The sequence below is a fragment of the Bombina bombina genome, chromosome 3 (assembly GCF_027579735.1).
Source record: "Bombina bombina isolate aBomBom1 chromosome 3, aBomBom1.pri, whole genome shotgun sequence".
Classification (NCBI taxonomy): Eukaryota; Metazoa; Chordata; class Amphibia; order Anura; family Bombinatoridae; genus Bombina; species Bombina bombina.
In genome coordinates, this window is record NC_069501.1 from 1,261,610,318 (window position 1) to 1,261,682,406 (window position 72,089).

The 72,089-nt window shown below is 37.0% G+C and overlaps 1 protein-coding gene across 1 annotated transcript; it reads right to left on the bottom strand.

The window, feature by feature from the left end:
• Nucleotides 1–7,466: 7,466 nt before the first annotated feature.
• On the bottom strand, nt 7,467–56,770 carry LOC128652715 (vomeronasal type-2 receptor 26-like). Its single transcript, XM_053705646.1, has 2 exons — nt 56,647–56,770; nt 7,467–8,365 (listed from the first exon to the last, which is right to left on the bottom strand). Exons 1-2 carry the CDS (start codon nt 56,768–56,770, stop codon nt 7,467–7,469), a joined length of 1,023 nt encoding a protein of 340 aa, XP_053561621.1.
• Nucleotides 56,771–72,089: the final 15,319 nt, after the last annotated feature.

Consider the following 72,089-nt stretch of genomic DNA (forward strand, 5'->3'; position numbering starts at 1 on the left):
GTGCTGCCTCAATGGGGCATAGAATATGACATAGCCTCTGTTAATATTCATGTTGATATAGTTAAGAAATTATCGGCTAGATTTAGAGTTGGGCGGTAGCCGTCAAAACCAGCGTTAGGGGCTCATAACGCTGGTTTTGGCCGCCCGCTGGTATTTGGAGTCAGTCAGGAAAGGGTCTAATGCTCACTTTCCAGCCGCGACTTTCCGATCAGCCAATAGAATGCGAGCTCAATCTGATTGGCTGATCAGATCAGCCAATCGGATTGAACTTGATTCTGATTGGCTGATTCCATCAGCCAATCAGAATTTTCCTACCTTAATTCCGATTGGCTGATAGAATCCTATCAGCCAATCGGAATTCGAGGGATGCCATCTTGGATGACGTCCCTTAAAGGAACCGTCATTCGTCGGGAAGTCGTCGGTGAAGATGGATGTTCCGCGTCGGTGGGATGACCATGGATCCAGAAGAAAGAAGATTGAAGATGCCGCTTGATAGAAGACTTCAGCCCGATCATGGACCTCTTCAGCTCCCGCTTGGATGAAGACTTCAGCCCGATCATGGACCTCTTCAGCTCCGGCTTGGATGAAGACTTCAGTCGGATCATGGACATCTTCAGCCCCCCGCTTGGGCTTGGATGAAGACGTCGGAGCCAGGACGAATTGGTGAACCCGGTGTGGTGAAGACAAGGTAGGGAGATCTTCAGGGGCTTAGTGTTAGGTTTTTTAAGGGGGGTTTGGTTTAGATTAGGGGTATGTGGGTGGTGGGTTGTTATGTTGGGGGGGGGTATTGTATGTTTTTTTTTTTACAGGCAAAAGAGCTGAATTCTTTGGGGCATGCTCCGCAAAGGGCTCTTTTCAGGGCTGGTAAGGTAAAAGAGCTTTTCTATTTTAATTTTAGAATAGGGTAGGGCAGTTTTTATTTTGGGGGTCTTTGCTATTTTATTAGGGGGCTTAGAGTAGGTGTAATTAGTTTAAAATTGTTGTAATATTTTTCTAATGTTTGTAAATATTTTTTTATTTTTTGTAACTTAGTTCTTTTTTATTTTTTGTACTTTAGTTAGTTTATTTAATTGTATTTATTTGTAGGTATTGTATTTAATGTATTGCTAGTGTAGTGTTAGGTTTAATTGTAGGTAATTGTAGGTAGTTTATTTAATTTATTTATTGATAGTGTAGTGTTAGGTTTAATTGTAACTTAGCTTAGGATTTATTTTACAGGTAATTTTGTAATTATTTTAACTAGGTAACTATTAATTAGTTATTAACTATTTAATAGCTATTGTACCTGGTTAAAATAATTACAAAGTTGCCTGTAAAAAAAATATTAATCCTAAAATAGCTACAATATAATTATAATTTATAGATGGAGGCGACATTGGGGGCGGCAGATTAGGGGTTAATAAATATAATATAGGGGTCGGCGGTGTTAGGGGCAGCAGATTAGGGGTACATAGGGTAACGTAGGTTGCGGCAGTGTACGGAGCGGCAGATTAGGGGTTAATAATAATATGCAGGTGTCAGTGATAGCGTGGGCGGCAGATTAGGGGTTAATAAGTGTAAGGTTAGGGGTGTTTAGACTCGGGATACATGTTAGGGTGTTAGGTGCAGACTTAGGAAGTGTTTCCCCATAGGAAACAATGGGGCTGCGTTAGGAGCTGAACGCTGCTTTTTTGCAGGTGTTAGGTTTTTTTTCAGCTCAAACAGCCCCATTGTTTCCTATGGGGGAATCGTGCACGAGCACGTTTTTGAAGCTGGCCACGTCCGTAAGCACTGCTGGAATTTAGAGTTGCAGTGGCGGTAAATATGCTATACGCTCCCTTTTTGGAGCCTAACGCAGCCCTTCTGTGAACTCTAAATACCAGCGGTATTTAAAAGGTGCGGACGAAAAAAAGCATGCGTAGCTAACACACCCCTTTGGCCGCAGAACTCTAAATCTAGCCGTATATATGTTATGCCATTTTTCTCAAAACTTCTCTATGTTTATTCTGTACTGCCATCTAGTGACCCTTTTTGGTAACGCTCCTGTTTTCTATAGTACTTTCCCTCAGACTTATTATGCATTTCCCTTTTGTTTATTTCTCCGCCCTTGTAGTTTGATGATGCTTTTCCTGTGTCATGGCTGCAGCTAACAGGCCTCATGTAACAAGCACACATGTTAATCTACATTGCACACTAAGAACAGTATCAACTTTTGACCGCTTAAAGGGACAGCCTACACCAGAATTGTTACTGTTTTAAAAGATAGATAATCCCTTGTTTACCCATTCCCTAGTTTTGCATAACCAACACAGTTATATTTATATATTTTTTTACCTCTGTGATTATCTTGTATCTAAGCCTCTGCAGACTGCCCCTTTATTTCAGTTCTTTTGACAGACTTGCAGTTTAGCCAATCAGTGATGGCTCCCAGGTAACTTCACGTGCACAAGCACAGTGTTATCTATATGAAAAACATGAACTAACACCCTCTAGTGGTGAAAAACCTGTTAAAATGCATTCTTAAGAGGCGGCCTTCAAGGTCTAAGAAATTAGCATATGAACCTCCTAGGTTAAGCTTTCAACTAAGAATACCAAGAGAAGAAAGAAAAATTGGTGATAAAAGTAAACTGGAAAATTGTTTAAAATTACATGCCCTATCTGAATCATGAAAGTTTTTTTTGGACTAGACTGTCCCTTTAAATACTGTAACCATTCATCTGCTGTATTTTATTATCTGCTGTAACCTGATATTCAGAATAAAGTAACTTTATGGATGAACAAGGTATTGGTGAGTTCAGCTATCTGACAAGGATTGTCTGCAGTGATTGTATCTTCTTATACAGGCCAGGCATAGAGGTCTCAGCAACGGATAGATCATTATTACAACTATCTGAGTCAGAATAGATCCACATGCTTATGCTGTTTTTGTTGTATTTTAAATGTATTCCTATTTGCTCTTTGCAATTTTCTAAGAGCCGCCCAATTATAAACCTTATCAGTGTTGTAGTCTTCTTTATCCCTAAGAAATTTTTCGCCTTTTCTTTTGGCTTGTTCCTTGTCTTGCTTAGCTATATTATCACTAAGATGTTTTTGAAAAGTCCTGTATTTTGGAGAGGTTGTATATTGCTTTAAATCCTCTTTAAGGTCTGAGATGGTAGAACTCAGTATTGTGCATTTATTATTTTTTGCACGTATTAGTATTCTTATCAGTTTAAAGGAACATTCAGAGAGTGCTGCATTCCAATCTTCTGTATCATCAATATTATCAAATTGAAATGAGGGATATTTTTTAATTTGTAGCCCTCTGTGGATTCTTTGTGAATCTAGATATTTATTAAAAGCTACTACGTCCCACATTAATCTCAGATCATTGATCATAGCATTTTCCAAAGATCTGAATTTAGTTTTCATATCAGGATTATCTATATTGACATCCTCCATAGAGAATATTTGGTCAAAGAAGTTCTGTCTATTGCCCACATTAAAAAAGACATCAGGATTAATGTGTTCAGTATTAATGACCGGGTTAGTCATGTCAATGCTGGCTGACATAGTATCTGCAGAGTGAGAGTCCACACCTGCCATGACTGTTTGAGTAAAGGGTACTTAGAAAGTTAAAGAGCACTAAGACCCCACACAAAATGAATGTTACAGGAGAGGTTACGGCTAATAAGCTAAGGTGATGTTTAAATTACGTGACTTGCTGTAATGCAGTGAAATGACCAACAGCCCATGCTATTGTAAGTGCATGAATATTTAAGGATGCAGGTAAACAATTAAAGTGTGTCACAGAACGTTATCAAAATGAAAGTGTACTCACATATACCGGTGATCGAGCTCAGAGTCCCATAAGTTTTGGTGTGAGTCAGGATTCTAAGCAGTTCAGCGATGTGTGGGGAAAGTAGATCCAGCGACTCTAGCACTGAACCTTCCTCTATCCGGAGAACCCGGAAGTGAAACGATAGCCATAGATCCAAGTACCCCTGAAGTGTCGTAGCAAGAGGCAGTGAAACCAAACTGCCACAAGGTATAGAAAGTAAAAAAAGTGAATTTTGATGGGGTATAGCGCCAAAGACGAGCACCTATAGCTCTGAACAGTGGGCTAACTAGCTAGCTTGGAAAATGTACTAAGAAAATAAATGTGTTCAGAGCGCCTCAAATGGGCTAGGTGTTGTACAATGTGTAGAGTGTGTATTTAGAAATATTTTAATTGTAAATCTAGTACTTTACACAAGAATAAAACATGCCACTGTGGGTACAGTGATAATAAATGACAATAAAAACAATAAGATGTGGATCCACTCTTGTACAAATTAAATATTGAATATATCTATATAAAAACACTGAATATAAAATGATGCAGAGGCAATAATAATAGTAGCCCCAATAAAAATATGAGAAAGTTAAAATTCCAAACAATGTCTGAAAGAAATCAATCCAATGAGTGGATTAAAAAATACAGTAAATCAAATGAATGGATTGCTGATATCGACTAGGAGGAGGATACCATAAGAGATATGAAGCGCATGTGCGCATGCATGAAACGCGTCAGGTTGGCACCTTGCCAATAAATCTGTTTTGAACCGACCTTGGGTGAAGCATCGGCCTCCTTTTGTCCTCCCTTGAGGATCTTCTGTCATTATATATATATATTTACATGTGTATATATGTATTTACCGACATATATACACATATAAACACATAAATACATATGTATACATATATAGAATATAGAAATGTATATAGGTGCACTCGAGCCCTTTGCACTCAAGTAGATGAAAACATGTAAAAGCGTATTTATGCAATATTCATTTTTAATAAAGTTTTATGCTGTGTAATTTCTGTAAATACTTCACATTCCAATGTTCTGCACATAGCAGAATATGGTCTATGTATTTATAAATAGATATTCCTATATATATATTTGAATATACAGTGCCTTCCACTAATATTGTCACCCTTGGTAAATATGACTAAAAAAGGCTGTATGTCTTTATTGTTTAACATTTTTATCTTCTGCTCAAAAAAATACTCTTCTCTCATGGATATCAAACAATTACAAATGCAACACAGGTTTATAAAAAAAAAAATCTTTGTTAAATATATGTGTAGCACAATTATTGGCACCCTTTTTGTCAATACTTTGTGCTAACTCCTTTGCCAAACAGCTGAGTCTTCTCCTATAAAGAGGTTGGAGAATACAAGGCAAGGGATCTGAGACCATTTCTTCATACAGAATCTCTCCAGATCCATACAAGTAAAAAAGGTTGATGCTGGTGGACTTTCCTCTTCAGTTTACCCCACAGGTTGTATATAGGGTTCAAGTCAGGGGACTGGGATGGCCATGGCAGGACCTTTATTTTGTGGTCAGTAAACATTTTTTGTGTTAATTTTGATGTATGTTTTGCATAATTATCCTGTTGGATGATTTAAAAACAAACTATTTTAAGTTTTATGGCAAAGGCAGTAAGGTATTCGTTTAATATCTGTTGATATTTGATAGAGTCCATGATGCCATGTATGTATCCTAACAAAATGTCCAGGTTCTCTGGAAGTAAAAACAACCACTTTATAACCCCAAGATGCAACTAACTTCTGCAATTCTCCAATTGTGATCCTTTGAGATATTTTGGCCACTTGAAGCATCCTCTTCACTGCTCATTGAGACAATATAGACAGGTTGATTCATACCATTTCCAGTTGACTGGAACTTCTTAATTATTCCCCTGATGATGGAAATCATCATTTTCAATGCTTTTTTTATTTTCCCACTTTGTGAATTTCAACAACCTTTTGCCGCATATCACAGCTAAATTCCTTGGTCTTACCCCTTGTGATGAATGACTAAGGGAATTTGGACAATTTGTTACCTCATATTAATACCCCTGTGAAACAGGAAGTCATGGTTGAACCATTTCCTGTTCCTGGTCACCAAGGTGTACTAAAAAATGTAAAATATCAGTGGTAATATACTTCAAATATATTTTTTTCATATGAATTCATAGAAGTGCCAATAACCTGTGTTGTGTTTGCAATTGTTTGATATAATTAGAGAAGAATATTTTTGTGTATTTTTGAACAAAAGATCAAAAAGTTAAACAATAAAAACAATTTTTCACAGACCTCCTTGCATATTTTGTTTTAATATATGCTGACTTTTGTTAGACTGAGAGAGCACCCTGGTAGTTGTGTTACATTTGGTGAGAGTGCATCTGCAACATTAGAGTTTATGGGGCATATTTATCAAGCTCCAATTGGAGCTTGATGCCCCGTGAGTCTGGCGAGCCTGCAGCAGTTATGAAGCATCGGTCACAAAGACCGCTGCTCCATAACCCTGTCCGCCTGCTCTGAGCAGGCAGACAGACATCGCCGGAAATCAACCCGATCGAGTATGATCGGGTTGATTGACACCCCCTGCTGGTGGCCTATTGGCCGCGAGTCTGCGGGGAGCGGCATTGCACCAGCAGCTCTTGTGAGCTGCTGGTGCAATGCTGAATGCTGAATACGTATTGCTCACCGTATTCAGCGAGGTCTGGCGGACCTGATCCTCAGTGTCGGATCAGGTCCGCCAGACCATGATAAATAGATGTTTGTATAGATAGATATATGATAGATAGATAGATGGATAAAGATATATACATATAGACGGATAGAATATATCACTATGGTTTACTAGTCAGGGGTTAAAAACTACTAGGCTTTTAGGCTAGAAGGAAAAAGTTACTAGTCCACTCAATGTTAAAGATGACAAAAAGTAAGTTGTCTGCTGCAATTTCTAAGTCGCCCAGTACTAGTAGACCACTGGAACTATGAAGCCCTGTATATAGATATATACATTACAAAAAATATCATATCTATAATAAGTAAATCTAACTTTTTCTTCTACATGAAAAACATTTTAATTTAAAATATTCATAACTACCTTTGGGTTAGTGCTGTAGGTTTAACTCCTCTTGGGTTAGCATGCGAGTGATACGTTTAAGTTATTTTTACCAGTTTTGCAATGAAGTCTATGTGGAGAAGAAGTTATCGCAGTTGCAATTAGTTGCAATTAGCATGCATCAGCTTTCGTTCACACAAACCTTTAACATTTAACTCAGGGTTAGTGAGCTGCACCTCCAAGCTTCAGAGGCCATACAAAATATTTGTGTCTGTTTTCTGAGAGGATTTCTAAGTTAAGTCACAAGAAAGTTAACCTCTTCTATGCTGGAAAGTGCTGATTACATGACAGTATATATAATGACAAAGGTAACTACAAAATGATTAGGCATAAAATGTTTTGATAAATATGTTTACTCAATACAAATTGCTTCTCAATGTTGATATGATAGTTAACAGAAAATTATTCTATTTATTTGTTTTATTTTACTACTCAATAAACATTTCAATGTCAAAACATTGCAAACATATGTCTTCCTATTAGCATACAAAAATTAGATGACAACAAGTATATGTTCAATATTCCAGCTACAAAAAAGATCTACAAATCAATGTTTACTTAGCATATATACCCTGTTGTTCAGTTCAGGTCTAAATAATATAATGTAGCACTTGGGAATGAATATACAGCCCAGCAGTCCTGCACTAGAGGCCAGGATAGCAAATATCTCTACGGCTACCACGTATTTGCCCTTGGTGCTCAGGTACGCTGGGATGAAAGAGATCCAAACACTGCAGAACACCAGCATGCTGAATGTGATCATCTGGGCCTCATTGAAATTGGCAGGTAACTTCCTAACCATGAAAGCCACAATGAAACTGACTGTAGAAAGGAATCCTATGTAGCCTATCACGAGGTAGAATGCAGTGAGAGAGCCCTCGTTACACTGTAATATTATTTTCCCAATGTAAGACTGTGTGTCAAAGTCTGGATATGGTGGGTAAAGAGCCAACCACAGCATGCAGATCACAACCTGCCCTTGAGAGCAGACAATAGCCAGACAGATGGACACTCGGGATCCCATCCACTTCTTTATCTTGCTTCCAGGTTTAGTGGCATTGAAGGCGATGGCAACAGTGACTGATTTTGCCAGCACAGAAGAGATAGAAATAGCAAAAATGATTCCAAAGGCAGCTTGTCTGAGTAGGCAGGTCACCTCCACTGGACGTCCAATGAACAGTAAGGAGCAGAGGAAGGACAACATGAGGGAGAGGAGGAGGGTGTAGCTGAGGTTCTGGTTGTTGGCTTTTACTACAGGAGTTGTGTGATGCTTTATGAAAATAGTAAGAATAGCAACAGTGACAATACAGGAGAAGATGGAGACTGAACTGAGGACTTCCCCTAATGTGTCCTCAAATGAAAGGAATTCCACTGTCTTTAGGATGCACAGAGTTCTCTTATCATTTGTCCATCGATCTTCTGGACATTTTATACAGGTTTCTGCATCTGTAATAATAAAGAGCACCATGTTTATTACATTTAAAAGGTAGTCTCTAAGTTTAAAAGGGAGTCTCTAAGTTTTACTTGTGTTGCTAATTTCATTTTGGCTTTAATGTAATATATTTCAGAAGGATTATTTGTATTTCTTATTTTTTTTGGATCATCTCTCAAAATTTTCTATGGCAGCAGGAACTGTATTTATTGGATGAAAATGTTACTATTAAACTGACTTTTACCATCTATTTTCTTAACTCCTTTTTAATTTTTTATAATACATTTTTCCTGTTTTTTGCTATTATTTCCTCATCATTCAGTTCTCTTATACGTTCTTTCCTACTATCTCTCAGTAGTTATCATGGCAGCAAATATTCGGCTAGACTAGGAGTTTAACGTTATGAGTGAAAAAGCTTCATGACACTGCTTTTTCACTACCGCAACATAACTACCTCAGCTTTTAAAAAGTCCTTTTTCAATGGGACTTCCACAGCAGTACAGCCCATAACTACAAGATCTGTACCGTAAACTGAAAGACAGTAGTTATGGGTTTTATGTTACAAATCCCATAACTAAAGTGCTAAAAAGTACACTAACACCCATAAACTACCTATTGACCCCTAAACTGAGGCCCTCCCGCATTGCAAACACTAAAATGTTAATAAATTATTAACCCCCTAATCTGGCACTCCCGACATTGCCGCCACTAGAATAAACATATTAACCCCTAAACCGCTGTAATCCTGCATTGCAAACACTAGTTAAATATTATTAACCCCTAATCTGCTGTTCCTAACATATCTGCAATCTACATTACTGTTATTAATGCCTAATCTGCTGCCCCCAAAATCGCTGCCACTATACTAAAGTTATAAACCCCTAAACCTAACCCTAAGTGTATCCCTAACATATCCGCAACCTACATTACTGTTATTAACTTTAATATAATTAAAATAAATCTAAATGCAAATTACTATCCTTAACTAAATAATTCCTATTTAAAACTAAATACTTTTCTATAAAATAAACCCTAAGCTAGCTACAATATATCTAATAGTTGCATTGTGATATAAATGTGAAAAAGAAAAATGTGAACTTAAAGTTTATTGATTGGTTAGAAGGATATATTCACTCCTGAGGAGGTGTTCTGCAATCGATGTCTTCAAATTCGTCCTCAAATAAAGTAATAGAAGAAAAAACACAACATAGTGTAATTCTGTAGCCCACTTGGAATGGATGGTAAAGTACGGACAAATGATTACTCACATTTGGTGGAGCCAGTCCAGGCTCAGGATAATGCGCACACCTACTTTATACTGGTAGGCAAACAGTATCTCATACGAAAGTAGTAAAAAAGTAATATTTATTAAATCAGTGAGGGTTTCTGAATGACAATACAGTGGTTATCACTAAAAGGAGAAAACCTGTGAGCCGGATGGATGCGGATGGAGACTGGAGAGCAGAAACTTAACCGCTGACCAAACACAGGCTGATACCAGCAAGACATTGCTCCCCCCCTGGCAACAAAAGCAATTGATAGATGCAGTAGTGAGATAAAAAGTTCTAACAGTTCCGACATACGGTTCACTTTGCAGCTTTGTCAAGGAATGGAGTGCGCATGTCCGTAATGTCTTTTATACCCCAGCTTGCCATCAAACCGGAAGTATTAAGTGTGTAGTCCGCCATTTTGGAAGAGAGCAAAATGCCAATATATGTAGATGTTACATTCATAATATCGCCAATATATGGATGAAGAAGTTGAGGAAATAATAACAATGTAACATTTCATCACAAGTAAAAACAAAGTATAACTGAGACTTATATTGTAGCATAAAATCTCTGATGCAATCATGTATCCGTGTTTCACAGCAGTACAATTTTAATGTCTTAACATAAAATGAACAATTAGAGATAAAAGTGAGTATACATATAGATTACATGGGGATTGTTTTCGACTAGAAGTGCTCTTTATAAATTCAGTAATTGACATATTGTTATTATTTATATTATAAAAAGATTATGCAAATCATTATTCAGTCCGTTGGGTATGAAACTCTCCATAATATGGATCCATTTCATCTCCGTTCCAACTAGACTCTATCTTTCTAATACCTAGGAATTCTAAATCTTTTACTTTCCTGTTGTGTTTCCTTTCAAAATGTGCCGAAACAGTGTGGTTTGCAAATCCTTTTTCAATGTTGTATATGTGTTCACTGAGTCTAGTTTTTAATAATCCTGAGGTAAGTTCTATATATATAAATCAGGTCACAAGAACAACGTAATAAATAAATCACATTTTTACTGTTACATGTGATAAATTGGTCAATATCATAGCTTTTTTTACCATCTTTTGAATAAAATGTATTACATAATCTAGATGCTGGTTTCATTTGTCTACATTGCAGAATTGAAACCTTCGGAAGCCCATCTCTGATGGAAGCTGCCACTTTTTCATTGATTGTTTTTCATTTAAACTCCTAGGTATATTAGAAAGTTGTACCTTAAGATTACATATTTGCTAGTTTATCATTATTATAATGTGTTATAATGTGTTGATACCTTATTTTTATTTTTATATTGTAGTAATTCCATTCTATCTGCGTCCGTCACTTCTTGTATCTTATCATCCAAGAATTTTTTTTTTTAATAATTTTTTTCTAGTAATCGATTCTTTAAAATTTGAGACTGTTCTTGAAATAACATAATTGTTAACAATTATATTAATCTGAACAGCTGCCATCAGAGAAACTGGTTGACTAATATACCTAAAGGTCAATTTGTCCTGTTGAGACGTAACTGTAAAGATAAAGCCATATTTCAAGAACAGTCTCAAATTTTAAAGAACCGGTTCCTAGAAAAAAATTATTCAAAAAAATTATTGGATGATAAGATACAAGAAGTGATGGACGCAGATAGAATGGAATTACTACAATATAAAAATAAAAATAAGGTATCAACACATTATAATAATGATAAACTAGCAAATATGCTAGTATTTCAGCACAGCACACAAAGTAAGGAACTAAGAGAAATTATTCAAAAACATTGGGGCATCCTCTCTCGAGATTCAGGGCTTTCAAATCTCTTAGGGGATGGCCCAAACATAATGTTAAAAAAAGTTCCTAATCTTAAGGTACAACTTTCTAATATGCCTAGGAGTTTTAATGAAAAACAATCAACGAAAAATTGGCTCCTTCCATCAGAGATGGGCTTCAGAAGGTGTCAATTCTGCAATGCATGTAGACAAATGAAACCAGCATCTAGATTATGTAATTAATTTTATTCAAAAGATGGTAAAAAAAGCTATGATTTTGAACAATTTATCACATGTAACAGTAAAAATGTGATTTATTTATTACGTTGTTCTTGTGACCTGATATATATAGGACGTACCTCAAGATTATTAAAAACTAGACTCAGTGAACACATATACAGCATTGAAAAAGGATTTGCAAATCACACTGTTTCGGCACATTTTGAAAGGAAACACAACAGGAAAGTAAAAGATTTAGAATTCCTAGGTATTAGAAAGATAGAGTCTAGTTGGAGAGGAGGTGATACACAAAACACATTGGGATGGATGGAGATGAAATGGATCCATATTATGGATAGTTTCATACCTAACGGACTGAATAAGGATTTTGAAGTGCATCATTTTTTATAATATTAATAATAACAATATGTAAATCACTGAATGTATAAAGAGCACTTCTAGTTGAAAACAATCCCCAAGTAATCTATATGTATACTCACTTTTATCTCTAATTGTTCATTTTATGTTAAGACATTAAAATTGTACTGCTGTGAAACACGGATACATGATTGCATCAGAGATATTATGCTACTGTATAAGTCTCAGTTATACTTTGTTTTTACTTGTGATGAAATGTTACATTGTTATTATGTCCTCAACTTCTTCATCCATATATTGGCGATATTATGAATTTAACATCTACATATATTGGCAATTTGCTATCTTCCAAAATGGCAGACTACATACTTAATACTTCCGGTTTGATGGCAAGCTGGGGTATAAAAGACATTACGGACATGCGCACTCCATTCCTTGATAAAGCTGCAAAGCGAAACGTACGTCGGAACTGTTAGAACTTTTTATCTCACTACTGCGTCTATCAATTGCTTGTGTCGCCATAGGTGGAGCAATTCCTTGCTGGTATCAGTCTGTGTTTGGTCAGCGGTTAAGTTTCTGCTCTCCATCCTTCTTCATCTGGCTCACAGGTTTTCTCCTTTGAGTGATAACCACTGTATTGTCATTCAGAAACCCTCACTGTTTGGTGTCAATTTTGCATTTGTGACGTTTTTATGAGTTTTAATAAATATTACTTTTTTACTACTTTCGTGTGAGATACTGTTTGCCTACCAGTATAAAGTAGGTGTGCGCATTATCCTGAACCTGGATTGGCTCCTCCAAATGTGAGTAATCATTTGTCCGTACTTTATCATCCATTCCAAGTGGGCTACAGAATTACACTATGTTGTGTTTTTTCTTCTATTACATTATTTGAGGACAAATTTGAAGACATTGATTGCAGAACACCTCCTCAGGAGTAAATATATCCTTCTAACCAATCAATGAACTTTTAGTTCACATTTTTCTTTTTCACATTTATATCATCTTATTTTTATTTTGTGAATCATTTGTATATTTAGTGTAATAGTTACATTGTAGCTAGCTTAGGTTTTATTTTTATTTCACAGCTAAATTTGTATTGCTTTTAACTAGGTAAACTAGTTCCTAAATAATTATTAACTATTTACTAGCTACCTAGTTAAAATAAATACAAATTTACCTGTAAAATAAAACCTAACCTGTCTTACACTAATACCTAACCTTACACTACAATTAAATAAATTACATTAATTAAATACAATTAACTAAATTACAAAAACAAACAACACTAAATTACACAAAATAAACAAGAAATTATCAAGTATTTACACTAATTACACCTAATCTAATAGCCCTATCAAAATAAAAAAAGCCCCCCAAAATAAAAAAAACCTAGCCTAAACTAAACTGCCAATAGCCCTTAAAAGGGCCTTTTGTCGGGCATTGCCCCAAATAAATCAGCTCTTTTACCTGCAAATAAAAATACAAAAAAACCCCAACAGTAAAACCCACCACCCACACAACCAACCCCCCCAAAAAATATCCAATCTAAAAAAAATAAGCTCCCCATTGTCCTGAAAATGGCATTTGGATGGGCATTGCCCTTAAAAGGGCATTTAGCTCTTTTTCAGCCCAAACCCTAAGTTAAAAATAAAACCCACCCAATAAACCCTTAAAGAAAACTAAAACTAACCCCCGAAGATCCACTTACAGTTTTTGAAGACTGGACATCCATCCTCAAAGAAGCCAGGAGAAATCTTCATTCAAGAGGCAATAAGTCCTCAACAAAGCCAGGAGAAGTCTTTATCCAAGCGGCAAGAAGTGGCCCTCGAGGCAGGCAGAAGTCTTCATCCAGACGGCATCTTCTATCTTCATCGTTCCAACGCTGAGCGGCTCCATCTTCAAGACAATCGGAATTAAAGGTGAAAAAATCCTGTTGGCTGATGCAATCAGCCAATAGGATTGAGCTTCAATCCTATTGGATGATTCAATCAGCCAATAGGATTGAGCTTGCATTCTTTTGGCTGTTTTTTCCCCTTTAATTCCGATTGGCTAATAGAATTCTATTAGACAATCAGAATTCAAGGGAAGCCATCTTGGATGATGTCATTTAAAGGAACCTTCAGTGTACGGCTGGAACTGTATGAAGAGGATGCTCCATGCCGGATGTCTTGAAGATGGAGCCGCTCCGCGTCAGAAGGATGAAGATAGAAGATGCCGTCTGGATGAAGACTTCTGCCCGCCTGGAGGACCACTTCTTGCTGCTTGGATGAAGACTTCCCCAGGTTTGTTGAGGGCTTCTTGCCGCTTGGATGAAGACTTCTCCCGGCTTCATTGAGGATGGATGTCATTCAGAAACCCTCACTGTAAGTAGATCTTATAGCCCATCGCAAACATGTTGAGATTGACACCTTAATAAATCAGCCCCATGGTGTTAACACTTGGCTTACTCTAACGGATAACAAATCGGCTAGATTACAAGTTTTGCGTTATGAGCAGCTCGGTACTAACTTGCAAGTTATTTCCACTGCTCACCTCCCTATAGTACTGCTATTACAGGTTTGCAAAAACCCGGCGTTAGCAGGCAATATAACAGCGTTGAGCTCCATTGAGCTCCATACCACACTCAAATACCAGTAATATTTATTAAATCAGTGAGGGTTTCTGAATGACAATACAGTGGTTATCACTAAAAGGAGAAAACCTGTGAGCTGGATGGATGCGGATGGAGACTGGAGAGCAGAAACTTAACCGCTGACCAAACACAGGCTGATACCAGCAAGACATTGCTCCCCCCCTGGCAACAAAAGCAATTGATAGATGCAGTAGTGAGATAAAAAGTTCTAACAGTTCCGACATACGGTTCACTTTGCAGCTTTGTCAAGGAATGGAGTGCACATGTCCGTAATGTCTTTTATACCCCAGCTTGCCATCAAACCGGAAGTATTAAGTGTGTAGTCCGCCATTTTGGAAGAGAGCAAAATGCCAATATATGTAGATGTTACATTCATAATATCGCCAATATATGGATGAAGAAGTTGAGGAAATAATAACAATGTAACATTTCATCACAAGTAAAAACAAAGTATAACTGAGACTTATATTGTAGCATAAAATCTCTGATGCAATCATGTATCCGTGTTTCACAGCAGTACAATTTTAATGTCTTAACATAAAATGAACAATTAGAGATAAAAGTGAGTATACATATAGATTACATGGGGATTGTTTTCGACTAGAAGTGCTCTTTATAAATTCAGTAATTGACATATTGTTATTATTTATATTATAAAAAGATTATGCAAATCATTATTCAGTCCGTTGGGTATGAAACTCTCCATAATATGGATCCATTTCATCTCCGTTCCAACTAGACTCTATCTTTCTAATACCTAGGAATTCTAAATCTTTTACTTTCCTGTTGTGTTTCCTTTCAAAATGTGCCGAAACAGTGTGGTTTGCAAATCCTTTTTCAATGTTGTATATGTGTTCACTGAATCTAGTTTTTAATAATCTTGAGGTAAGTTCTATATATATAAATCAGGTCACAAGAACAACGTAATAAATAAATCACATTTTTACTGTTACATGTGATAAATTGGTCAATATCATAGCTTTTTTTACCATCTTTTGAATAAAATGTATTACATAATCTAGATGCTGGTTTCATTTGTCTACATTGCAGAATTTAAACCTTCGGAAGCCCATCTCTGATGGAAGCTGCCACTTTTTCATTGATTGTTTTTCATTTAAACTCCTAGGTATATTAGAAAGTTGTACCTTAAGATTACATATTTGCTAGTTTATCATTATTATAATGTGTTATAATGTGTTGATACCTTATTTTTATTTTTATATTGTAGTAATTCCATTCTATCTGCGTCCGTCACTTCTTGTATCTTATCATCCAAGAATTTTTTTTTTTAATAATTTTTTTCTAGTAATCGATTCTTTAAAATTTGAGACTGTTCTTGAAATAACATAATTGTTAACAATTATATTAATCTGAACAGCTGCCATCAGAGAAACTGGTTGACTAATATACCTAAAGGTCAATTTGTCCTGTTGAGACGTAACTGTAAAGATAAAGCCATATTTCAAGAACAGTCTCAAATTTTAAAGAACCGATTCCTAGAAAAAAATTATTCAAAAAAATTATTGGATGATAAGATACAAGAAGTGATGGACGCAGATAGAATGGAATTACTACAATATAAAAATAAAAATAAGGTATCAACACATTATAATAATGATAAACTAGCAAATATGCTAGTATTTCAGCACAGCACACAAAGTAAGGAACTAAGAGAAATTATTCAAAAACATTGGGGCATCCTCTCTCGAGATTCAGGGCTTTCAAATCTCTTAGGGGATGGCCCAAACATAATGTTAAAAAAAGTTCCTAATCTTAAGGTACAACTTTCTAATATGCCTAGGAGTTTTAATGAAAAACAATCAACGAAAAATTGGCTCCTTCCATCAGAGATGGGCTTCAGAAGGTGTCAATTCTGCAATGCATGTAGACAAATGAAACCAGCATCTAGATTATGTAATTAATTTTATTCAAAAGATGGTAAAAAAAGCTATGATTTTGAACAATTTATCACATGTAACAGTAAAAATGTGATTTATTTATTACGTTGTTCTTGTGACCTGATATATATAGGACGTACCTCAAGATTATTAAAAACTAGACTCAGTGAACACATATACAGCATTGAAAAAGGATTTGCAAATCACACTGTTTCGGCACATTTTGAAAGGAAACACAACAGGAAAGTAAAAGATTTAGAATTCCTAGGTATTAGAAAGATAGAGTCTAGTTGGAGAGGAGGTGATACACAAAACACATTGGGATGGATGGAGATGAAATGGATCCATATTATGGATAGTTTCATACCTAACGGACTGAATAAGGATTTTGAAGTGCATCATTTTTTATAATATTAATAATAACAATATGTAAATCACTGAATGTATAAAGAGCACTTCTAGTTGAAAACAATCCCCAAGTAATCTATATGTATACTCACTTTTATCTCTAATTGTTCATTTTATGTTAAGACATTAAAATTGTACTGCTGTGAAACACGGATACATGATTGCATCAGAGATATTATGCTACTGTATAAGTCTCAGTTATACTTTGTTTTTACTTGTGATGAAATGTTACATTGTTATTATGTCCTCAACTTCTTCATCCATATATTGGCGATATTATGAATTTAACATCTACATATATTGGCAATTTGCTATCTTCCAAAATGGCAGACTACATACTTAATACTTCCGGTTTGATGGCAATCTGGGGTATAAAAGACATTACGGACATGCGCACTCCATTCCTTGACAAAGCTGCAAAGCGAAACGTACATCGGAACTGTTAGAACTTTTTATCTCACTACTGCATCTATCAATTGCTTGTGTCGCCATAGGTGGAGCAATTCCTTGCTGGTATCAGTCTGTGTTTGGTCAGCGGTTAAGTTTCTGCTCTCCATCCGTCTCCATCTGGCTCACAGGTTTTCTCCTTTGAGTGATAACCACTGTATTGTCATTCAGAAACCCTCACTGTTTGGTGTCAATTTTGCATTTGTGACGTTTTTATGAGTTTTAATAAATATTACTTTTTTACTACTTTCGTGTGAGATACTGTTTGCCTACCAGTATAAAGTAGGTGTGCGCATTATCCTGAACCTGGATTGGCTCCTCCAAATGTGAGTAATCATTTGTCCGTACTTTATCATCCATTCCAAGTGGGCTACAGAATTACACTATGTTGTGTTTTTTCTTCTATTACATTATTTGAGGACAAATTTGAAGACATTGATTGCAGAACACCTCCTCAGGAGTAAATACATCCTTCTAACCAATCAATGAACTTTTAGTTCACATTTTTCTTTTTCACATTTATATCATCTTATTTTTATTTTGTGAATCATTTGTATATTTAGTGTAATAGTTACATTGTAGCTAGCTTAGGTTTTATTTTTATTTCACAGCTAAATTTGTATTGCTTTTAACTAGGTAAACTAGTTCCTAAATAATTATTAACTATTTACTAGCTACCTAGTTAAAATAAATACAAATTTACCTGTAAAATAAAACCTAACCTGTCTTACACTAATACCTAACCTTACACTACAATTAAATAAATTACATTAATTAAATACAATTAACTAAATTACAAAAACAAACAACACTAAATTACACAAAATAAACAAGAAATTATCAAATATTTACACTAATTACACCTAATCTAATAGCCCTATCAAAATAAAAAAAGCCCCCCCAAAATAAAAAAAAACCTAGCCTAAACTAAACTGCCAATAGCCCTTAAAAGGGCCTTTTGTCGGGCATTGCCCCAAATAAATCAGCTCTTTTACCTGCAAATAAAAATACAAAAAAACCCCAACAGTAAAACCCACCACCCACACAACCAACCCCCCCAAAAAATATCCAATCTAAAAAAAATAAGCTCCCCATTGTCCTGAAAATGGCATTTGGATGGGCATTGCCCTTAAAAGGGCATTTAGCTCTTTTTCAGCCCAAACCCTAAGTTAAAAATAAAACCCACCCAATAAACCCTTAAAAAATAAATAAAACTAACCCCCGAAGATCCACTTACAGTTTTTGAAGACTGGACATCCATCCTCAAAGAAGCCAGGAGAAATCTTCATTCAAGAGGCAATAAGTCCTCAACAAAGCCAGGAGAAGTCTTTATCCAAGCGGCAAGAAGTGGCCCTCGAGGCAGGCAGAAGTCTTCATCCAGACGGCATCTTCTATCTTCATCGTTCCAACGCTGAGCGGCTCCATCTTCAAGACAATCGGAATTAAAGGTGAAAAAATCCTATTGGCTGATGCAATCAGCCAATAGGATTGAGCTTCAATCCTATTGGATGATTCAATCAGCCAATAGGATTGAGCTTGCATTCTTTTGGCTGTTTTTTCCCCTTTAATTCCGATTGGCTAATAGAATTCTATTAGACAATCAGAATTCAAGGGAAGCCATCTTGGATGATGTCATTTAAAGGAACCTTCAGTGTACGGCTGGAACTGTATGAAGAGGATGCTCCATGCCGGATGTCTTGAAGATGGAGCCGCTCCGCGTCAGAAGGATGAAGATAGAAGATGCCGTCTGGATGAAGACTTCTGCCCGCCTGGAGGACCACTTCTTGCTGCTTGGATGAAGACTTCCCCAGGTTTGTTGAGGGCTTCTTGCCGCTTGGATGAAGACTTCTCCCGGCTTCATTGAGGATGGATGTCCGGTCTTCAAAAACTGTAAGTAGATCTTCGGGGGTTAGTGTTAGGTTTTTTTAAGGGTTTATTGGGTGGGTTTTATTTTTAGCTTAGGGTTTGGGCTGGGAAAGAGCTAAATGCCCTTTTAAGGTCAATGCCCATCCAAATTCCCTTTTCAGGGCAATGGGGAGCATAGTTTTTTTAGATAGGATTTTATTTGGGGTGTTTGGTTGTGTTGGTGGTGGGTTTTACTGTTGGGGGGTTGTTTGTATTTTTTTTTTACAGGTAAAAGAGCTGATTTCTTTGGTGCAATGTCCCGTTAAATGCCCTTTTAAGGGCTATTGGCAGTTTAGTTTTTGCTAGGGAGTTTTTTCTATTTTGGGGGGGCTTTTTTATTTTGATAGGGCTATTAGATTAGGTGTAATAAGTTTAAATATTTGATCATTTGTTTTTTATTTTGTGTAATTTAGTGTTTGTTTTTGTAATTTAGTTAATTGTATTTAATTGATGCAATTTATTTAATTGTTGTGTAAGGTTAGGTGCTAGTGCAAGACAGGTTAGGTTTTATTTTACAGGTAAATTTGTATTTATTTTAGCTAGGTAGTTAGTAAATAGTTAATAACTATTTACTAACTAGTCTACCTAGTTAAAATAAATACAAACTTGCCTGTGAAATAAAACCTAAGATATATACAATGTAACTATTAGTTATATTGTAGCTAGCTTATGGTTTATTTTACAGGTAAGTATTTATTTAGTTTTAAATAGGAATTATTTAGGTATTAATTGTAATTTTTATTTAGATTTATTTTAATTATGTTCAAGTTAGTGGGTGTTAGGGTTAGGGTTAGACTTAGGGTTAGGTTTAGTGGTTAATAACTTTAGTATAGTGGTGGTGACATTGGGGGGTGAAAGATTAGGGGTTAAAAAGTGTGGGTAGGTGGCAGCGATGTTAGGGGCAGCAGATTAGGGGTTAATAATTATAATGTAGGTGTCAGCGATGTCAGGGGGTAGCAGATTAGGGGTTAATAAATGGAATGTAGGTGGCGGTGATGTCGGGGCGGCAGATTAGGGGTTAATAAGTATAATGTAGGTGTCAGCGATGTCGGGGGCAGAAGATTAGGGGTGTTTAGTAGGCATTTGCGATTCGATTCGGTTCGAATCGAAATTCGGACGAATTTGTCGAATTCGGAGATTCGGATCGATTCGTATTTCCGAATTGCGGTAGTGCCGAATCTACCGAATAAATCCGAATCGATTCGAATTTATTCGGTAGATTCGGATGGATGTGTATTACACTAGTATTGTACAATATACTAGTGTAATACACAGCACATCCCACTTAACACTGACCGAATTTCCGATTCGATTCGAACCAAATCAAACCGAATCGAACTGAATTTTTCATGAATCCGAAAGAATCCGAATGAATCCAAAACAAATTCATTCGATTTCTTCCGAATTTGAATCGATCCGAACCAATGCATAAGCACGTAAAACAACTCAAAGCAGCGCTGGTATTTGAGTGTGGTATGGAGCTCAATGGAGCTCAACGCTGTTATATTGCCTGCTAACGCCGGGTTTTTGCAAACCTGTAATAGCAGTACTATAGGGAGGTGAGCAGTGGAAATAACTTGCAAGTTAGTACCGAGCCGCTCATAACGCAAAACTTGTAATCTAGCCGATTTGTTATCCGTTAGAGTAAGCCAAGTGTTAACACCATGGGGCTGATTTATTAAGGTGTCAATCTCAACATGTTTGCGATGGGCTATACGCTCGCCATACATTGCTGACGCAAACCTAAATTTGACAGCCTTATTTATCAACGAGTCTGTAAAAAACACACGCGTCACGTCCGGTGAGATTAGCATCGGACTGTTGATAAATAAGAGTCATCCAAGTAGATAATTTATCAAATTATCTACTCTGAATGTCCATCAAATGAAGGCAGTTTTGTTTGTTTTTTCCAACTTTATTTATACAATTTCATTACTGTCCATGAACAAGCACATTTCTCTAAAGCTAATCATTTATTTTTTATCTGTTAATGTCCAAGAATTAGCTAGATTTATACCTGAACAAACAATAATAGATCATAGAAAGTTATTTTTCTATTTATTTTTTATACAAAAAATCTGATATGTGATATTTTCACATTAATGAATGTGTATTTGTATTTCTAGAAATCATGATAGGCCTATCTCATGTTTTTTTTCTTTTTGTATAATGATTATTAATGCTAGAATTTGTACATATATCTTTGCACATATCTGTATATATACTTTTTTATTGTTCTGAACAATGTTGTCTTTCATATCTCTGTGTTTATTTATACCACTAAATGTATATAGTGTAAATATATTATTATTCTGAGCAAGAGTAATTGTGAATATTACATGTAATAAGGGTATCATATGTATTTATTTGCAAACCATGGATACTTTAAGAGCTGGGCCAGTTTTTTTTCTGCACCTGTGTATCACTTCCTGATTGCAGTCTAGTTTTAAACACCAATCTTACACAGGTGTTAAAAAATGGGCTGGCATTTAAGATGACATTTCTTAATGAAAATTAAATTCCAGAGAAGGAAGAAAAACACTGAAAATAGGATGACATTAAAGAGACAATTTAAATGTCTGCTGTATCTGATTTGTGGCAGCTTAATATTAGGTAAACTATCCCTTTGAGTTTTAAGATTAAGATTATTTTGAATCAAACATTATTTGATTATTAAAATCATTGTCAAAAATATTACACTGTGTGTTCTCATGTCATCATCAATGTTTATCTTTAATACTAATTTTACATTTACATACTTTCAAAGTATAATACATAATGTAACAAATGACACTTACAAGTTCTGATGAGTGATCAATGACACAAGTATAGAGCAATTTGATTCGTTAGTGATAGTAGAAAATTAATATTCAAAGGGATAATAAAGTCCACATTAAACTTTCATGATTAAGATAGGGCATGTAATTTTAAACAGCTTTCTAATTTACTATCATCAAATTTGCCTTGTACTTTGTTATTCTTAGTTGAAAGCTAAACCTTGGTAGGCTTGTATGCTAATTTCTAAGCAATTGAAGGCCGCCTTTCATCTAAATGCATTTGATAGTTTTAACAACTAGAGGGTGTTAGTTCATGTGTTTCATAAAGATAACACTGTGCTCATACAAGTGAAGTTATTTAAGAGTCAGCACTAATTGCCTGAAATGCCTGAAATGCAAGTCTGTCAAAATACCTGAGATAAGGAGGCAGTCTGCAGAGGCTTAGATACAAGGTAATTACAGAGGTAAAAATTATATATCTATAACAGTGTTGTTTATGCAAAACTGGGGAATGGTAAATAAAGGTATTGTCTTTCTTTTTAAACAATAACATTTTTGGTGTTTACTATCCCTTGAAATCAGATTGGCTGGTTTCATTAATAACGTTATTATGCATTGCCCAATAAAAGGTGGTGGAAAGTTTTACTAGTTTGTGGGTTGTTTAGGAGATTGAGTATTGCGTCCAATTTGGTGCGAAGTGGAAAATGGGAATTGTATTCCATGCGTTAAACATGGTACAAACAGATTTATCACAAGAAGCTATATTATGTAATGTATTTATTTCATTTGTATCCCTATATCTACTAGTGCTGCTGCCAGACAGGCATTACCTGTTATTATTATAGGGGGTTTAGTCAATAAAAACTTACATGGCAGGCTAAAATGCTGGAAAAACATTGTATTGATCTCGCGGGAGTGTATATTACATAAAAAATTTCAACATTTGACAATGTTGTCACTGTGTTAAATACGGCAGATAAACTTTGCATCTAATTTTATGCAGAATTCCAGCGTATTATTAGTTGAAGCATTGATAAATCGGCCCCTATATACCACTTTTTTTTGCCACATTTTCTTTTTTTATTCCAAGGACATTAGCTTTGGTAAAGGGGCACTCAATTCAAAATTGAACTTTAATGATGTGGAAAGAGCAGCAATTTTAACCCCTTAGTGACCAGACAACTTTTCAATTTGTTGACCATCTGGGACCAAGGCTATTTTTACATTTCTGCAGTGTTTGTGTTTAGCTGTAATTTTCCTCTTACTCATTTACTGTACCCACACATATTATATACTCATTACTGTACCCACACATATTATATACTCATTTACTGTACCCACACATATTATATACTCATTACTGTACCCACACATATATACTCATTTACTGTACCCACACATATTATATACTCATGTACTGTACCTACACATATTATATACTCATTTACTGTACCCACACATATTATATACAGTTTTTCTCGCCATTAAATGGACTTTCTAAATATACCATTATTTTCATCATATCTTATAATTTACTATAAAAAATATAAAATATGAGGAAAATGGGAAAAAACACACTTTTTCTAACTTTGACCCTCAAAATCTCTTACACATCTACAACCACCATAAAATACCAATGCTAAATAGTTTCTACATTTTGAGTTTAGAAATACACAATGTTTACATGTTCTTTGCTTTTTTGCAAGTTATAGGGCAATAAGTACAAGTAGCACTTTGCTATTTCAAAACCATTTTTTTTTTTTAAATTAGCGATAGTTACATTGCAACACCGATATTTGTCAGGAATCCCTGAATAACCCTTCAAATGTATATATTGTTTTAAAAGAAGACAACCTAACGGCTAGATTTAGAGTTTGGCGGTAGCCGTGAAAACCAGCGTTAGAGGCTCCTAACCTGGTTTTAGGCTACCGCCGGTATTTGGAGTCACTGAAAATAGGGTCTAACGCTCACTTTTTAGCCGTGACTTTTCCATACCGCAGATCCCCTTACATCAATTGCGTATCCTATCTTTTCAATGGGATCTTTCTAACTCCGGTATTTAGAGTCGTTTCTGAAGTGAGCGTTAGACATCTAACGACAAAACTCCAGCCGCAGAAAAAAAGCAGGAGTTAAGAGCTTTCTGGGCTAACGCCGGTTTATAAAGCTCTTAACTACTGTACTCTAAAGTACACTAACACACATAAACTACCTATGTACCCCTAAACCGAGGTCCCCCCACATTGCCGCCACTCGATTAAATTTTTTTAACCCCTAATCTGCCGACCACAAACTACGTTATCCTTATGTACCCCTAATCTGCTGCCCCTAACACCGCTGACCCCTATATTATATTTATTAACCCCTAATCTGCCCCCCACAACGTCGCCGCCAGCTACCTACACTTATCAACCCCTTATCTGCCGACCGCAAAGCGCCGCCACCTACGTTATCCTTATGTACCCCTAATCTGCTGCCCCTAACACCGTCGACCCCTATATTATATTTATTAACCCCTAATCTGCCCCCCTCAACGTCGCCTCCACCTGCCTACACTTATTAACCCCTAATCTGCCGAGCGGACCGCACCGCTATTATAATAAAGTTATTAACCCCTAATCCGCCTCACTAACCCTATAATAAATAGTATTAACCCCTAATCTGCCCTCCCTAACATCGCCGACACCTAACTTCAATTATTAACCCCTAATCTGCCGACCGGAGCTCACCGCTACTATAATAAATGGATTAACCCCTAAAGCTAAGTCTAACCCTAACACTAACACCCCCCTAAATTAAATATAATTTAAATCTAACAAAATTAATTAACTCTTATTAAATAAATTATTCCTATTTAAAGCTAAATACTTACCTGTAAAATAAATCCTAATATAGCTACAATATAAATTATAATTACATTGTAGCTATTTTAGGATTAATATTTATTTTACAGGCAACTTTGTAATTATTTTAACCAGGTACAATAGCTATTAAATAGTTAAGAACTATTTAATAGTTACCTAGTTAAAATAATTACAAAATTACATGTAAAATAAATCCTAACCTAAGTTACAATTAAACCTAACACTATACTATCATTAAATTAATTAAATAAAATACCTACAATTACCTACAATAAAACCTAACACTACACTAGCAATACATTAATTAAATACAATATCTACAAATAACTACAATGAAATAAACTAACTAAAGTACAAAAAATAAAAAAGAACTAAGTTACAAAAAATAAAAAAATATTTACAAACATCAGAAAAATATTACAACAATTTTAAACTAATTACACCTACTCTAAGCCCCCTAATAAAATAACAAAGACCCCCAAAATAACAAAATGCCCTACCCTATTCTAAATTACTACATTTCAAAGCTCTTTTACCTTACCAGCCCTGAACAGGGCCCTTTGCGGGGCATGCCCCAAGAAATTCAGCTCTTTTGCCTGTAAAAAAAAACATACAATACCCCCCCCAACATTACAACCCACCACCCACATACCCCTAATCTAACCCAAACCCCCCTTAAATAAACCTAACACTAAGCCCCTGAAGATCTTCCTACCTTGTCTTCACCTCACCAGGTATCACCGATCCGTCCTGGCTCCAAAATCTTCATCCAACCCAAGCGGGGGCTGGCGATCCATCATCCGGTGCTGAAGAGGTCCAGAAGAGGCTCCAAAGTCTTCATCCTATCCGGGAAGAAGAGTAGATCCGGACCGGCAACCATCTTCTTCCAAGCGGCATCTTCTATCTTCATCCGATGACGACCGGCTCCATCCTGAAGACCTCCAGCGCGGATCCGTCCTCTTTTTCCGACGACTTCCCGACGAATGACGGTTCCTTTAAGGGACGTCATCCAAGATGGCGTCCCTCAAATTCCGATTGGCTGATAGGATTCTATCAGCCAATCGGAATTAAGGTAGGAATATTCTGATTGGCTGATGGAATCAGCCAATCAGAATCAAGTTCAATCCGATTGGCTGATCCAATCAGCCAATCAGATTGAGCTCGCATTCTATTGGCTGATCGGAACAGCCAATAGAATGCGAGCTCAATCTGATTGGCTGATTGGATCAGCCAATCGGAACCGTCATTCGTCGGGAATGACGGTTCCGATTGGCTGATCCAATCAGATGAATTTCAATTATTAACCCCTAATCTGCCGACCGGAGCTCACCGCTACTATAATAAATGGATTAACCCCTAAAGCTAAGTCTAACCCTAACACTAACACCCCCCTAAGTTAAATATAATTTAAATCTAACGAAATTAATTAACTCTTATTAAATAAATTATTCCTATTTAAAGCTAAATACTTACCTGTAAAATAAATCCTAATATAGCTACAATATAAATTATAATTACATTGTAGCTATTTTAGGATTAATATTTATTTTACAGGCAACTTTGTAATTATTTTAACCAGGTACAATAGCTATTAAATAGTTAAGAACTATTTAATAGTTACCTAGTTAAAATAATTACAAAATTACATGTAAAATAAATCCTAACCTAAGTTACAATTAAACCTAACACTATACTATCATTAAATTAATTAAATAAAATACCTACAATTACCTACAATAAAACCTAGCACTACACTAGCAATACATTAATTAAATACAATATCTACAAATAACTACAATGAAATAAACTAACTAAAGTACAAAAAATAAAAAAGAACTAAGTTACAAAAAATAAAAAAATATTTACAAACATCAGAAAAATATTACAACAATTTTAAACTAATTACACCTACTCTAAGCCCCCTAATAAAATAACAAAGACCCCCAAAATAACAAAATGCCCTACCCTATTCTAAATTACTACATTTCAAAGCTCTTTTACCTTACCAGCCCTGAACAGGGCCCTTTGCGGGGCATGCCCCAAGAAATTCAGCTCCTTTGCCTGTAAAAAAAAACATACAATACCCCCCCCCCCAACATTACAACCCACCACCCACATACCCCTAATCTAACCCAAACCCCCCTTAAATAAACCTAACACTAAGCCCCTGAAGATCTTCCTACCTTGTCTTCACCTCACCAGGTATCACCGATCCGTCCTGGCTCCAAAATCTTCATCCAACCCAAGCGGGGGCTGGCGATCCATCATCCGGTGCTGAAGAGGTCCAGAAGAGGCTCCAAAGTCTTCATCCTATCCGGGAAGAAGAGTAGATCCGGACCGGCAACCATCTTCTTCCAAGCGGCATCTTCTATCTTCATCCGATGACGACCGGCTCCATCCTGAAGACCTCCAGCGCGGATCCGTCCTCTTCTTCCGACGACTTCCCGACGAATGACGGTTCCTTTAAGGGACGTCATCCAAGATGGCGTCCCTCGAATTCCGATTGGCTGATAGGATTCTATCAGCCAATCGGAATTAAGGTAGGAATATTCTGATTGGCTGATGGAATCAGCCAATCAGAATCAAGTTCAATCCGATTGGCTGATCCAATCAGCCAATCAGATTGAGCTCGCATTCTATTGGCTGATCGGAACAGCCAATAGAATGCGAGCTCAATCTGATTGGCTGATTGGATCAGCCAATCGGAACCGTCATTCGTCGGGAAGTCGTCGGAAGAAGAGGACGGATCCGCGCTGGAGGTCTTCAGGATGGAGCCGGTCGTCATCGGATGAAGATAGAAGATGCCGCTTGGAAGAAGATGGTTGCCGGTCCGGATCTACTCTTCTTCCCGGATAGGATGAAGACTTTGGAGCCTCTTCTGGACCTCTTCAGCACCGGATGATGGATCGGCAGCCCCCGCTTGGGTTGGATGAAGATTTTGGAGCCAGGACGGATCGGTGATACCTGGTGAGGTGAAGACAAGGTAGGAAGATCTTCAGGGGCTTAGTGTTTGGTTTATTTAAGGGGGGGTTGGGTTAGATTAGGGGTATGTGGGTGGTGGGTTGTAATGTTGGGGGGGTATTGTATGTTTTTTTTTACAGGCAAAAGAGCTGAATTTCTTGGGGCATGCCCCGCAAAGGGACCTGTTCAGGGCTGGTAAGGTAAAAGAGCTTTTAACTTTATTAATTTAGAATAGGGTAGGGCATTTTTTTATTTTGGGGGTCTTTGTTATTTTATTAGGGGGCTTAGAGTAGGTGTAATTAGTTTAAAATTGTTGTAATATTTTTCTGATGTTTGTAAATATTTTTTTATTTTTTGTAACTTAGTTCTTTTTTATTTTTTGTACTTTAGTTAGTTTATTTCATTGTAGTTATTTGTAGGAATTGTATTTAATTTATTTATTGATAGTGCAGTGTTAGGTTTAATTGTAGGTAATTGTAGGTATTTTATTTAATTAATTTAATGATAGTATAGTGTTAGGTTTAATTGTAACTTAGGTTAGGATTTATTTTACAGGTAATTTTGTTATTATTTTAACTAGGTAACTATTAAATAGTTCTTAACTATTTAATAGCTATTGTACCTGGTTAAAATAATTACAAAGTTGCCTGTAAAATAAATATTAATCCTACAATGTAATTATAATTTATATTGTAGCTATATTAGGGTTTATTTTACAGGTAAGTATTTAGCTTTAAATAGGAATAATTTATTTAATAAGAGTTAATTAATTTCGTTAGATTTAAATTATATTTAATTTATGGGGGTGTTAGTGTTAGGGTTAGACTTAGCTTTAGGGGTTAATCCATTTATTATAGTAGCGGTGAGCTCCGGTCGGCAGATTAGGGGTTAATAATTGAAGTTAGGTGTCGGCGATGTTAGGGAGGGCAGATTAGGGGTTAATACTATTTATGATAGGGTTAGTGAGGCGGATTAGGGGTTAATAACTTTATTATAGTAGCGCTCAGGTCCGCTCGGCAGATTAGGGGTTAATAAGTGTAGGCAGGTGGAGGCGTCGTTGAGGGGGGCAGATTAGGGGTTAATAAATATAATATAGGGGTCGGCGGTGTTAGGGGCAGCAGATTAGGGGTACATAGGGATAATGTAAGTAGCGGCGGTTTACGGAGCGGCATATTAGGGGTTAATAATATAATGCAGGGGTCAGCGATAGCGGGGGCGGCAGATTAGGGGTTAATAAGTGTAAGGGTAGGGGTGTTTAGACTCGGGGTACATGTTAGGGTGTTAGGTGCAGACATAGGAAGTGTTTCCCCATAGGAAACAATAGGGCTGCGTTAGGAGCTGAACGCGGCTTTTTTGCAGGTGTTAGGTTTTTTTTTCAGCTCAAACTGCCCCATTGTTTCCTATGGGGGAACCATGCACGAGCACGTTTTTTAGGCTGGCCGCGTCCGTAAGCAACTCTGGTATCAAGAGTTGCATTTGCGGTAAAAATGCTCTACGCTCCTTTTTTGGAGCCTAACGCTAATTTTTTTTTTTCATCCGATGACGACCGGCTCCATCCTGAAGACCTCCAGCGCGGATCCGTCCTCTTCTTCCGACGACTTCCCGACGAATGACGGTTCCTTTAAGGGACGTCATCCAAGATGGCGTCCCTCGAATTCCGATTGGCTGATAGGATTCTATCAGCCAATCGGAATTAAGGTAGGAATATTCTGATTGGCTGATGGAATCAGCCAATCAGAATCAAGTTCAATCCGATTGGCTGATCCAATCAGCCAATCAGATTGAGCTCGCATTCTATTGGCTGATCGGAACAGCCAATAGAATGCGAGCTCAATCTGATTGGCTGATTGGATCAGCCAATCGGAACCGTCATTCGTCGGGAAGTCGTCGGAAGAAGAGGACGGATCCGCGCTGGTGGTCTTCAGGATGGAGCCGGTCGTCATCGGATGAAGATAGAAGATGCCGCTTGGAAGAAGATGGTTGCCGGTCCGGATCTACTCTTCTTCCCGGATAGGATGAAGACTTTGGAGCCTCTTCTGGACCTCTTCAGCACCGGATGATGGATCGCCAGCCCCCGCTTGGGTTGGATGAAGATTTTGGAGCCAGGACGGATCGGTGATACCTGGTGAGGTGAAGACAAGGTAGGAAGATCTTCAGGGGCTTAGTGTTAGGTTTATTTAAGGGGGGTTTGGGTTAGATTAGGGGTATGTGGGTGGTGGGTTGTAATGTTGGGGGGGGTATTGTATGTTTTTTTTTACAGGCAAAAGAGCTGAATTTATTGGGGCATGCCCCGCAAAGGGACCTGTTCAGGGCTGGTAAGGTAAAAGAGCTTTTAACTTTATTAATTTAGAATAGGGTAGGGCATTTTTTTATTTTGGGGGTCTTTGTTATTTTATTAGGGGGCTTAGAGTAGGTGTAATTAGTTTAAAATTGTTGTAATATTTTTCTGATGTTTGTAAATATTTTTTTATTTTTTGTAACTTAGTTCTTTTTTATTTTTTGTACTTTAGTTAGTTTATTTCATTGTAGTTATTTGTAGGAATTGTATTTAATTTATTTATTGATAGTGCAGTGTTAGGTTTAATTGTAGGTAATTGTAGGTATTTTATTTAATTAATTTAATGATAGTATAGTGTTAGGTTTAATTGTAACTTAGGTTAGGATTTATTTTACAGGTAATTTTGTTATTATTTTAACTAGGTAACTATTAAATAGTTCTTAACTATTTAATAGCTATTGTACCTGGTTAAAATAATTACAAAGTTGCCTGTAAAATAAATATTAATCCTACATTGTAATTATAATTTATATTGTAGCTATATTAGGGTTTATTTTACAGGTAAGTATTTAGCTTTAAATAGGAATAATTTATTTAATAAGAGTTAATTAATTTCGTTAGATTTAAATTATATTTAATTTAGGGGGGTGTTAGTGTTAGGGTTAGACTTAGCTTTAGGGGTTAATCCATTTATTATAGTAGCGGTGAGCTCCGGTCGGCAGATTAGGGGTTAATAATTGAAGTTAGGTGTCGGCGATGTTAGGGAGGGCAGATTAGGGGTTAATACTATTTATGATAGGGTTAGTGAGGCAGATTAGGGGTTAATAACTTTATTATAGTAGCGCTCAGGTCTGCTCGGCAGATTAGGGGTTAATAAGTGTAGGCAGGTGGAGGCGACGTTGAGGGGGGCAGATTAGGGGTTAATAAATATAATATAGGGGTCGGCGGTGTTAGGGGCAGCAGATTAGGGGTACATAGGGATAATGTAAGTAGCAGCGGTTTACGGAGCGGCATATTAGGGGTTAATAATATAATGCAGGGGTCAGCGATAGCGGGGGCGGCAGATTAGGGGTTAATAAGTGTAAGGGTAGGGGTGTTTAGACTCGGGGTACATGTTAGGGTGTTAGGTGCAGACATAGGAAGTGTTTCCCCATAGGAAACAATAGGGCTGCGTTAGGAGCTGAACGCGGCTTTTTTGCAGGTGTTAGGTTTTTTTTTCAGCTCAAACTGCCCCATTGTTTCCTATGGGGGAATCGTGCACGAGCACGTTTTTGAGGCTGGCCGCGTCCGTAAGCAACTCTTGTATCAAGAGTTGCATTTGCGGTAAAAATGCTCTACGCTCCTTTTTTGGAGCCTAACGCTAATTTTTTTGGACTCTCAATACCAGAGTTATTTTTATGGTGCGGCCAGAAAAAAGCCAGCGTAGCTAACGCACCCCCTTGGCCGCCAAACTCCAAATCTAGCCGTAAGGTATTAAACTTGTGGTATTTTGACTTTTTTCATGCAACCATTTTACCACCAATCTATGCCAAAGTTTGAAAAAAAATAAAAAAATAGATTTTTTGACAAAATAGAAATTTAAGAATACATTTACTGAGAATGTTAATGGTTACAGCTAAATAATACCCTAATATATCTTCAGCAGCATCTCCTGAGTACAGTGATACCACCCATGTATAGGTGTGTTGGTTTCTCTGGGGGCTAAAAGGCTTTATTTTTAGGAAGCGCAATCCAGTTTTTCAACTTGGAATTTTTACATCTAGACACCCTAGAGTATTTCAATTTAACACTTTCTATGCACTAATTCAACCACCAGTCTTTGTCAAACTTTTGGGTAGTCATTTTTTTGTGTTATTTTTCACACACATTGTACTTTAGGCATTGATTCTCAGTTCCTGTTATGTGTTACTGCCAAAAAAACACCTCAATATGTGTTTAACAACATCTCCTAAGTACAGTGATACCACCCATATATAGGTGTGTCGGGTTCTCTGGGGACTAAAATGCCTTATTTTTAGGAAGCACATTCCAGTTTTTCAACTTGGAATTTTAACATCTGTCATCATGCACCCATGTCCTATTTGGGACATTTCTGAAGCTGGCCAATGAAATTGACCCCCATCAAACCATATATTTTTGAAAAGTAGACACCCTAGGGTATTTCAAATGGCCAATAAACACCTCAATATGTATTCAACTCTCCTGAGTACAGTAATACCACCCATGTATAGGTGTGTCAGGTTCTCTGGGGGCTAAAAGGCCTTAATTTTTGGGGGCTCATTCCAGTTTTTCAACTTGGAATTTTCACATCCCATGCACCCATGTCCTATTTAAGACATTTCTGAAGCCAGCCAATGTAATTTACCCCAATTAAACCGTATATTTTTGAAAAGCATCCTAGGGCATTTCAAATGCTGGTATTTTAACACTTTCCATACACTAATTCAACCACCAACCACCAGTCTATTGGGCATTCATTTTTTGTGTTATTTTTCACACACATTGTAATTTAGACATGGATTCACAGCCCCTGTTATGTGTTACTGCCAAAGAAAACCTCAATATGTTGTCATCAACATCTCTTGAGTAGAGTGATACCACCTTTGCATAGGTTTGTTGGCTTGTTTGGGGGGTGCAATGCCAAATGTCTGACATGCGTTTGTGATTTATTTTTCACATTTAACATATTTTCTTTGCCTATCATCTTTTTTGGAGGTCTTTTAACATACCACAATTTATTTGTTTTCCATGAATGTGCATATATTTGAAAAGTTGACACCCCAATGTATTGTATATGGTGTGCTTTGATGACTTTGATGCAACCTTTTTAGCCTAAAAAATTGGAGAAAGTGTATGGTGGTAATTTTCATTTTTACACACACATTACTTTTAGACTATGATTTAGGAGAGACTGTTGTAAGTTATTGCAAAAAAAACACTACAGGTTGTTTTCTACAAGGCACCCTGAGAACACCTATGCCCCCCATGCATAGGTTTATCAGGATTTTGGGAAGGTTCAGTTACAATTGTATGATTTGTAATTTGAGTTGAAATTGAGAGTATTTCTTCTGATAGGCCTATTTTTAGTTTGGGGCCTATCGCATACCCCACTTTTATTTATTGCCATGAAAGTGTATATTTTTGAAATGTTGACAACCAAAGGTATTGTATATGGTGTGCTTTGATGCCTTTGAAGCAACCGTTTTAGCCCAAAAAAATTGGAGAAAGTGTATGGTGGTAATTTTCAATTTTCATTTTTACAGACACATTGCTTTTGTACTATGATTTAGGAGAGACTGTTGTAAGTTATAGCAAAAAAATACTTCTGGTTGTTTTCTGCAAGGCACCCTGAGTACACTTATGCCACCCATGCACAGGTTTGCCAGGATTTTGGGAAGGTTATGTTACAATTTTATGACTTGTGATTTTAGTTATTAAAAATGAGAGTATTTCTTCTGATAGGCCTATCTTTAGTTTGGGGCCTATCGCATACCCCACTTTTACTTATTGCCATGAAAGTGTATATTTTTGAAATGTTGACAACGCAAGGTATTGTATATGTTGTGCTTTGATGCCTTTGAAGCAAACGTTTTAGCCCAAAAAATTGGAGAAAGTGTATGGTGGTAATTTTTCAATTTTCATTTTTGCACACACATTGCTTTTTGACTATGATTTAGGAGAGACTGTTGTAAGTTATTGCAAAAACATACTTCAGGTTGTTTTCTGCAAGGCACCCTGAGAACACCTATGTCCCCCATGCATAGGTTTGACTGGGGTTTTGGTTAAAAAAAAAACAGGCCCAATTTTAGAAAAAAAGTAGTGAAATGTAAAAATCTGGCACAGTAAAAGTAAAAAAAAACAACCAAAAAAAAAACATCTAACAGTAAACATAACCAAAAAAAAAATAACAACAAATGTATTTATTTTTTTAAAAATTGACCATTGTATGGTACCACTTGAAGCAGTCCCCAATACAGAGTCCAGGCTGTCCAGGACAATCAGAACAGTGATATACAGTATCCCTTCTCTACCCCCTCTTGGTACAGACTCTGCATTTTTTTTTTGTGGTTTCTGCTTTACGGCAGTAGGTGGGATTTTAAAAATAAAATGGGTAGCCCCAACTCTGCTCTCTCCCATCACTGCCCGGGGAGCAGGTGCATCATGGTACAAAATCCACAAAATTATCTGGAACTGAAACTGTAAAAAAAGTCTTTTTAACTCCGGGTTTGCTTTTTTGAACAACAAAAAAGCATTGTGGGTTGCAATCTGCATTAGGTAAATTACAACCTTTTTGTATCAGGCCCTTGTCTTCCCCATAATTAGGTAGGGCTGCAGCAGCTGATCTGCCAGATCAACCCCACCCATATGCCGGTTATAAGACTTGATGCACACTGGCTTCCTTATGATCTCAGCTCTGCCACGTACAGAAACCGCCACCGTCCTCTCTGTGTGGATGGTGGTAAGAAGGTATACATCCTTCTTGTCTCTGTACTTAAGTGCCAACAGCTCCTCTTGCCACAGAGCTGAAGTCTCCCCCCTTTGTAGCTGGGTGCGTACAAATTGTCCTGGGAAACCTGCACGGTTTTTTTAAATTGTACCACAAGCTACTGTATCAAAGCAATACAGTAGCTTGAACAAAAGGACACTTGTATAAAAATTGTCCAAGTACAAGTGATACCCTTTGTTCATTAGGGGTAATATCAGGTCCCAGACAATCTTGCCAGTGGTTCCCATATGTTCTGGGCAACCTGGAGTGTCAAGGTAGCTATCCTTTCCCTCATACACCCAGAGGGCCTGAGTATACTCAGTCTCGCTCTCACAGAGCTTATACACCTTTGCCCCATACATGGAGTGCTTGGAAGGAATATACTGCTTGAATACCAGCCTTCTCTTATACTTCATTAGGGATTCATCAACGCATATATTCCTTCCAGGTGTATAAGCCTCTGCAAACCTGGCAGAAAAGTGGGTAATAAGGGGGCGGATTTTATACAGCCTGTCAAATTGGGGATGCTCCCTAGGGGGGCACAGGCTGTTGTTGTGCAAGAAATCATTTGCATGCAGAATCATTTCATACATCTTCCTCAAAATAGTCTGGGAGAAAATGGGGGTAGAGCAGATGGGGCTACTGCTCCAGTAGGAGCGAATGGAGGGTTTCTTTATGATGCCCATCAGCATAGTCAATGCCCAGAATTTTTTGAATTATGGCACATTGATGGGGGCCCATTGCTGCTTTGCCAAATATGTTCCAGGCTTTGCAGCACGGAACTGATGGGCATTTAAATTAGTTTGGGCGACAATGTTCCTCTATACATCATTGCCCAGAAAAATTTCCAGAAACTGTTGGGGCTAAAAAGCTGCCACAAAGTTTTAACAGAAATATAGAAACAAATAGATAGTGGTTGGAACAATTTAAAAGTTCCATAATACCAAACCGGAAGTGACGTCACAACAAACGGAATGGCAATGCAATGATGATTAACGGGCAGAATCCCTTTTATCAACATAAATAACTTATTGTCCTCACTATGTACAATATTCCCCAACATCAGGATCTTTTTCTACCTCATTAACACTTGGAAGACTTTATTTTCAAAGCACTTTAAGACTTTTAGACATTTTGCACCTTTTATTCTACACGCCGCACCCAAACATCAATTTGAATTTATTGTTGCACTGAATTTATTGTTGAATTTATTGTTGCACTTGATTTTTACTGCTGCACTTATTATTTTTTATGATTTTTTATTAGATTTTTCTAACTAAAAGATCTCACAGACTATTAGAGGACCTATGCCAACCAGGGAGTCTTTTTAATCCCAGAGAGTTTGTCACATTTGGTTTTACATATTTTACACCACCTATTATTATCATCATATTGTACACCGCCGAGGGTTTGATTACCTTCTTGATATCCTTCTTGATATTATCAACCCTTCACGCAATATCGGAAGTTGCCCATTGTTTTAACTTTATTGTTATAATTATTGTGTATTTTAATGTGTGTTTTTAATGTGTTTTTTAATGTGTATTTTTTATTGAACCAGTATTTTCATGGATCCATGACTGAATTGTGATACACCTGTATTAAACTGTTGTAATAAACTGTTCTAGTTTTAACCTCTAGTTTTAACCTCTACTTATCATCATTGCTATCCCCTTGCCTCCGTGAGTAAGGCGCCTGAGGGACCTCACATTTATTCACCTTGATTATTCCCTTGGTGGTAACTAGGTACCACCACCCTTAGGCACATAGGGGCACAGTTGGCGCGGACCAATAGTTCATATCTATTTAGCAGGTTAAATACCAGAGTATGAGAGAGGACAGAGGTGGTAGCGCTGTAGCTCCATTCTGTGTGTGTGTGTATGCTGAATAGAACACTTACGGAGACTCTTTGTGACGTCACAGGAGGATGTGAGAGTTTCGTCCAATAGGAAACGTCAGATTGCTGACAAGCTGCTGCGGAGTGTGAACGACCGGAGCTATCGGTTTTAGCAACAAAGTCCTTGGCTAAGAGACACTATCCGTTTGGATGAAAATCCGGTGTAGGTAATAGGAGGTAAGTAGGAAGAAACTGGGTAGTGAAGAGGACCGCTACTGAAGTTAGGAGAGACAGAGTAAATCTGTAGTGAGCGGCAGATTGCAGAGGCGCAGATACAAACTCCCAATAAATTTCTTAAAACTGTTCTTTTAATTCAATGCAGGTTTTCGTGTGGAAAGTAAAGTTCCTTTTATTAGAATAATCCGATTTTAGGTTTAAATAGATCAACTGGGAATCAGCCAAAGAGTTGTGGTAGAAGCCTTGTTCTGACGAAGTTTATGCTACTAAAACACAGCAATTATTGGCAGATTGCCAAGAGGATCATGGGGCTTTATAGAGGAGGCTTAAAGGAACAAGCCCCTAAACAGTCACATGACAACAAAGTACACTAACACCTATAAACTGCCTATTAACCACTATTCTGCTGCCCTCCAGCATCACAAACACTAAATTAAACTTATTAACCCCTAATCTGCCGCTCCCGACATCACCGTCACTAATAAAAAAATTTAACCCCTATCCCCCCACACCCCAACACCGCCCACACTATAATAAAGCTATTAACTCCTATTCCACCACTCCCCAACATTATTGTTACTAAATAAACCTATTAACTCATAAACCGCCAGCCCCCACATTACAAATCAACTAAACTGTTCAAATCAGCCAATAGGATGAGAGCTACTGAAATTCTATTGGCTGCTTTGAATAGCTAATATAATTTCAGTTCCTCTCATCATATTGGCTTATTTGAACAGCCAATAGGATTTTAGTAGCTCTCATCCTATTGGCTGATTTGAATTTCAAAAATCAAATCAGCCAATAGGAATGCAAGGGACCCCATTTTGAAAAGACTCCCTTGCATTGAAGATTCAGTGACTGTATGAAGAGAATACTCCACGCCAGATGTCTTCAAGGATGGACCCGCTCCACGCCTCCGGGGTGAAGATAGAAGATGCCCCCAGGATGTAGATAGAAGACGCCGCCTGGATGGATTAAGACCTCGCTGCCTGGATGAAGACTTCTCGCCACCTGGATGTCCAGACTTCAAAAACTGTAAGTGGATCGTTGGGGGTTAGTGTAAGGTTCTTTTTAAACTTTTTTTTTTTTTTAGATTATGGTTTGGGCTTTTTTAAAAGAGCTAAATGCCCTTTTAAGGGTACTGAAAAAGAGCTAAATGCCCTTTTAAGGGCCAAGCCTATACAAATGCCCTTTTCAGGGCAATGGGTAGCTTAGGTTTTTGTTAGTAGGGAAGAGAGAAATAACTAGTAAATATATAGTAATTAAAAGAATGACAAGGCAGCACTCAAATTCCATGAAAACATAGTGGTTTATTAAGCTCTCTCCACATGTGTCCACAACACTAAATGTTCCCAAAGAAATTATTATAAATAAAATTGAGTAACAGACATTACCAGGCCTGGGTCACACAATACTCAGATTGCACATATAAAGGAGCACATAAGTGTAAAAACACGCTCTCAAAAAGTATCATGTGCCAATCAAATAGTTGTGAAAAATTACAATTGTAGCAACAGTAGTAAACAGAAATACATTCAATTACAATGTGTCCATGTAGAAGAACTTAGTGTGAATCCCACGCTCCGTATAAAATGAGAATGTGAAAAATTGCTACACAAAAACTTCCAGTGTTACTGAAGTCAGCCAGCTATATTGAAAAGAAAGCCTCACACAGTTCGCTGTACAGTTCCTGTTTTCCTGTAAACCACATTACCGGGATGAAATCAAAGTGATCCTTTTTACAAAGCTGCAACATTCAAAGCAGCCGGACTCTTTCCAATTTCCCAGGGAAATCCAGTATAATAGATCCTCCTTACAATCACAAAACAGGAACCCAAACAAGGCTGTTAGACTGTAAACTCACGCTGACCAACTGGATACCAAGTAACACGGCAAATCAACACCACCTTCCAGGTAATTCATGTACTCAGCTTCAAAAGTTGCCGGTCTCCAAAACGTCAGGCATGACGCATTTCGCCCCTCTCCTTCGTGGGCTGACCTTAGGGCTTCATCAGATGCATGTGGATAGCTGATCCACTCTTTTATAACACTGGTTTAATTGATTATTTACATGTTGCTCTTTTAACCATTGCGATAGCAATACAGCAGCTTTGAATTTGAAGAGACTTTAAGTTCACAATTAAACATATAAAATATTTACATAACACTCACATTTATATGTTGATTTCAATGGGTATATATTTTGAAAGTGGCAACATGGCAAATAGAACACAAAATTTCAAAGTCTGCACAGTGTCACAAAAATCAAAAAGGGCACTAAGCATATAACTTCCAGAGAAGCGGAATATGGCTAAACAGACAGGAAGATAAAAACCTGTACTTTATATATCATAGGAAACATGAGAAGTAATTTTTTTCATTCAAGCCATTTGGTGCCAGTGTATCTAAATGATAAATCCAACATGATTCATTTTGAAGTAATAATTTATCAACATCGCCACCACGGCGATGCTGCTTAATGTGTTGTATCCCTGTTATTTTCATAATTGTAAAGTCTGAATTATGATACATTTCAAAGTGTCTGGCCATTGGACTATCTTGTACTTTATTTTTAATATCATCCCTATGTTCCCTCACCCGGTCCTTCAGGTCCTGTTTAGTTTTTCCTATGTAGTACAGAGGACATGAGCAGTGCAAAAGGTAAATGACACCTGCTGTGTTGCAGGTAATCCATTGCTTAATATGATATTGTTCACCTGTTAAAGTCTCAAATTTACTGTTTTTTGTATAAACCTGCAGTACACACAATGTCCACATGGGCTACAACCCTGCCATTTACCCCTTGTACCCAGCCATGTCAATGTAGGATTTCTCTTAAATTCACTTTGTACTAACTTATCTTTAAGGCTTGATGCCCTGCGTGCCGTTAAGAGAGGATAATCTCCCACATATTCCCTTAATTCAGCGTCAATGGTCAGCATATGCCAGTATTTCTTCATTATGTGCCTCAATTTCTCCCAGTGTGAATTATATTTTGTGATTAAACGTGCTTTATCTGCATTCTTCCTAACCTCATTCTGGCCTAGATTTAGAGTTCGGCGGTAGCCGTCAAAACCAGCGTTAGAGGCTCCTAACGCTGGTTTTGGCCGCCCGCTGGTATTTGGAGTCAGTGATTAAAGGGTCTAACGCTCACTTTTCAGCCGCGACTTTTCCATACCGCAGATCCCCCTACGCCATTTGCGTAGCCTATCTTTTCAATGGGATCTTCCTAACGCCGGTATTTAGAGTCGTTTCTGCAGTGAGCGTTAGAGCTCTAACGACAAGATTCCAGCCGCCTGAAAATAGCAGGAGTTAAGAGCTTTCTGGCTAACGCCGGTTTATAAAGCTCTTAACTACTGTACCCTAAAGTACACTAACACCCATAAACTACCTATGTACCCCTAAACCGAGGTCCCCCCACATCGCCGCCACTCGATTAAAATTTTTAACCCCTAATCTGCCGACCGCCACCTACGTTATACTTATGTACCCCTAATCTGCTGCCCCTAACACCGCCGACCCCTGTATTATATCTATTAACCCCTAACTTGCCCCCCACAACGTCGCCGCAAGCTACTTAAAATAATTAACCCCTAATCTTCCGACCGCAAATCGCCGCCACCTACGTTATCCCTATGTACCCCTAATCTGCTACCCCTAACATCGCCGACCCCTATGTTATATTTATTAACCCCTAATCTGCCCCCCTCAACGTCGCCGACACCTACCTACACTTATTAACCCCTAATCTGCCGAGCGGACCTGAGCGCTACTATAATAAAGTTATTAACCCCTAATCCGCCTCACTAACCCTATCATAAATAGTATTAACCCCTAATCTGCCCTCCCTAACATCGCCGACACCTACCTTCAATTATTAACCCCTAATCTGCCGACCGGAGCTCACCGCTATTCTAATAAATGTATTAACCCCTAAAGCTAAGTCTAACCCTAACACTAACACCCCCCTAAGTTAAATATAATTTTTATCTAACGAAATAAATTAACTCTTATTAAATAAATAATTCCTATTTAAAGCTAAATACTTACCTGTAAAATACATCCTAATATAGCTACAATATAAATTATAATTATATTATAGCTATTTTAGGATTAATATTTATTTTACAGGCAACTTTGTAATTATTTTAACCAGGTACAATAGCTATTAAATAGTTAAGAACTATTTAATAGTTACCTAGTTAAAATAATAACAAATTTACCTGTAAAATAAATCCTAACCTAAGATATAATTAAACCTAACACTACCCTATCAATAAAATAATTAAATAAACTACCTACAATTACCTACAATTAACCTAACACTACACTATCAATAAATTAATTAAACACAATTGCTACAAATAAATACAATTAAATAAACTATCTAAAGTACAAAAAATAAAAAAGAACTAAGTTACAGAAAATAATAAAATATTTACAAACATAAGAAAAATATTACAACAATTTTAAACTAATTACACCTACTCTAAGCCCCCTAATAAAATAACAAAGCCCCCCAAAATAAAAAATTCCCTACCCTATTCTAAAATACAAATATTACAAGCTCTTTTACCTTACCAGCCCTGAACAGGGCCCTTTGCGGGGCATGCCCCAAGAATTTCAGCTCTTTTGCCTGTAAAAAAAAACATACAATACCCCCCCCCCAACATTACAACCCACCACCCACATACCCCTAATCTAACCCAAACCCCCCTTAAATAAACCTAACACTAATCCCCTGAAGATCTTCCTACCTTGTCTTCACCATACCAGGTTCACCGATCCGTCCTGGCTCCAAGATCTTCATCCAACCCAAGCGGGGGTTGGCGATCCATAATCCGGTGCTCCAAAGTCTTCCTCCTATCCGGCAAGAAGAGGACATCCGGACCGGCAAACATCTTCTCCAAGCGGCATCTTCTATCTTCTTCCATCCGATGACGACCGGCTCCATCTTGAAGACCTCCAGCGCGGATCCATCCTCTTCTTCCGACGACTAGACGACGAATGACGGTTCCTTTAAGGGACGTCATCCAAGATGGCGTCCCTCGAATTCCGATTGGCTGATAGGATTCTATCAGCCAATCGGAATTAAGGTAGGAATTTTCTGATTGGCTGATGGAATCAGCCAATCAGAATATAGTTCAATCCGATTGGCTGATCCAATCAGCCAATCAGATTGAGCTCGCATTCTATTGGCTGTTCCGATCAGCCAATAGAATGCGAGCTCAATCTGATTGGCTGATTGGATCAGCCAATCGGATTGAACTATATTCTGATTGGCTGATTCCATCAGCCAATCAGAAAATTCCTACCTTAATTCCGATTGGCTGATAGAATCCTATCAGCCAATCGGAATTCGAGGGACGCCATCTTGGATGACGTCCCTTAAAGGAACCGTCATTCGTCGTCTAGTCGTCGGAAGAAGAGGATGGATCCGCGCTGGAGGTCTTCAAGATGGAGCCGGTCGTCATCGGATGGAAGAAGATAGAAGATGCCGCTTGGAGAAGATGTTTGCCGGTCCGGATGTCCTCTTCTTGCCGGATAGGAGGAAGACTTTGGAGCACCGGATTATGGATCGCCAACCCCCGCTTGGGTTGGATGAAGATCTTGGAGCCAGGACGGATCGGTGAACCTGGTATGGTGAAGACAAGGTAGGAAGATCTTCAGGGGATTAGTGTTAGGTTTATTTAAGGGGGGTTTGGGTTAGATTAGGGGTATGTGGGTGGTGGGTTGTAATGTTGGGGGGGGGGTATTGTATGTTTTTTTTTACAGGCAAAAGAGCTGAAATTCTTGGGGCATGCCCCGCAAAGGGCCCTGTTCAGGGCTGGTAAGGTAAAAGAGCTTGTAATATTTGTATTTTAGAATAGGGTAGGGAATTTTTTATTTTGGGGGGCTTTGTTATTTTATTAGGGGGCTTAGAGTAGGTGTAATTAGTTTAAAATTGTTGTAATATTTTTCTTATGTTTGTAAATATTTTATTATTTTCTGTAACTTAGTTCTTTTTTATTTTTTGTACTTTAGATAGTTTATTTAATTGTATTTATTTGTAGCAATTGTGTTTAATTAATTTATTGATAGTGTAGTGTTAGGTTAATTGTAGGTAATTGTAGGTAGTTTATTTAATTATTTTATTGATAGGGTAGTGTTAGGTTTAATTATATCTTAGGTTAGGATTTATTTTACAGGTAAATTTGTTATTATTTTAACTAGGTAACTATTAAATAGTTCTTAACTATTTAATAGCTATTGTACCTGGTTAAAATAATTACAAAGTTGCCTGTAAAATAAATATTAATCCTAAAATAGCTATAATATAATTATAATTTATATTGTAGCTATATTAGGATGTATTTTACAGGTAAGTATTTAGCTTTAAATAGGAATTATTTATTTAATAAGAGTTAATTTATTTCGTTAGATAAAAATTATATTTAACTTAGGGGGGTGTTAGTGTTAGGGTTAGACTTAGCTTTAGGGGTTAATACATTTATTAGAATAGCGGTGAGCTCCGGTCGGCAGATTAGGGGTTAATAATTGAAGGTAGGTGTCGGCGATGTTAGGGAGGGCAGATTAGGGGTTAATACTATTTATGATAGGGTTAGTGAGGCGGATTAGGGGTTAATAACTTTATTATAGTAGCGCTCAGGTCCGCTCGGCAGATTAGGGGTTAATAAGTGTAGGCAGGTGTCGGCGACGTTGTGGGGGGCAGATTAGGGGTTAATAAATATAACATAGGGGTCGGCGATGTTAGGGCAGCAGATTAGGGGTACATAGGGATAACGTAGGTGGCGGCGGTTTACGGAGCGGCAGATTAGGGGTTAAAAGTGTAATGCAGGGGTCAGCGATAGCGGGGGGCGGCAGATTAGGGGTTAATAAGTGTAAGGTTAGGGGTGTTTAGACTCGGGGTACATGTTAGAGTGTTAGGTGCAGACGTAGGAAGTGTTTCCCCATAGGAAACAATGGGGCTGCGTTAAGAGCTGAACGCTGCTTTTTTGCAGGTGTTAGGTTTTTTTTCAGCTCAAACTGCCCCATTGTTTCCTATGGGAGAATCGTGCACGAGCACGTTTTTGATGCCGGCCGCGTCCGTAAGCAACTCTGGTATCGAGAGTTGCATTTGCGGTAAATATGCTCTACGCTCCTTTTTTGGAGCCTAACGCAGCATTTGTTTGAACTCTCGATACCAGAGTTAAATTTATGGTGCGGCCAGAAAAAAACCCGCGGAGCGTTAACAGCCCTTTTACCGCCGAACTCCAAATCTAGGCCTCTGTCTATAGACGGTTTACAGGAAAACAGGAACTGTACCGCAAACTGTGGTGAGGCTTTCTTTTCAATATAGCTGGCTGACTTCAGTAACACTGGAAGTTTTTGTGTAGCAATTTTTCACATTCTCATTTTATACGGAGCGTGGGATTCATACTAAGTGCTCCTACATGGACACATTGTAATTGAATGTATTTCTGTTTAACACTGTTGCTACAATTGTAATTTTTCACAACTATTTGATTGGCACATGATACTTTTTGAGAGCGTGTTTTTACACTTATGTGCTCCTTTATATGTGCAATCTGAGTATTTTGTGACCCAGGCCTGGTAATGTCTGTTACTCAATTTTATTTATCATAATTTCTTTGGGAACATTTAGTGTTGTGGACACATGGGGAGAGAGCTTAATAAACCACTATGTTTTCATGGAATTTGAGTGCTGCCTTGTCATTCTTTTAATAACTATATATTTACTAGTTATTTCTCTCTTCCCTACTATATGAAAATAGGTATTTTATGACTGCAGCACCTCTTTATATCCGTCTAATTAAAAAGTAGAGTGCACACAATTATATATGTTTGTAGGTTTTTGTTAGAGTTAGGTTTTTTATTTTTGGGGGTTGGTTGGGTGGTGGGTTTTACTGTTGAGAGTTCATTGCATTTTTTTACAGGGAAAAGAGCTGATTTCTTTAGGGCAATTCGCTACAAAAGGCCCTTTTAAGGGCTATTTGTAGTTTATTGTAGGTTAGGGTATCTTTTTATTTTAGAGGGCTTTTTATTTTTTAGGGCTCTTAGATTAGGTGTAATTGTTTTTATTGTGGATAATTTTGTTTGTTATTTTTCGTAATTTAGTGTTTGCTATTTTTTAAATTTAGTGTTAGTTATATTTTGTAATCTAGTTTTTATTTATTTTAAGATAGGGATATTGTAATTTTAATTTAAAGTTAGGGGGAATATATAGAATATATATATATATAGAATATGGGAATGTGGAGTTATAAAATATATAATATGGAATGAAGAGTTAGAAATTTAATTAACATATAGTTAGATTACGAGTTTTGAGCGCTATAGGGATTTTAACGACCGCCAGAAAAGCGGCGGTATTTCACCTCCCTATAGCGCTGGTATTACAGGTTTTGAAAAAGTAGGCTTGTGCGGGAGTTATATGGCGGCATTGATCTCCATACCGCACTGAAAACGAGCGCTGTTTTGACGTGCTCGTGCACGATATCCCTATAGACATCACCTGCAATCGCGGAAACAAAAGCTCCATAACGCAGCCCCATTGATGTCTTTGGGGAAAAAGAAAATAATGATTAAACCTAACACCCTAACATAAACCCTAAGTCTAAACACCACTAATCTGCCTCCCCCAACATCACCGCCACCTACATACAGTTATTAACCCCTAATATGTCTCCCCAACATCGCCGCCACCTACATACAGTTATTAACCCCTAATCTGCCGCCCCAAACATCGCAGCCATCTACATATAGTTATTAACCCCTAATCTGCCACCCCCAACATTACTGCCACCTACATAATGTTATTAACCCCTAATCTGCCGCCCCCAACATCACCGCCACCTACATAAAACTATTAACCGCTAATCTGCCATTTCCGATGTCGCCGCCACTATACTAAAGTTATTAACCCCTAAACATTTGGCCTTCCACATCACTACCACTAAATAAATTCATTAACCCCTAACCCTAACATAACCCTAAGCCTAACCCTAACACCCACTAACTTTAACATAATAAAAATATAGCTAAACTAAAGTTACAATTATTAACTAAATAATACCTATTTAAAACTAAATACATACTTACCTGTGAAATAAAACCAAAGCTAGCTACAATATAACTATTATATTGTAGCTAATTTACGGCTAGATTACGAGTCTTGCGTTAGCCTTAAAAAGCAGCATTGAGAGGTCCCAACGCTGCTTTTTAATGACCGCTGGTATTACGAGTCAGGCAGGTACAGGTGTACCGCTCACTTTTCTTCCGCAACTCGAGCTTACCTCAAATCCCCTTACATCAATTGCGTATCCTATCTTTTCAATGGGACTTGCATAATGCCGGTATTATGAGTCTTGGAAGAAGTGAGCGGTAGACCCTCTCCTGTCAAAACTCCTACTGCATTTAAAAGTCAGTAGTTAAGAGTTTTATAGGCTAACGCCGTAACATAAAACTCTTATCTTAAGTGCTAAAAAGTACACTAACACCCATAAACTACCTATTAAACCCTAAACCGAGCCCCCCTCCACATCGCAAACACTAAAATAAAGTTTTTAACCCCTAATCTGCTGACCGGACATCGTCGCCACTGTAAAAAATATATTAACCCCTAAACCGCCGCACTCCCGCCTCGCAAACACTAGTTAAATTTTATTAACCCCTAATTTGCCGTCCCTAACATCGCCGACACCTACCTACAATTATTAACCCCTAATCTGCCGCACCCAACGTCGCCGCTACTATATTAAATTTATTAACCCCTAAATCTAATCTAACTCTAAGTCTAACCCCCCCTAACTTAAATAGAATTTAAATAAAACTAAATAAAATAACTACAATTAAAAAAAAAATATTCCTTTTTAAAAATAAATACTTACCTGTAAAATAAACCATAAGATAGCTACAATATAACTAATAGTTACATTAGCTATCTCAGGGTTTATTTTTATTTTACAGGCAACTTTGTATTTATTTTAACTAGGTACAATAGTTATTAAATAGTTAAAATAAACTTAGCTAAAATAAAGACAAATTTACCTGTAAAATAAATGCAAACCTAAGTTACAATTACACCTAACACTACACTATCATTAAATTAATTACATAAAGTACCTACAATTAATTACAATTAAATTAAATAAACTAAAGTAGGAAAAACAACAAACACTAAATTACAGAAAATAAAAAAAATAATTACAATTTTTTTAAACTAATTACACCTACTCTAATCCCCCTAATAAAATAAAAAAGACCCCCCAAATAATAAAAATCCCTACCCTATACTAAATTACAAATGACAAAAAAGGGCCTTTTGCAGGGCATTGCCCCAAAGTACTCAGCTGTTTTACCTGTAAAAAAAAATACAATACCCACCCCCAACATTAAAACCCACCACCCACATACCCAACCCTACTCTAAAACCCACCCAATCCCCCTTAATAAAACCTAACACTACCCCCTTGAAGATCACCCTACCTTGAGATGTCTTCACCCAGTCGGGCACAAGTGGACCTCCAGAGGGGCAGAAGTCTTCATCCGATCCAGGCAGAAGTTCTCATCCAGGTGGCATCTTCTATCTTCATCCATCCGGAGCGGAGCAGGTCCATCTTCAATCCAGCTGACGCGGAGCATCCTCTTCAAACGAAGTCCAAGTGAAGAATGAAGGTTCCTTTAAATGACGTCATCCAAGATGGCGTCCCTTGAATTCCGATTGGCTGATAGGATTCTATCAGCCAATCGGAATTAAGGTAGGAAAAATCCTATTGGCTTATCCAGTCAGCCAATAGGATTGAACTCGCATTCTATTGGCTGTTCCAATCAGCCAATAGAATGCAACCTCGATCCTATTGGCTGATTGCATCAGCCAATAGGATTTTTCCTACCTTAATTTTGATTGGCTGATAGAATCCTATCAGCCAATCGGAATTCAAGGGATGCCATCTTGGATGACGTCATTTAAAGGAACCTTCATTCTTCGCTTGGACTTCATTTGAAGAGGATGCTCTGCGTTGGCTGGATTGAAGATGGACCCGCTCTGCTCCGGATGGATGAAGATAGAAGATGCTGCCTGGATGAAGACTTCTGCCCCTCTGGAGGATCTCTTCTGCCCGGATGAGATGAAGACTTCTGACCCTCTGGAGGTCCACTTGTGCCCGGCTGGGTGAAGGCATCTCAAGGTAGGGTGATCTTCAAGGGGTAGTGTTAGGTTTTATTAAGGGGGGATTGGGTTGGTTTTAGAGTAGGGTTGGGTGTGTGGGTGGTGGGTTTTAATGTAGGGGGTCGGTATTGTATTTTTTTTTACAGGTAAAAGAGCTTATTACTTTGGGGCAATGCCAGCAAAAGGCCCTTTTAATGGCTATTTGTAATTTAGTATAGGGTAGGGATTTTTATTGTTTGGGAGGGCTTTTTTATTTTGTTAGGGGGATTAGAGTAAGTGTAATTAGTTTAAAAAATTTTAATTATTTTTTTATTTTCTGTAATTTATTGTTTGTTGTTTTTTGTACTTTAGTTTATTTAATTTAATTGTAATGAATTGTAGGTAGTTTAGGTAATAAATTTAATGATAGTGTAGTGTTAGGTATAATTTTAACTTAGGTTAGGATTTATTTTACAGGTAAATTTGTCTTTATTTTAGCTAGGTAGTTATTAAATAGTTAATAACTATTTAATAACTATTGTACCTAGTTAAAATAAATACAAAGTTGCCTGTAAAATAAAAATAAACCCTGAGATAGCTACAATGTAACTATTAGTTATATTGTAGCTAGCTTAGGGTTTATTTTACAGGTAAGTATTTAGTTTTAAATAGGAATAATTGATTTAATTGTAGTAATTTTATTTAGATTTATCTAAATTATATTTAAATTATGGGGTGTTAGGGTTAGACTTAGGTTTAGGGGTTAATAACTTTATTATAGTGGCGGCAACGTTTGCAGCAGCAGATTAGGGGTTAATACATTTAATATAGTTGCGGCGACGTGGGGGGGGCAGATTAGGGGTTAATAAATATAATGTAGGGTTTGACGATGTTGAGGGCGGCAGATTAGGGGTTAATACATATAATGTAGGTGGCGGCGGTGTCCGGAGCTGCAGAGTAGGGGTTAATAATTATAATGCAGGTGGTGACGATGTCGGGGATGGAAGATTAGGGGTTAATAAGTGTAAGATTAGGGGTGTTTAGACTCGGGGTTCATGTTAAGGTGTTAGGTGTAGACATAAATTGTATTTCCCCAAAGGAATTAATGGGGCTGCTTTAGGAGCTGAACGCTGCTTTTTTGCAGGTGTTAGGTTTTTTTCAGCAAGGCTCAGCCCCCTTGTTTCCTATGGGGAAATTGTGCATGAGCACGTTTAGCCAGCTCACCACTACCATAAGCAGCGCTGGTATTACAGTGAGATGTGGAGCTAAATTTTGCTCTCCGCTCACTTTTTTGAGGCTAACGCGGGTTGAAAAAACCCTGTAATACCAGCGTTGTTTAAAATGAGCGGTGAGAAAAAACTGAGCGTTAGCAACACACCCCTGTTACCGCAAAACTCGTAATCTCGGTGTTAGGTTTTATTTTATTTCAAAGGTAAGTTTGTATTTATTTTAACTAGGTAGACTAGTTAGTAAATAGTTATTAACTATTTACTAACTACCTAGTTAGAATAAATACAAATTACCTGTGAAATAAAACCTAACCTGCCTTACACTAAAACCTAACATTAAAAAAACCCACTACAATTACTAAAAAAAAACCTAAATTACATAGAAAAACAAACACTAAATTACAAAAAATAAGAAGCAAATTATCAAAATTAAAAAAAAATAATTATACCTAATCTTTTAGCCCTATCAAAATAAAAAAGCCCCCCAAAATAAAAAAACATAGCCTACAATAAACAACCAAAGGCCCTTTAAAAGGGCCTTTTGTGGGGCATTGCCCCAAATAATTTGTCTCTTTACCTGTAAAAAAAATACAAATACCCCCCAACAGTAAAACCCACAACCAACCCCCTCAAATAAAACAACTATCTAAAAAAACCTAAGCTCCCCATTGCCCTGAAAAGGGCATTTGTATGGGCATTGCCCTTAAAAGGGCATTTAGCTCTTTTACATGCCCAGACCCTAATCTAAAAATAAAAGCCACCCAAAAACCCTTAAATAAACCTAACACTAACCCCCAATGATCCACTTACAGTTATTGAAGTCCCACTTGAACGATCCATCCAGCCGGCAAGAAGTTTTCATCCAGGCGGCCTCTTCGATCTTCATCCAGCCAGTGAAGTATTCATCCAGGTGGTAAGAATTCTTCATCCAGATGGCCTCTTCTATCTTCATCCATCCGGCGTGGAGCGGGTCCATCCTGAAGACATACAGCCTCTGCCGTAAAATGGAACATCAATGCAAGTGACGTCATCCAAGAAGATTTCAATCAGCCAATAGAATTAGAGCTGCTAAAATCCTATTGGCTGTTCCAATCAGCCAATAGGATTTGAGCAGTTATGTAATTTGACAGGTAAGTTTTAATTTAATTTAAGATAGGGAAATTGTAATTTTAATATAAAGTTAGGGGGTCATTAGGTTTAGGGGTTAATAGTTTATTTTAGTATATTTTGTTGTGGGGGGCTTTCAGTTTAGGGGTTAATAGTTTATTTAGGTATATTTCATTGTGGGGGCTTGCGGTTTAGGGGTTAATAGGTTTATTACAGCGGCAATGTGGGCCGACGGCAGATTAGGGGTTAATAATATTTAAATAGTGTTTGCAATGCGGGAGGGCGGGGGTTTAGGGGTTAATACATTTATTATAGTGGCGACAATGTCGGGGAGCGGCGGAATAGGGGTTAATACATTTTAATAGAGGCAAAAATGTTCAGAGCGGCAGATTAGGGGTTAATAACTTTATTATAGTGTTTGCGATGCAGGAGGGCCTCGGTTTAGTGGTTAATAGGTAGTTTATTAGTGTTAGTGTACTTTTTTAACACTTTAGTTATGAGTTTTATGCTACAGCTTTGAAACGTAAAACTCATAACTACTGACCTTAGATGGCGGTACAGATCTTGTCAGTATAGGATGTAGCACTCACTTTTTGGCCTTCCAGACAAACTTGTAATACCGGCGCTACTGGAATCCCGTTTTTAAAAGTGCGGTACTGACGTTGAGTGACAGGCTAAAAGGTGTGCGTTAAACCTATACCTACAAAACTTGTCATAGCAGCGTTAGGGAAAAAGCAGCATTATGGGCCATATCTCAGATAGATAGGATTAGTCAGAATTTAGTTAGTAATGGGTAAAAGCTTTTTCAAGGACACTGCAGTTACATTCAATTGCTTAGGAAAGACAGTTCTGGCTAACTGTAGGAAGACACTCCAGACATAAATAGGTACATTCAAAAAATTCTTTATTAATGCACCATGCACTAAAAACAAGTAAAGGACAATAGCAGAATGACCACTACAGTAGTGATATAGTGGTCATAAAAAGGCAGCAACAGCAGACGCGTCTCATGCGGGTCCTCTGCACTTGATCACTTCACTATATTCAATTGCTCCTGTCAATCAAAACAACTTTACTACTAGCTAGATACTTATTATTATTAACTCCCTATAAGACTGCGCATGAACAAGTTAAAATAGAATTTTCTATATGCAGACAAAATTATAAAGTCTTTTAAGGTAGTTAACATATATAGAGTTAGCCTTTCACTTATGGTATGCTTTAATTTGATTGGTTTAAATTGTGTATATAAGCTTTGAATTTGTATTAAGCTATTTTTATCTGTTACCTTCAGATCTCAAGGTATGTGTTAATCTTGTTGTGTTTAATAAATGATTTATGTCAACTAATATTTGATAGATATGAGTATTAATTTAATCTGTTAGATAACCCAGATTGAATATTTGTCTATATTTAGGGTTTTTTGTCTAAATAAGGCATTTAATAGTCATATTAAAGAATAATTCTTACAGCATCTATTTTTATATCCTCTTGAGAGAATCATACATCTGTTGCTAAACACTCATTTAGTGACAACCCCTAGACTGAGGAATATGACAGTGGGTTGTTAGGTTTAGGGGTTAATAGTTTAATTTAGATTTTTGCAATGTGGGGGCTGGCGGTTTAGGGGTTAATAGGTTTATTTAGTGGTGGCGATGTTGGGGAGCGGCGGAATAGGGGTTAATAGCTCTATTATAGTAATGGTGAAGTTAAGTTGCAGTGGAATAGGGGTTAATAACTTTATTATAGTGGTTGTAATATCCAGATTGGCAGATTAGGGGTTAATAAGTTTATTTAGGTGTCGGCGATGTTGGGGTGGCAGATTAGGGGTTAGAAACTTTATTTAGGTGTCAGCAATGTTGGGGGCAGCAGATAAGGGGTGTTTAGACTTGGGTTTATTTTAGGGTGTTAGGTTTAAACATAACTTTTTCCCCCCATATACTTCAATCGGTGGAATAGGGGTTAATAACTCTATTATAGTGTTGGCGATGTTAAGTTGCGGTGGACTAGGGGTTAATAACTTTATTATAGTGGCGGTGATATCCAGAGTGGCAGATTAGGGGTTAATAAGTTTATTTCGGTGTTGGCGATGTCGGGGGTGGCAGATTAAGGTTAATAACTTTATTTAGGTGTCGGCAATGTCAGGGGCAGCAGATTAGGGATGTTTAGACTTGGGGTTTATTTTAGGGTGTTAGGTTTAAACTTAACTTTTTTTCCCCATATAATTCAATCTGGTTGCGTTACGGCGATCGCCATTCCGCACTTCAGGTGCTAATTTTTTTTTATGTCTATGGGGAAAGCGTGCACAAGCATGTCAAAGCAGCGTTTGAATTTTGTGCGGTTTGGAGCTCATCGCCACCATATCGCACGCACAAGGCAGCTTTTCAAAAACTTGTAATGGCAGCTCTATGGAGGGTGAAATAACACAACTTTTGTTGTGTATGTTTCACACCCTCTATAGCACAATACTTGTAATCTAGGTGAATATTTGTTTGATTTACAAAAACTATTTTTTAATATGTTTCCTTACTAAAAAATATTAATATTTTACTACATTTGCTTGAATAAAGACAAATATGCTTCAGTAATACAATCATAGTGAAAAGCAATATTACAACAATCTGATATTTTCTTGATACAACATAAATTAAAGTTATTTTCATTCAATTAATTGCAAATAACAAAAATGAAAACACAAATTCAGTAATATAAAATACTATATGAAATAGTGGCCTATTCCAAGACCACCTTCTCTTTGCTTGTCGCTTGTACTCCTCTTCTGGGGCATCTCTTGTCACTATCTAAAAGTAGTCAGCCAGAATATAAACAGGCCACCTATCCTGAAAATGTTGTTTCATGGCTGAAATATCTTACTGGAACTGCTCACTGTGCTCATCACTCTCTGAACCGGATTTACCAGGGACGAATTCCAGATGAGAATTGAGAAAGTGGATTTTGAGTGACATGTTGCAGCCTTATTGATGATACTTTTCTAGAAGGTTGATTGCAAACTCAACATAGTTTCCAGTTCTTTGGGTAAACAAATAAGTCATGCACAATACCTTTAAAAGCTTCCCAAGCAACTTAATCATTACCCTTGATGACTTGCCCGAAGTTTTCATCAGTAAAAAGTTTACAAATTTACAGACCAACAAAGATTTCTTCCTTAGCCTCACCCAGCAGTGGAAAATTTCCTCTCAGGTACTTGAAATCTTCTCATTGTCTTGTTAATCCTCTTTACAAAGTTCTTCGTGAACACATTTACGTGGCAGCCTGGTTTTAAATGTAAAGTATAACCAAAAAGCTGAAAACAATGAAAGGAACAACAGTCTAACCTTCACTTTATGCAAGCTTTACACATACAATAAACAAAACAAGGCCTACAGTGACTCATTATTCCTGTACTCAGGTTTTCCAGGTTCCTTACTAGGCTGCTAGGAGTGAAACGTCCTTTATTTTATACCCATACTCTACATCATCATAAATATCTCAAACTGACAGAATGAAATCTCATATTTGTTTTTCACATGTTGAAATAAATTAGAAGTAAGTGTTGTCAACTTTTTCATTGTTAGCAAACATCCCACACACACACAAAAAAGAATATAAACAATTGTTAGTGGTGTTATGAAAGTGAGGTTTAGTAGTGTGACAAAAAGTCAGAATAAGAAGAAATGTGGAATGAAAATAGGATTGAAAAGAACAGAGATATAGGCAAAGAGAGTGTTTTTTTATTTTTGTAACTTAGGGAGTCTTACGTTAGGGGTCTTGGGGGGGTAACTGCTAAGGGGTTAATAGTGTGGGGTAATGGTGGTTTAAGGGTTATTAGAGTGGGGTTTATTGTTTTGTGAGTAATGACAGTTTTGTAGTTAGTAGTGTAGAGGTTACTAACTGTTGCTGAGCAATACTTGTACTACAACGGTATACAAAATAAACAAAAAGATAATTGTTTTCTTTTTTACTGTAGTCTACATGAATAATATTGACCTCTATAATGATGGTGTTTGTATTTATAAGTATTTGTTTGAGTAAAATGAAAATATTTGTTTTATTCAATAATGTATTGACCACATTTTTCCCAAATCCCAAATAAAAAATACTGTAATTTAAAGCATTTATTATATTATATTATATAAATCTCTCTGATGGTCAGAAACTCTATTCTCAACACCTCATCCCAGGTTCACTGGATACGCAAAATTTCTAAAATGTGTCCCTTCCTTACTCAAAAAAATACAAATTAATTCCCTCATTTTGTCAAGCATTGACTATTGCAATCTACTTCTAAATGGTCTTCCAAAACACCACCTCTTCTCCCACTAATCTATTATGAATGCTTCAGCTAGACCTACAGATGCTCCTTGAAAACATTACTATTCAGAGAGGCTTACCATCTCTCCTCCATCTATAATCCTATCCAACATAATTATTGAACTGCCTGACTCCCTGCAGCAACTACAATCCATGTGACAGGCTACCCCAAACCTTATGTCTCTGCACCCTTAACCTGTAGACTGTAAGCTTTCCAGAGCAAGGCCCTCTTCCTCCTGTACTATATTTGTAATGTTTTGTATTTTATCACAAATCCTTGTCATTGTTTACCCCTATCTTTGTACCCAGCCCTACTGAATTATGCGAAAATATACAAATAAATAATAATAATAATAATAATAATAATAATAATAATAATAATATCACTGTTGTGGTATGGTCTCTTGCAAAAGGACTAGTTAAATGTAAAAAAACAGTTCTAGAAATACTGTACCTCAAACGTAGTTGGAATTAAAAAAATATTGACCATGCCAAAAGAGTTGAAAAACAAATGTTTTGAGCGAGGAAAAGAAGGGTTCAATTATGGCTTTACAGGCAAAGGTTTACAGTTAGTGTCAGGTTGCTTCCATCCTTAAAATTTCAAAAGACAATGGTTTATAAGAACAAGGTCAAGCTGCAGATATTGGGGACAACAAAGCTACAGACCAGCAGAGGGCAAAAATGACTCTCCACTGCCCGGGATGAAAGCCGACTCATTCAAATGTCACTCAACATCCATAGAGTGATATAAAGTGACCTACAAAAAGAATGGCAAATAGCAACTGGAATGATGTGTACTGCGAGGGTAGATCAAAACAAGATCCTAGGGACAGGGTGAAAGTCATTCAAAGCTAGACAAAACCTTCATCAATGAGAAGCAAAGAAGAGCCAGGCTAAGGTTTACAAAAGATCATAAGGATTAGACAGTAGAGGATTGGAGAAAGATCATCTTATCTTATGAGTCCAATTTTCAGCTTTGCCCAACACCTGGTCATCTAATGGTTAGATGGAGACCTGGAGAGGCGTATAAGCCACAGTGTCTTGCACTCACTTTGAAATTTGGTGGAATATCAGTGATGATCTGGTGGGTTCTTCAGCAAGCTTAAATCAGCCAGATGTATCTTTGTGAAGGACACGTACAAGGGTACCCTGGAAGAGAAATGTAATCTTTCTGCTCGGACAATGTTGCCCAACTCTGGAGATTGTTTCTTCCAGCAGGACAATGCTTCTTGCCACACAGCCAGCTCAATCAAGTTGTTGATGGAGGACCACCAGATAAAGACTCTGCCATGGCCAACCCAACCTCCAGATCTGAACCCCATTGAAAACCTCTGGAATGTGATCAAACAAATGTCAAATTGCTCAAATTTGTGCATAGGAGGGTTATATAAAGTCACCCAACAGCAATGTGAAAGACTCGTGGAGAGAATACCAAGATGCATGGAAGCTGTACATTGAAAATCAGGGTTTTTCCATCAAATATTGATTTCTGAACTCTTACTGTGTTGTTTAAAAAAAGAATATGAACTTGCTTTGTAAATAAATCCTCTAAATGACAATATTTTTATTTGGAATTTGTGAGAAATGTTGTCAGTAGTTTATATAATAAAACGGAAAAAAAAGGTTAATTTTACTCAAACAGTTACCTATAAATGGTAAAATCACAGAAACTGATTTTGCAGTGGTATCTTATTTTTTCTTTAGATCTCTCTCTCTCTCTCTCTCTCTCTCTCTCTCTCTCTCTCTCTCTCTCTCTCTCTCTCTCTCTCTCTCTCTCTCTCTCTCTCTCTCTCTCTCCCTCCCATGACACTTAATTTTCTTCAGAGTAAGATGCTGTAGTATTCAAGGTTTTAACATTTAAAAATCCAAAGGTGATTTGGGAATGATTGGAATAGTTTTGACATATTGCTCTTTGCAAGATATAGAAAGCTATCCTAGATTGCTTTGGTTTTGAAACTGAAATCTAAAGGAGGCGGTTCACAACAAAATTCAGTTTGGTTAGAACTGGGGTCAATTTAACTTGGGAACCAACATTTTTCAGTCTTCAACCATTGTTTCAGCCAAATGATCTGAGTTATATGCTCAGATAATCTGCAGTACATTGAGTGCATATTTGACACAGGACTCACTAACCTGTTGTGTTGGAGATCTCTCCCTCTGGACACAGCACACAAATATAGCAACAGCTATGAAATCCCCTCTTAGAAGCTTTTCTGTATCCAGGTGCACAGGGTTCATTGCAAACTGATTTAGGCATCTAAGGAAATAATTCAGGAAATTAAAATTAGCCTCTCTTCCTGACATCACTCATTTACCTGCATTGTTCCTAATTGCTACAGATTTCATTGTACAAAGCTCATCTGAAGATACATTTATGTTCAAGTCCCCCAGTGCTGAGCTATATCACACTTCTGTGCTTTACTTGTTTAATATATAAACTCATTGGGGCTGAATTATCAAGCTCAGAATGGAGCTTGATGCCCCTGTTTCCATGCAAGCCTTCAGGTTCATCAGAATAATAATATAATCCTTTTTATAAAGCCGGTTTACTGCAAAACATGTCAGGAAGGTCAGGGTCTTGGTGAGGAGTCCTAGGAGCTTCTGTGTTTTTAGTTAGTCTTAAGCTATCTTCCAATTACTGTAGACATTTGAAATAGATGATAACATAATGTTTTGGTCTCTGAACTAAGTAACTCGCAATGTGGGTAATGCTTTAAATTCATTTTGGAAACGATTAACTCTGACAACTCAAGACAGACATTGGTATATCATCAACGATAAAATGCTACAAAGTGGGCATGACATAATCAACTGATACTACTATATACCTGAGAAATATGAATGGTCAGAGTGTGAATATTCACTATTTGTTAGTATTTGTTAAAGTATAACACTATGTGAAAGTGATAAAGTTCTTGCATACCAAAGCTGGATTAAGAGAGTATTACTAAAACAACAGACCTAAAGTTGACCGGACTTATTATAGACATATTTTGTAACACGCATAATACCTCAAATATAAGAAAAGGTAATTTAAAAGCATTGATTATGGTCTATCAATCTGTTAATACTTGCTAAAGAATAAACCCATAAGTAAGCGATAAAGTCTTTCAATATTAAGCTGGATTGAGATATTATTATTAAATTAATAAACTTTATGCTGAAACGTACCTTTTACACTGAGATATATATGTATTATGCTTTATGCTGTGGACAAAAGAAAAGGTCAACCATAGGTCTATGATTACGGCCCGATGCCGAAACACGTAAGACCAGTCCTATAATCTCACTCATTCTGATTTTAACCATATGGAAGAATAAAAGTTTGTGTTTTACCCACAAAAGATTGGATTCCGGACTTTGTTTTCTTTGTTCATGGTAACCATTTCTACAAGGGACTATGGGGACTAACGGATCCTTATCTGCCTTGTATATTAGATTTGATACACCCGGACACTGCCTGTTTTTAGCCCAGGATTATTTGATACTTTGTGATTACACCCCCTTTTGTGACCAAGCTTGCCATATCTTGATTTGGATTCGCTCCTGACAAGTTGGACGTCATCGACTCAGCCGCTGATTGGGTCTCAGACTGGTGGGGCATGGTCATACACACACCACTGTCAGAGGGGATCCGGAGAACACATCGGAATATACGCCAACATGAAGCAAAGAGCAGCGTCTCTAATTGAGTAAATCATCCCACCAAAAAGCCTTTTTTGTCTGACAGACACACGCTGGCATCACACTTGGTCTATTTAACAGTCTCGTCCTATGGACTTCACATGTGCACTGGGTTTATATTATATACAACAACACCAACATTATTTCAGGAACTTTTACGCTTTTTACATTTAACTACAATTAATGATCTATTAGCTTTAAAAATAAGAATTGATATTAGGCAGTTTATTTAATGAGAAATATGTACAAAATTCCGTAAACCTAAGAATATTAAGAGCCTGATATACAGGCATACAGCTAATCAGTTGTTCGTATAGTGAGTTTAAACAACTATTATCTTCCAAATGCTGAATAACCATACTAATTAACAAAAAGTGTGCAAAAACACACAGCACATAAAATAACATCCAAAAATAAAAAAGAATTATCATTCTAAGCAAAATAGTTATTACGTTATAGATAATTTTTATTACACAACTGATAAGCCAACAATCTGGCAGACTATAGTTAGATCCAGATACCATAAGGAAATAATTTCAATATACAAAAGGAGTTATCATAAGACTCTGACTCTAGTCACAAGAACTTATGCCTTTCATGGATATACTAAGCCTATAATAATCCTCAAACAACGCATATATACATAATTTAAAAACAGCCATTTCACTGTAAACGTTAGAAAATAACTATAACAGCAGTTTCTTACTATACAGACTATGAATTAACTATAATCAGTATATATCTTAGCTAATTATAAGAAGTTTTGTTTCATAACAAGCGAGCATTGCAAATAGTGATGTCCCAAACTGTTCGCCGGAGAACAGTTCCCGGGCGAACATAGCTTGTTCGCGTTCGCCGCCGCGGGCGAACATACGCAATGTTCGATCCGCCCCCTATTCTTCATCATTGAATAAACTTTGACCCTGTATCTCACAGTCTGCAGACACATTACAGCCAATCAGCAGCAGACACTCCCTTCCAGATCCTACTAGGTCCCTGGCAGCAGCCATTTTAGATTCATTGTGATGCAGCTTTTGAAGAGATAGGACGTTTAGTGTTGCAGCTCCAGATTTTTTAGGGAAATTAATAGCTAGGCTAGTCTATTCAGTCTCCACTACAGTCCTGAAGGACTCATCTGATCTCTGCTGTAAGGACAGCACCCCAAAAAGCCGTTTTTAGGTCTACATCAGTCATTTTTTTTTTTGTTATTTTTTTAGTCTTTTTTATTTTTTATTTTTATTGCATAGGGCTAGAACTCCAGTCGGTTTTTTTTTGGCATTTGCCTGCCTGCCACCTGCCTGTGCCAACTTGCTCACTCCCATCACTCATATCTGGTGTAACATTATTTTAAATTTAAAAAAAAAATTACATTAGTTTGCTAATTGCAAGTTTAATCTAATTTTATTTTCCATCAGGCCTGTGTGCCAGGCCCACAGCAAGCATATACTGTAATTAATTGCTCTGTGCAACCACTCATATCTGGTGGTTTAACATTATTTTAAATAAAAAAAAAACTTTTACATTAGTTTGCTAATTGCAAGTTTAATCTAATTTTATTTTCCATCAGGCCTGTGTGCCAGGCCCACAGCAAGCATATACTGTGATTAATTCCTCTGTGGCACCAGTCATATCTGGTGGTGTAACATTATTTTAAATTGAAAAATAAAAACTTTTGCATTAGTTTGCTAATTGCAAGTTTAATCTAATTTCATTTTCCATCAGGCCTGTGTGCCAGGCCCACATCAAGCATATACTGTGATTAATTCCTCTGTGGCACCACTCATGTCTGGTGGTTTATCATTATTTTAAATAAAAAAAAGACATTACATTAGTTTGCTAATTGCAAGTTTAATCTAATTTCATTTTCCATCAGGCCTGTGTGCCATGCCCACAGCAAGCATATACTGTGATTAATTCCTCTGTGCCACCACTCATATCTGCTGGTGTAACATTATTGTAAATAAAAAAAAACAAAAACAAATTTACATTAGTTTGTTAGTGTAATCTAATTTCATTTTCCATCAGGCCTGAGTCTCTCAGGCACACAGTATATACTGTTATTAATTGCTCTGTGCCACCCTCACCGCTCATATCTGGTGTAACATTATTTTAAATTTAAAAATAAAAACTTTTACATTAGTTTGCTAATTGCAAGTTTAATCTAATTTCATTTTCCATCAGGCCTGTGTGCCAGGCACACAGCAAGCATATACTGTGATTAATTCCTCTGTGCCACCACTCATATCTGGTGGTGTAACGGAACATTATTGTAAATTAAAAAAAAAGAAATTTACATTAGTTTGTCAGTATAATCTAATTTCATTTTCCATCAGGCCTGGGTCTCTCAGGCACTCATCATATACTGTTATTAATTGCTCTGTGCCACCCACACCACTCATATCTGGTGTAACATTATTTTAAATATAAAAAACAAAACTTTTACATTAGTTTGCTAATTGCAAGTTTAATCTAATTTCATTTTCCATCAGGCCTGTGTGCCAGGCCCACAGCAAGCATCTACTGTGATTAATTCCTCTGTGCCACCACTCATATCTGGTGGTGTAACGGAACATTATTGTAAATTTAAAAAAAAAAAAATGACATTAGTTTGTTAGTGTAATCTAATTTCATTTTCCATCAGGCCTGGGTCTCTCAGGCACACAGCATATACTGTTATTAATTGCTCTGTGCCACCCCCACCACTCATATCTGGTGTAACATTATTTTAAATTTAAAAAACAAAACTTTTACATTAGTTTGCTAATCGCACGTTTAATCTAATTTCATTTTCCATCAGGCCTGTGTGCCAGGCCCACAGCAAGCATATACTGTGATTAATTCTTCTGTGCCACTACTCATAACTGGTGGTGTGACTGAATATTATTGTAAATTTATAAAAAAAACAAATTTACATTAGTTTGTTAGTGTAATCTAATTTCATTTTCCATCAGGCCTGGGTCTCTCAGGCACACAGTATATACTGTTGTTAATTGCTATGTGCCACCCTCACCGCTCATATCTGGTGTAACATTATTTTAAATTTAAAAATAAAAACTTTTACATTAGTTTGCTAATTGCAAGTTTAATCTAATTTCATTTTCCATCAGGCCTGTGTGCCAGGCACACAACAAGCATATACTGTGATTAATTCCTCTGTGCCACCACTCATATTTGGTGGTGTAACGGAACATTATTGTAAATTTAAAAAAAAAAGAAATTTACATTAGTTTGTCAGTATAATCTAATTTCATTTTCCATCAGGCCTGGGTCTCTCAGGCACACAGCATATACTGTTATTAATTGCTCTGTGCCACCCCCACCACTCATATCTGGTGTAACATTATTTTAAATATAAAAAACAAAACTTTTACATTAGTTTGCTAATTGCAAGTTTAATCTAATTTCATTTTCCATCAGGCCTGTGTGCCAGGCCCACAGCAAGCATATAATGTGATTAATTCCTCTGTGCCACCACTCATATCTGGTGGTGTAACGGAACATTATTGTAAATTAAAAAAAAAAAAAATGACATTAGTTTGTTAGTGTAATCTAATTTCATTTTCCATCAGGCCTGGGTCTCTCAGGCACATAGCATATACTGTTATTAATTGCTCTGTGCCACCCCCACCACTCATATCTGGTGTAACATTATTTTAAATTTAAAAAGAAAAACTTTTAGATTAGTTTGCTAATTGCAAGTTTAATCTAATTTCATTTTCCATCAGGCCTTTGTGCCAGGCACACAACAAGCATATACTGTGATTAATTCCTCTGTGCCACCACTCATATCTGCTGGTGTAACATTATTGTAAATAAAAAAAAACAAAAACAAATTTACATTAGTTTGTTAGTGTAATCTAATTTCATTTTCCATCAGGCCTGAGTCTCTCAGGCACACAGTATATACTGTTATTAATTGCTCTGTGCCACCCTCACCGCTCATATCTGGTGTAACATTATTTTACATTTAAAAATAAAAACTTTTACATTAGTTTGCTAATTGCAAGTTTAATCTAATATCATTTTCCATCAGGCCTGTGTGCCAGGCACACAGCAAGCATATACTGTGATTAATTCCTCTGTGCCACCACTCATATCTGGTGGTGTAACGGAACATTATTGTAAATTAAAAAAAAAGAAATTTACATTAGTTTGTCAGTATAATCTAATTTCATTTTCCATCAGGCCTGGGTCTCTCAGGCACTCATCATATACTGTTATTAATTGCTCTGTGCCACCCCCACCACTCATATCTGGTGTAACATTATTTTAAATATAAAAAACAAAACTTTTACATTAGTTTGCTAATTGCAAGTTTAATCTAATTTCATTTTCCATCAGGCCTGTGTGCCAGGCCCACAGCAAGCATATACTGTGATTAATTCCTCTGTGCCACCACTCATATCTGGTGGTGTGACTGAATATTATTGTAAATTTATAAAAAAACAAATTTACATTAGTTTGTTAGTGTAATCTAATTTCATTTTCCATCAGGCCTGGGTCTCTCAGGCACACAGTATATACTGTTATTAATTGCTCTGTGCCACCCTCACCGCTCATATCTGGTGTAACATTATTTTAAATTTAAAAATAAAAACTTTTACATTAGTTTGCTAATTGCAAGTTTAATCTAATTTCATTTTCCATCAGGCCTGTGTGCCAGGCACACAACAAGCATATACTGTGATTAATTCCTCTGTGCCACCACTCATATCTGGTGGTGTAACGGAACATTATTGTAAATTAAAAAAAAAAGAAATTTACATTAGTTTGTCAGTATAATCTAATTTCATTTTCCATCAGGCCTGGGTCTCTTAGGCACACAGCATATACTGTTATTAATTGCTCTGTGCCACCCCCACCACTCATATCTGGTGTAACATTATTTTAAATATAAAAAACAAAACTTTTACATTAGTTTGCTAATTGCAAGTTTAATCTAATTTCATTTTCCATCAGGCCTGTGTGCCAGGCCCACAGCAAGCATCTACTGTGATTAATTCCTCTGTGCCACCACTCATATCTGGTGGTGTAACGGAACATTATTGTAAATTTAAAAAAAAAAAAAATGACATTAGTTTGTTAGTGTAATCTAATTTCATTTTCCATCAGGCCTGGGTCTCTCAGGCACACAGCATATACTGTTATTAATTGCTCTGTGCCACCCCCACCACTCATATCTGGTGTAACATTTTTTTTAAATTTAAAAAACAAAACTTTTACATTAGTTTGCTAATCACACGTTTAATCTAATTTCATTTTCCATCAGGCCTGTGTGCCAGGCCCACTGCAAGCATATACTGTGATTAATTCTTCTGTGCCACTACTCATAACTGGTGGTGTGACTGAATATTATTGTAAATTTATAAAAAAACAAATTTACATTAGTTTGTTAGTGTAATCTAATTTCATTTTCCATCAGGCCTGGGTCTCTCAGGCACACAGTATATACTGTTATTAATTGCTCTGTGCCACCCTCACCGCTCATATCTGGTGTAACATTATTTTAAATTGAAAAATAAAAACTTTTACATTAGTTTGCTAATTGCAAGTTTAATCTAATTTCATTTTCCATCAGGCCTGTGTGCCAGGCACACAACAAGCATATACTGTGATTAATTCCTCTGTGCCACCACTCATATCTGGTGGTGTAACGGAACATTATTGTAGATTAAAAAAAAAAAGAAATTTACATTAGTTTGTCAGTATAATCTAATTTCATTTTCCATCAGGCCTGGGTCTCTCAGGCAGTGGCGTCACTAGGGGGGGGCGGGGGGGGCGGGCCGCACCCGGGTGACACCCTCCAGGGGGTGACACCAAAAAAAAAAAAAAAAAAAATTTTTTTTTTTTTTTTTTTTTTTAAATTTTATTGAAATTCAAAAAAATACAATGTTGAGATGCATAGATTATTTTATTAGAGGCTGGCATTTGTGAACATTAGTGGGACTGGGGAAGTTGTAGACACACAATTTTTTTGCCCCTTGAGCCAGTGCTGCAATTTCAACAAATAGTTTTCCCGGCTGCTTTTGCTTGTTTGTACTTTGCTCCTCCCCTGCCCAATTTCACTATGAATGTTGTGGGTGTGCCGTGGGGCTTGCAAAGTTGCCCTGCTAGCCTAAACCTGCCTGCCTATCTGTGCTCACTGCTCAGTGACATGCGGCCCAGGGCTGTGCACTGACAGACTTGGAACAGAGTCAGAGAGCAGAATTTTCATAGTTTGCGTGCCTAAACCTTTTCTTCAGTGATTTATTTTAGAGTGCTCTGTTTATCTTTCATTTGATGTTCTGCTGAGCCAGGGAGCAGCTCTAGGCATGAGCTTCCTAATTAATGCAGTGCAGTTTACATATTTTGTATGTGTGTGTCTGAGTTTTTGTGTGTCTCAGTGTTTTTGTGTGTGTGTTTTTGTGTGTGTGTCTGAGTGTGTTTCCGAGTGTTTGTGTGTGCATCTGAGTATGTTTTTAAGTGTGTCTGAGTGTTTGTATGTGTGTTTGCCTGTGTTTTTGTGTGTGTCTGCTTTCTGGGGGGGGGGTGACACCATGACTTACCGCACCGGGTGACACCAACCCTAGTGACGCCACTGCTCTCAGGCACACAGCATATACTGTTATTAATTGCTCTGTGCCACCCCCACCACTCATATCTGGTGTAACATTATTTTAAATATAAAAAACAAAACTTTTACATTAGTTTGCTAATTGCAAGTTTAATCTAATTTCATTTTCCATCAGGCCTGTGTGCCAGGCCCACAGCAAGCATATAATGTGATTAATTCCTCTGTGCCACCACTCATATCTGGTGGTGTAACGGAACGTTATTGTAAATAAAAAAAAAAAAAATGACATTAGTTTGTTGGTGTAATCTAATTTCATTTTCCATCAGGCCTGGGTCTCTCAGGCACACAGCATATACTGTTATTATTTGCTCTGTGCCACCCACACCACTCATATCTGGTGTAACATTATTTTAAATTTAAAAAGAAAAACTTTTAGATTAGTTTGCTAATTGCAAGTTTAATCTAATTTCATTTTCCATCAGGCCTGTGTGCCAGGCCCACAGCAAGCATATACTGTGATTAATTCCTCTGTGCCACCACTCATATCTGGTGGTGTAACGGAAAATTATTGTAAATTTAAACTAAAACAAATTTACATTAGTTTGTTAGTGTAATCTAATTTCATTTTCCATCAGGCCTGGGTCTCTCAGGCACAAAGCATATACTGTTATTAATTGCTCTGTGCCACCCCCACCACTCATATCTGGTGTAACATTATTTTAAATATAAAAAACAAAACTTTTACATTAGTTTGCTAATTGCAAGTTTAATCTAATTTAATTTTCCATCAGGCCTGTGTGCCAGGCCCACAGCAAGCATATACTGTGATTAATTCCTCTGTGCCACCACTCATATCTGGTGGTGTAACGGAACATTATTGTAAATTTAAACTAAAACAAATTTACATTAGTTTGTTAGTGTAATCTAATTTCATTTTCTATCAGGCCTGGGTCTCTCAGGCACACAGCATATACTGTTATTAATTGCTCTGTGCCACCCCCACAACTCATATCTGGTGTAACATTATTTTAAATTTAAAAAACAAAACTTTTACATTAGTTTGCTAATTGCAAGTTTAATCTAATTTCATTTTCCTTCAGGCCTGTGTGCCAGGCCCTCAGCAAGCATATACTGTGATTAATTCCTCTGTGCCACCACTCATATCTGGTGGTGTAACGGAACATTATTGTAAATTTAAACAAAAAATTTTTTACATTAGTTTGTTAGTGTAATCTAATTGCATTTTCCATCAGGCCTGGGTCTCTCAGGCACACAGCATATACTGTTATTAATTGCTCTGTGCCACCCCCACCACTCATATCTGGTGTAACATTATTTTAAATATAAAAAACAAAACTTTTACATTAGTTTGTTAATTGCAAGTTTAATCTAATTTCATTTTCCATCAGGCCTGTGTTCCAGGCCCACAGCAAGCATATACTGTCATTAATTCCTCTGTGCCACCACTCATATCTGGTGGTGTAACGGAACATTATTGTAAATTTAAAAAAAAAAAAAAATTACATTAGTTTGTTAGTGTAATCTAATTTCATTTCCCATCAGGCCTGGGTCTCTCAGGCACACAGCATATACTGTTATTAATTGCTCTGTGACACCCCCACCACTCATATCTGGTGTAACATTATTTTAAATTTAAAAAACAAAACTTTTACATTAGTTTGCTAATCACACGTTTAATCTAATTTCATTTTCCATCAGGCCTGTGTGCCAGGCCCACAGCAAGCATATACTGTGATTAATTCTTCTGTGCCACCACTCATAACTGGTGGTGTGACTGAATATTATTGTAAATTTATAAAAAAAAAAATTTACATTAGTTTGTTAGTGTAATCTAATTTCATTTTCCATCAGGCCTGGGTCTCTCAGGCACACAGTATATACTGTTATTAATTGCTCTGTGCCACCCTCACCGCTCATATCTGGTGTAAAATTATTTTAAATTTAAAAATAAAAACTTTTACATTAGTTTGCTAATTGCAAGTTTAATCTAATTTCATTTTCCATCAGGCCTGTGTGCCAGGCCCACAGCAAGCATATACTGTGATTAATTCCTCTGTGCCACCACTCATATCTGGTGGTGTAACGGAAAATTATTGTAAATTTAAACTAAAACAAATTTACATTAGTTTGTTAGTGTAATCTAATTTCATTTTCCATCAGGCCTGGGTCTCTCAGGCACACAACATATACTGTTATTAATTGCTCTGTGCCACCCCCACCACTCATATCTGGTGTAACATTATTTTAAATTTAAAAAGAAAAACTTTTAGATTAGTTTGCTAATTGCAAGTTTAATCTAATTTCATTTTCCATCAGGCCTGTGTGCCAGGCCCACAGCAAGCATATACTGTGATTAATTCCTCTGTGCCACCACTCATATCTGGTGGTGTAACGGAAAATTATTGTAAATTTAAACTAAAACAAATTTACATTAGTTTGTTAGTGTAATCTAATTTCATTTTCCATCAGGCCTGGGTCTCTCAGGCACACAGCATATACTGTTATTAATTGCTCTGTGCCACCCCCACCACTCATATCTGGTGTAACATTATTTTAAATATAAAAAAAAAAAACTTTTACATTAGTTTGCTAATTGCAAGTTTAATCTAATTTAATTTTCCATCAGGCCTGTGTGCCAGGCCCACAGCAAGCATATACTGTGATTAATTCCTCTGTGCCACCACTCATATCTGGTGGTGTAACGGAACATTATTGTAAATTTAAACTAAAACAAATTTACATTAGTTTGTTAGTGTAATCTAATTTCATTTTCCATCAGGCCTGGGTCTCTCAGGCACACAGCATATACTGTTATTAATTGCTCTGTGCCACCCCCACCACTCATATCTGGTGTAACATTATTTTAAATATAAAAAAAAAAACTTTTACATTAGTTTGCTAATTGCAATTTTAATCTAATTTCATTTTCCATCAGGCCTGTGTGCCAGGCCCACAGCAAGCATATACTGTGATTAATTCCTCTGTGCCACCACTCATATCTGGTGGTGTAACGGAACATTATTGTAAATTTAAACTAAAACAAATTTACATTAGTTTGTTAGTGTAATCTAATTTCATTTTCCATCAGGCCTGGGTCTCTCAGGCACACAGCATATACTGTTATTAATTGCTCTGTGCCACCCCCACCACTCATATCTGGTGTAACATTATTTTAAATATAAAAAAAAAAACTTTTACATTAGTTTGCTAATTGCAATTTTAATCTAATTTCATTTTCCATCAGGCCTGTGTGCCAGGCCCACAGCAAGCATATACTGTGATTAATTCCTCTGTGCCACCACTCATATCTGGTGGTGTAACGGAACATTATTGTAAATTAAAAAAAAAAAAAAAATACATTAGTTCGTTAGTGTAATCTAATTTCATTTTCCATCAGGCCTGGGTCTCTCAGGCACACAGCATATACTGTTATTAATTGCTCTGTGCCACCCCCACCACTCATATCTGGTGTAACATTATTTTAAATTTAAAAATAAAAACTTTTAGATTAGTTTGCTAATTGCAAGTTTAATCTAATTTCATTTTCCATCAGGCCTGTGTGCCAGGCCCACAGCAAGCATATACTGTGATTAATTCCTCTGTGCCACCACTCATATCTGGTGGTGTAACGGAACATTATTGAAAATTTAAACTAAAACAAATTTACATTAGTTTGTTAGTGTAATCTAATTTCATTTTCCATCAGGCCTGGGTTTCTCAGGCACACAGCATATACTGTTATTAATTGCTCTGAGCCACCCCCACCACTCATATCTGGTGAACATTATTTTAAATTTAAAAAACAAAACTTTTACATTAGTTTGCTAATTGCAAGTTTAATCTTATTTCATTTTCCATCAGGCCTGTGTGCCAGGCCCACAGCAAGCATATACTGTGATTAATTCCTCTGTGCCACCATTCATATCTGGTGGTGTAACGGAACATTATTGTATATTAAAAAAAAAATCACTACCAATGATAATCAGTCTCTAATATTACAACTTAGTAACCTATTCTCTCCCCAGTTTGAGATTATTAAAAAAGAGCTCAATGGTATTTTGATAGAACTTAATACACTTAACACAGAAGTGAAACAATTCGCTATCAGAATGTCAGAAGCTGAAGATAGGATATCTGACTTGGAAGATATAATTAACAAACAAGAAAGTATGTTAAGTAAGCAACAAGCTAAAATTCAAAATATTGAGGCTAGGTTAGAGGAACAAGAAGATTGTTCTAGACGAAATAACATCAGGATAGTAGGTGTCCCTGAATCTCCAGAATATGACAATTTGATTGAATTTACCTCTTTAACTTTACCCCAAGCTTTAGGGTTCCCTCCACACGCCTTACCACTATCTATCGAAAGGGCACACAGAATAGGACCTAGGAGACAGCCCGGAAACGGCCATAGTAGTGACAGGGTCTGCATATTTAAACTTTTGAGGTTCCAAGACAAAATTGAATTGCTAAGATTATATAGAAAATTTGAAACATTTACCATTAAGGATAAAAAAATCCTTTTGTTCCAAGATTTCTCTATTGAGACAGTACAAAAAAGGAAAGCCATGTCTCCCATATGTACCTCAATGATAAATAAAGGAATAAAAGCACGCTTGATTTATCCTGCCAAGATTTTAGTTGAGGATAATGGTAATAAAAGTCTCTTCTCTGAGGCCTCTAAAGCACGAGAATATATAGATTCTAAAGGAGGTTAGAATACTTCTATGGTAGTCTGTGATATGTCTAGCAAATTAAGTTCCTATTTGGAAATAGGACTGAATAATGAATCAGGATTATTTGAATTGTTTAATTTTAGGAGTTTTTCTCCTTCCAGTGTGTTCCCCCCCCCTTTTTTTTTCTCCTCCTCTCTTTTTCTTTCTCTCCCTCACCTCTCCTCCTCGCACCGGTAGACGCGGAAATGATGATGAATTAGTGTCGCTCAGAGTGTGACTTTAGCTTAATGATATGTTTTATGTTAGGTTAGATTGATTTTCTATAAAGTTGTAAGAGTGTACGTTTTTGGTTTTTGGTTGAGTAGGAAATTGAATGCGGGACCTTTTTTTAAAATGTTATCTATCTTGCTTCCTATATGGTCGATACAATAGGGAACTTAAGGATCCTTTCGTGGAATGTGGGGGGTATTAGTAACTCTGTAAAACGGAAACTTCTTATTAAAAAATTAGGATCTCAAAATCCTAGTATTGCATTTTTACAAGAAACCCATTTAAAAAACCCCGAAATATCGAAGTTACGTTTCAGGTGGGTAGGAGAGGTATTAGCGACTCCATGTAAAAACAGAAAAGCAGGGTTTGCTATTTTGTTAAACAAGAATCTATCATACCAAATTTTATATAGTGAGTTAGATCCAGAGGCAAGATTTATGGTAGTACAAATAAAAATTAACGGAGTTAGGTTTGTTCTTTGTAACATATATGCACCAAATATATTCTCTAAAGTATTTTGGGAAATGTTAAAGAGTAAACTATTTCCTTTTGTAACGGATAGAATGACAATAGGAGGTGATTTTAATCTCTCTTTTTGTCCGGCGATTGATAGATTTTCAAAAAAAAATTTGGCTCTATATAATAAGCAAGCTAAATTTATGGAAACATTTTGTTATCAATTGAAATTAATTGATATTTGGAGACTTTACAACCCAGACCAACGTATATATACTTGTGACTCTAAAACATTCAAGACATTCTCCAGAATTGATTTTATTTTAGTAACAGAATCTCTATCACTGCAAAAAATGGAAGCGGAAATTGGTGAGATAGTTATTTTGGATCATGCAATTGTCTCTTTGTCGTTTCTTTTTCCTTCTAACTCAGTAAGAGGTAATTTAAATTTTATCTTTCCATGGTATATGTACAGGGAGTGCAGAATTATTAGGCAAGTTGTATTTTTGAGGATTAATTTTATTATTGAACAACAACCATGTTCTCAATGAACCCAAAAAACTCATTAATATCAAAGCTGAATATTTTTGGAAGTAGTTTTTAGTTTGTTTTTAGTTTTAGCTATTTTAGGGGGATATCTGTGTGTGCAGGTGACTATTACTGTGCATAATTATTAGGCAACTTAACAAAAAACAAATATATACCCATTTCAATTATTTATTTTTACCAGTGAAACCAATATAACATCTCAACATTCACAAATATACATTTCTGAAATTCAAAAACAAAACAAAAACAAATCAGTGACCAATATAGCCACCTTTCTTTGCAAGGACACTCAAAAGCCTGCCATCCATGGATTCTGTCAGTGTTTTGATCTGTTCACCATCAACATTGCGTGCAGCAGCAACCACAGCCTCCCAGACACTGTTCAGAGAGGTGTACTGTTTTCCCTCCTTGTAAATCTCAAATTTGATGATGGACCACAGGTTCTCAATGGGGTTCAGATCAGGTGATAAAGGAGGCCATGTAATTAGATTTTCTTCTTTTATACCCTTTCTTGCCAGCCACGCTGTGGAGTACTTGGACGCGTGTGATGGAGCATTGTCCTGCATGAAAATCATGTTTTTCTTGAAGGATGCAGACTTCTTCCTGTACCACTGTTTGAAGAAGGTGTCTTCCAGAAACTGGCAGTAGGACTGGGAGTTGAGCTTGACTCCATCCTCAACCCAAAAAGGCCCCACAAGCTCATCTTTGATGATACCAGCCCAAACCAGTACTCCACCTCCACCTTGCTGGTGTCTGAGTCGGACTGGAGCTCTCTGCCCTTTACCAATCCAGCCACGGGCCCATCCATCTGGCCCATCAAGACTCACACTCATTTCATCAGTCCATAAAACCTTAGAAAAATCAGTCTTGAGATATTTCTTGGCCCAGTCTTGACGTTTCAGCTTGTGTGTCTTGTTCAGTGGTGGTCGTCTTTCAGCCTTTCTTACCTTGGCCATGTCTCTGAGTATTGCACACCTTGTGCTTTTGGGCACTCCAGTGATGTTGCAGCTCTGAAATATGGCCAAACTGGTGGCAAGTGGCATCTTGGCAGCTGCACGCTTTACTTTTCTCAGTTCATGGGCAGTTATTTTGTGCCTTGGTTTTTCCACACGCTTCTTGCGACCCTGTCGACTATTTTGAATTAAACGCTTGATTGTTCAAAGATCACGCTTCAGAAGCTTTGCAATTTTAAGAGTGCTGCATCCCTCTGCAAGATATCTCACTATTTTTGACTTTTCTGAGCCTGTCAAGTCCTTCTTTTGACCCATTTTGCCAAAGGAAAGGAAGTTGCCTAATAATTATGCACACCTGATATAGGGTGTTGATGTCATTAGACCACACCCCTTCTCATTACAGAGATGCACATC

What these genes read in the sequence shown, in the direction of transcription:
- LOC128652715 (XM_053705646.1), bottom strand. Translation starts at nt 56,770, where the DNA reads ATGCCTAAATCAGTTTGCAATGAACCCTGTGCACCTGGATACAGAAAA. An exon ending in AGAGATCTCCAACACAACAG is followed by an intron (nt 8,366 to 56,646) that starts GTTAGTGAGTCC and finishes TTATTATTACAG; the next exon opens with ATGCAGAAACCTGTATAAAA.